This window comes from Manis javanica, chromosome 2 (assembly GCF_040802235.1).
Source record: "Manis javanica isolate MJ-LG chromosome 2, MJ_LKY, whole genome shotgun sequence".
Classification (NCBI taxonomy): Eukaryota; Metazoa; Chordata; class Mammalia; order Pholidota; family Manidae; genus Manis; species Manis javanica.
This window is the reverse complement of record NC_133157.1, coordinates 11,761,086-11,833,174: the sequence shown is the minus strand read 5'-3', so window position 1 is coordinate 11,833,174 and position 72,089 is coordinate 11,761,086. Positions and strand designations below refer to the sequence as shown.

Here is a 72,089-nt window from a genome sequence, read left to right as displayed (position 1 = left end):
TTCTTTCCTTCTTTTTCTTCCTCCCCCACTCTTTATATATTAGGAATTATATTCTATACTCTTTTATCTATTCCTTGACTGACTTTGTGGGTAGTGGATTTAATTTTGCATTTGCTTAGTAATTAATTGGTCTACTTCCTTTACTGTGGTTTTATTTTCTCTGGTTACAGCTACTTAGGCTAAGGAAAAATTCTACCTTTAGCAATTCCTCCAAAATACACTGTAGAAACAGTTTGTAGGAGGTAAATTCCCTCAACTTCTACTTATCTGGAAAATTTTAATCCCTGCTTTAAATTTCAAAGCTAATCTTGCCAAGTAGAGCATTCTTGTTTCGAGGTCCTTCTGTTTTGCTGCATTAAATATATCATGCCACTTCCTTCTGGCCTATAAGGTTTCTGCTGGGAAGTATGATGATAGCCTGATGGGTTTTCCTTTGTATATGATATTTTTTCTCTTTCTAGCTGCTTTTGATACTATATGTCTCTCTTTGATTGTTACCATTTTAATTATTATATGTCTTGGTGTTGTCTTCTTGAGTCCTCTGTGTTGGCAGATCTGTGTATTTCCAAGGCCTGAGAGACTTTCTTCCCCAGATTGGGGAAGTTTTCAGCAATTATTTCCTCAAAGAGACTTTCTATCTGTTTATCTTTCTCTTCTTCTGGTATGCCTATAATGTGGATATTGTTCCATTTGGATTGGTCACACAGTCTCTTTATATTGTTTCATTCCTAGAGATCTGTTTTCCTCTCTGTGCCACAGTTTCTTTGTATTCCTCTTTTATTATTTCTATTTCATTTACTATGTCCTCTACCTCATGTATTCTACATTAAAATCCCTCTACTGTATATTTCATTTCCATTACTGTATTTTCCAAGTTTTTATCTCTTTCTTGAAGTCTTCACAGAGGTCTTCAATATTTTCCTGTAGCTCTGTGACCATGTTTATGAATTTTATTTTGAAGTCTTTATCAAGAAAATTGGTGGTTTCAGTATCACGTCACCCTCTTTCAGGTGTTTGAGGGATTTTGGTTTGCACCAGTTTCTTTTCCCATTTCATATTTCTAATGATTACTATGGAATAATAACTTGTGTACACAGCACTCCATAATGCCCAGAAGATCTACTCTCTGGAGCTCTCCAGCCCCTGGAGCAATGGCAGCGGTCACAAGCATGCAGCACCAGTGCCTGCCATGTGGAACGAACTTTTTCTGCTGACGAGCTGCAGTGCTTGCCTCCACTGAGAGGCGAATGTGCTCACCATGCAGGGAGCAGCCTCTGCATTATTCCCTTGTAGCTGCCAAAGGCAGGGACGCCCTCCAGCTAGCCTGTCATGATGGCCAGGGGAGCAGGTTTGCCAACTGGTGCCGGCCAGGAGGAAGAAGCAGCAGGCTGAGTACTGCAGTGGGGGGGCCTCAGTGCTGTGTTGCCAGCCAGGGGGATGGAGTATGTGATGCTCCTGAATGTTCCCAACATGCTGGGCTTAGTGTGCCGGGATGATTTTGTTCACCTGTCCTCTCTCTTAGACAGCATGCTCTGTGAAATCCTTGCCCCTTTATCAGCCCTCTCACTATTGGGAAGTCTTTCATTGTGCCTGCCTTTCTATTGTCCTGGAGTGGCAGATGTGGATACCTGTTGTCCACAGCGGCTGGAATCTCAGTCTCTGCGTATTCTGCCTATCTTTGCTTTCCAATCACTTTAATCTCAAGAGCACCATGTAATGTGGGTTTGTGCTCCCAGAGAAGGTGTCCAGGTGTTTAACAACAGCAGGCGTAGATATTTAGCAGTGCTGGGCTTCTACTCCCTCCCCACTCCATTTCTCTTCCTCCCACTGGTGAGCTGGGGTGGAGGGAGGGCTTGGTTCCCACCGGATCATGGATTTGTGACTTTATCCACTTCTCTGAGGTCTTCTCTTTTACCCAGACATAGGCCATCCATTGCAGTCTTCTTCCTAGTTGCTATTCAGGATTAGTTGTATTTCCTCTACTTTCATGTTACATTGGGTATTTGGAGGAGGTTTCTGTTTCACTTCTTATGCTACATTCTTTTTTAACCACACAACACCAGCAAATTCTAAGGATTCACGGCTTCCTTTAATTATTTAAGTGACTACCATTAGAGAGTCACTTGATGATCTACAATTATTGGCTGCTCTGAGAAGCACCTGACACCAGGGTCATCACTTACAAAAGTCACAGAGCCTACTACCTACTCAAACCCCTCTTTCACAGTATCCAGGGCTAGCATTCCCCACTAGAGGACCCTCTCAAAAGACCTGCTATTGGTGACTCTGGAGTCAGCTTCCTAATTATGTGATTTCCCCTTAGCAAGAGATTGACTAGACACACAAAAGCTACTCAAACACTTGCTACAGCATTTCCTAGTGGGGATTGCATATTCTTCAGCAAAAGATCGAGGACCTGCCACTCCAGTTAAATTCTTAAGCACCACCTGATCCACTGAGGGACACTGCATATCTGATAGAGTTTAAAGACTACTCCGAACTTTGTCAGCCCTCAAGCAGGTTAACATCTGTTAGAGCTCATTGGCTTCTGCAGGAAGCATATTTCCCATCTGGAAATACTACTCAGACCTATTTACATATAATCACCAGTAATCAGCCCACTTGGAATGGGGTCCATTACCTATAAGGCACGGGGGTTACGGAAGATGGTCATGATAAAAACACTTCCCTTAGTGCTTCCTGGAGAGCCCTTTACTACTAAAGCTCAGGACATGACCTAGTTTGTTCTTTAATGTTTAAAGACCACCCACAATGGCTTAAAGTTGCAGGTGGGTGGGATTTTCATTTAGAACATTGTCTCCTAAGGCCCCATGCTGCACACCGTTAAAGCAACCATTGCTGGCTGCAAACAGGGCTCTCACTGAAACAGAGATTCACAAAATATCTGAACATGAGATACTCTGCACACATATACCCACTGTGTTCTTCTCATGGATGAAGCACACTTCAAGCTCAACACAGACGTGACATGTACTCTGTTAGATGGTGATGGCAACCACAGGATAGAGCAAACCTGAGCCTCTGAGATATCTCCCTTCTATGAGGCCACCTCCCTGGACAAAAATCATTTCTGGTGTGGCAGTGCGACAGAATCCACTCCTCTCCTTGATCTCTGAGATTCCTGGGGAGCCTCTGGGTTCAACAAAATGAATTGCAAAGCAAGTTCATATGTTTTCTGAACAGAGTGCTACCAACACACTGATTAAGGCTGATGGAGGGGTGCTTGTTTTCATCATTCAACTTGGATGTCCTCAAGTTTCAGTAAAATTGGTCCAAGCTCATGCAAACATCTTATCAGTTGAGGATGCCATAGGCAGCAATTGGCTCCATTACAGATCTTTAGCTGTTGGCCATTGCCAATGGTGTAGCCTTCTGGTCTTACCAATGGTCACAATGATTTCTCACTCAGGGTTGATTTTTTGGGTGCAAAATTCTGAGAAGTCCTTGCCTCTCATATATCAGACATACAAACTAATATCACATATGCCTTGTCCACACAATGATTCAGACTACTTAGGCTCAATCTTGTGCCTAAAGTGGTTAATATAAACATATACTTATAGACACCAGTCCAAACCTTCCAGCGATCATAATCTATTTTCCATTCCTTTCATTTGGCTCAATAAGCCTATGAAACATCATGTGGTAGAGGAGAATCTGCCCATCTGTCTAGGACTGCGCAGAGAGCATTCCCTCACGTCTGCCCTGGCCCTCATGGTAACCATCCTGAACTACCATGTGAGGAGACACATCACTGGCTGTCTAATCACTGGGGTGACATCCCATGGGGATTCCACAGTGTCATGGGATGAATTCCTTAGTTCATTGATGCCAAACTGACATTGATGCCATTTAGGAATACCTTGACCTTGGCAGATGTCTACACCAGCATTATACCCACCCCATCATTCATGCCACTGCCCAAGGTACACTACCAGGCCCCAGAAAACACTCCTCATTCCTTTTTGAGTTCTAGACAATGCTCATAGTGACCAGGAATGCATGGTACTTCTGAAAGCTCACCAACCTTATGCTCACCAGCAAACCCTCATTGAACTCAACCATTCCATTTGCCTCTACGGAGGCCACCACATTACACAATAAAATGAAATCATTGATGCCAATCAGGAAATGTGCAAAATAATATCCATATATGTCATCCAAGCAGCCACCACCCTGAAAGCCCGGAGTGAGAGGCAGGGCTCTGTGGCAGCTATGGTTGCTGATGACCCCTGGCCTCAGGTGTTCTGCTGGCCGGTCAAGGGGCATTTTTTCCCTTGGGGTGCCTTTTGCTACATGTAGATAAGGAACACAGGCAAAGTTGCTCAGATACCACAGTACATGATGTGTTTCTCCAGGAGAAACGTTCCCCCAGGCCTCCCTTAATCACCTCAGAGTCCCCAAACAACTCCGTTTTACCAAACCCGCTTGGACCTCTTGCACCACTCAACTCTCCCCAGGAGTTCTATGTATTAGGAAACAAGTTTTTCTTAAATTCTCTTCCTGTGTGAAGTCTGGAGAGCTGCTGATGACTGAACCAAAAGTGCCTTTTGATAATATGCACTGGGGTATTCTTACCAAAGACCTACCACCTGAATATCTAACCCAACCCCCCTGCCATACACACATAATAAAAATTAGTAAAATATTACCCTTCATGGTGTGTCAGTGAAGGTGGTGTAGGAATTCATATTATCATCTTTACCACTTTTCTAAGTATGAAATCATTTAAAAGTTAAATTTAAATATCTGAGTTTCCGCAGGAACCTAGCCAAGAAAAGTTTGAGCTTGGAACCGTGCCCTGGAAGTAAGGGTCCAAAACATCCCTGCTCTTAGGGACACTGTTCCCTGTGGCTTCAGCTCTCCCTGGACACCTTCTCCCAAACTGGTGGTAAGAGATTGGCCAATTAACCCATAATGGATCCTTCTTTCCTGTGAAGAGATGCTGAGGATTTGGGCCACCGTCTGCAAGAGGTGTCTAAATACAAAGACGAGTGGAACAGGTCAGAATGCTGGACATGTGCACTTGGCAATGGATCTGCCTTTGTGCTTGAGGGTGAGCATATGAATATCTGTGTTCATGAGTGTGGGTGTGTGCATGCATTATTATGTATGTTTGGACAGTAGCCTGTGTGTGTGTGTGTATGTTATATATCTGACTATAGCCTGATCCTTTTTCTGATGTAGATCCAATTCAGGTTCTGTTTTAGCACATGCACCCCAACTTATCTGCCTCTTAATGTGTGGTGCTTGTTGTAGTGGGTGTGTGATGGGTGTGTAAGTGTGTTGTTGGACCGGGTTTCTTGTATGTGGCCTTGTGCATTTTTGGTGACATGTATATATGGTAATGAGTTATGTATATGTGGTGTGTGGGTTGTGTGTTTTAGAAGATGTGTGGTGCTTGAGTGTCAGTGCTGCATTGTGAGCATATTTGTGGGTCACATATTATTGCATATTCTGCATGTTTTAGCTTGTCCTGTGATTTATGACTTGTATGCATGAGTGTTTAGGAATGAGGCACATACTGGCATTCCTTTCCTTAGAATGGGAATCGGACAGAGGTGAATGAAATTCTCAACTCAGCAATGTGTGTGTGAGTGTCTGATATTGCACGGTTTGGGCTTCTGACTTGCATCTATGATCTTCTGTATTTCCTGTGCACCCTCCTTTGTGGGGAACCACCAGCTGAGATAACCAATGCCCCGGCAGTCCTTCCTGAAAAGGACCTGCCGTCACTGTTATACTGTGTGTGACTGAGCCCTCAGAGTTTCCTAACCCTTTATGTGCACTTACCATCCCAGGCAAAGATAGTTAGGCACCGTGCTGGGGGAAGTTTGAGGGCAGGAGCCGCACCAAGTGGCAGTGAGACCTTGGGAAGGTCACTGATCCCTGTGGCCTCAGGTTACATGTCTATAGAAAGGAAGCCTACAGGCCCTCATAGACATCTATGGCTAGCATACAAGTTCATGCATGTGAGAGCCTTTTTTCAATTGGAAAATATACAGATATGAATGAAGGAGTTACCTAGACAAAGCGTTAAGCAGATTCTGGGCTTCAGGTTTCTTGTATCCCTAAGATAACACAGGGTGTTAGGTGCTCAGAACTAGAGAAGTGGGGAAGTCCCATGATAAGGGCTGGGTTCTGATCTCACAATAACGTTAGATTGAACTAAAGACAGTACCAATATTTGATCATATAGACAGAAAATTTCTTTTTTATATACAGAGCTGTTATTGTATATATATGGAATAATCTACATAACTACAACTAAATCTATATAAATATGGGGATATATACATATATATCCGATGTATGTGTATATATCTCATAGTTATCTTATATATGCACATACAAATATCCCTATCTATATATATATATGTATGCATGTGTGTGTGTGCAAGTGTGTGTTCCATCAGTAACAGATACTGTTTATATCTGTGGAATTTATATTTCAGTTTTCTACTAAGTGAAAAAGAACACTAATTCTTTGTGCAGCACTGAAGGGTTTAGGTAGTAATGGAAGTCTGACGTTGGATTTCATCAGGAAATGTATGTAAAGCCCTTAGCATAGTGCCCACAACATAGTTTTATTCCCAAAATGTTTGTCATTATTGTAGAACATACTTTGTGGGCTATTTCACCCGGGGTGTCATTCTGGCATCAAGGGTCTCTAAATGACCACCCATTCCTAGAGTGCCAACAAGTTTACAGTTCTGGCCCAAAGGATTAGTCAGGTTGCAGGAGGAATGTGACAGTTCCCCAAAACCACCTCTCCTCTGGAGCCTCACATCACGTTAAGGCACAAACAAATGACATTAGTTTGTTAGGACATATCTACTATTTCTCCTGTGGTGAACAAGAGAGGTTTTCCCTGTCTTGGTGTCATAAATTACCTGAGTATGCTCATAAAAATATACTCATATAAGTTAGGGCACCTTGATTTTCTTGTTCACTGTGCATTGTCAGTCCATGGTAGAGGGTTGAATTCAGACTCAATAATGAACAAATAATGGTTGAGTAAGACTCAACAATTGTACTTCTGGGAATTTGCCTTGAAGAAAACAAAATCTCTCATTAAAAAATATACACACCCTTTTTTTATTGCATGATTTAAAATCTCCAAGATGTGGTAGCAACTTAAGTGTCCATCATTAGGTGAATGGATAAAGAAGAGATGGTAAATCTACAATGTAATATTATTCAGACATAAAAAAGAATGAATCTTGCCATTTCTCACAACATGGGTGGACGTAAAGGGTGTTATGCTAAGTGAAATAACGCAGAGAGAGAAACACAACTGTATTATTTCACTCATATGTGGAATCTAAAAGACAAAACAAACGAACAAATGAAATGGCAGAAATAGAAGCATAAACATAAAGAACATATTGCTGGTTGTCATAGGTTAGGGAGGTGGCAGACGGAGAAAATGGCTGAAGTAAATAAAGATGTACAAACTTCAAATTATAAATTAAATGAGTCCCATGGATGGAAGTACAGCAAGGGAAATTAACCAATAATACTACTGTAACTTCCTTCTATGCTGACAGAATGCAATTACATGTGGCATGGTGAGCATTTGATGATGGCATAATTGTGAAATTATTATGCTGTACATCACAAACCAACATAATATTGAATATGAACTCTATTTTAATTAAAAATTAAATAAACACATACCTCAACAAACCAAAAATTAAATACATAAAGGTTGAATGGCATACTGAATAACCCGTGTAATACAGTCTTATTGTCTATTTAGGGTGTAATGTTTTTCTGGAGCCCGTCTTGGATGGAGTGCAGATGTAGGCATCTATAGGTGTGACACACAATACAGTTAGAAATAACTAGAACATATTTAGAAAGTCTTTGTTTTCTCATAAAATTACAGTGTTGAATGTATCTGCATCTTCGTTTAGGATATTCCTCTCCTCCCTTATCCCCAGCAGGTAACAGCTCAGCATGAGGCCTGAGAACCACAGCAGCATGTCCGAGTTCCTCCTCCTGGGGCTCCCCATCCCCCCGGAGCAGCAGGGCATGTTCTTCGCCCTGTTCCTGGGCATGTACCTGACCACGGTGCTGGGGAACCTGCTCATCATCCTGCTCGTCAGGCTGGACTCGCGCCTCCACACCCCCATGTACTTCTTCCTCAGCCACCTGGCCCTCACTGACATCTCCTTTGCATCCATCACTGTCCCAAAGATGCTGATGAACATGCAGACACAATGCCAATCTATCACATATTCTGGGTGCATTTTGCAGGTGTTTTTCATTGCATTGTTTGGTTCCCTTGATAGCTTTCTCTTCACAGTGATGGCGTATGACAGGTATGTGGCCATCTGTCACCCTCTGCACTACATCAGCATCATGAGGGACGAGGTGTGTATCCTCCTTGTGGTTGGGTGTTGGCTCTCCTCCTGTGCCCAGGCCTTCCTGCACACCCTCCTTGTGAACCAGCTGTCCTTCTGTGCAGGGACGATCATTCCCCACTTCTTTTGTGATCTTGCTGTTGTGCTAAAGTCCTCCTGCTCAGACACCTCCCTCAACGAACAGCTTCTCTTTGCTGAAGGTGGACTGGTTTTCCTCATGTCGGTGAGTGGGATCCTGGGCTCTTATACCCGCATGGCAGTCATCATCCTGAAGGTCCCCTCCCTCAAAAGAATCTCTAAAGCCTTGTCTACATGTGGCTCCCACCTCTTCGTTGTTTTTTTATACTATGGGACGATTGCAGGTGTTTACTTTTTCTCCTCCTCTAGCAAGTTCAAAGAGAAGGACGTCATTGCCTCAGTGTTGTATATGACTGTCACCCCCATGCTGAACCCCTTTATCTACAGCCTGAGGAATAACGATATGAAATGTGCTCTTCAGAAAATTTTCAGAACCAAGGACACCCCAAGGATGAAATCAATCCCACTGTCATGGGCACGCATGGGGCTTGTAAAATAGGTCTTCTTAAATGTTGGACATCTCATCACTGATACCAACCTTCTCTCAGTCTCACTCTCTGTGTCCTCTTCCCACCTTCTTCATCAGACTATTTTTCCCTACCTGCTCTTTAAATCCTGTATATATTTCCTCAGTGAAATTCCAACTCCTCCTGTGATGTTCACAGCAAGTTTATGAGTCTGTGAGTCCACGTCCCAGGGATTTAAGAAATTTTATCTCCCTCATTTTCCTCAATGAGGCTCTATATACCCACAAGGCAGTCATCATCCTGTACTCTTGGCAGTAAACACACAGATTTTCTTGATACAAGCAAACTTCATTTATTTCATATGTGAAGAATTCATAGGAAGTTATTAAAATCTTTCATCTGTGGAGTGGTGTGAGTCATTAATGGCATTAACTAATCATTCAAATGTGTATTTTGCTTAATAGTAATAAAAAGTCCCTTGTAAGATTCTAATTATCTTCCAATTTTTCAGCAGAGCAAACTAAGGCTAAGAGATCAAGTAAGCAGCTTCCCTAAGACTTGATGTCAAATATGTGACACATTAAACCATGTGTTAATTAGATTATTGTCATTACCTGGTCTCTGACATCCCTGACCAGTGTGGGTGTTTTTGACCCTTACATAAAGCATACAACAATAAGTACTCTTTTGTGATTCCCCTTCTGAAACTGTAATTATAGCATACACATTCTCAATATTTATAGTTCTCACATGTGTTTACATACTTCAATATATTCATCTAGGGAGTCCTTCAGGCAGAAATGAAAATATGCTATTAGGTAACTCTAGGCCATATGACATCGTGATCAGTGGCAAACACTGCTACACAGGTAAATGTAAAGACAGTATTATTATATTTTTATTTCTTTGTTCTCCTTTGGTTTCCTGAATGATTAAATAACAAATTCATAAACAGTGACTAAAACTATGCTAACAGAGATGGGATTAAAGATGGCGGCATGAGAGGAGAGACAGAGGCTTCCTCCTAAAACTGGATACAATTAGAAAATTTAATTGGTGCAACTAATCCTGAGAGAGCAAAAGGAAAGAGGACGGCGCCAGACTGCACACACCTGGAGAAAAGGGCAGACCTCAGAGAACGGGGTAACGTACCAGAGCTGTGGCTCCCCAGGACCCAAGCCCCTCCCCAACCCCAGCTCACTGGTGGGAGGAAGACAAATGGAGCAGGGAGGGAGTGGAAGGCGTGGGACTGCTGAATACCTAGCTCCGGAGATCTGCTCTGGGAGCACAAACCTACATTTCATGGTATTTTCATGAGACTCGCATGACTACCCGGTTGGAAAATTAATACAGGCAGAGATCCTGAGGAGACTGGGATTCCGGATGCTTGTGGAAAGCAGGGATCCATATCTGGCTGCTATGGGACAAAAACATCCCTGTGTGACCAGCCCACTGAATCAGGCAGTGGAGACAGGCACAGCAGCCAGGAGGCAGGGAACAGTTCTTTCCTTCCCCCAGGCACCAGTACTGCTCCCCTGTGACCACCGACACTGCTTCAGGGGCTGAGCAGATACAGAATAGAACTTGTGGACACTAGAGGGCGCCATATACAAACATGAAACGCCAAAGGAACCTGATCCAGAGTAAAATTATTACTACAGCTCCCGAGAAAGATTTAAATGATATGGTCCTCGTGACTCTTCCTGAAAGGGAGTTCAAAATAAAAATCATCAACATTCTAATGGAGGTACAGAAAGACATCCAAGAACTCAGGAATGAATTCAGGTCAGAGATGCAATCATTAAAGAACATGATGGAGGGTATTAAAAGCAGGTTGGATATGGTGGAGGAGACAATAAATGAAATAGAAACTAGAGAAGAGGAATACAAAGAAGCTGAAGCACAGAGAGAACAAAGGATCTCTAAAAATGAAAGAATATTGAGAGAACAGTGTGACCAATCAACGCAGAACAATATTCACATTATAGGGATACCAGAAGAAGAAGAGAGAGAGAAACGGGTAGAAAGTGTCTTGGAGGAGGTAGTTGCTGAAAATTTCCCCCATCTGGGGAAGCACATAGTCTCTCATACCATGAAGATCCACAGATTTCCCAACACAAGACACCCAAGGAAGACAACACCAAGACACATAGTAATTAAAAAGGGAAAGATCTAGGATGAGGACAGACTGTTAAAAGCAGCCAGAGGCAGAAATAAGATCACATACAAAGGAAAGCCCATCAGGCTAACATCAGATATCTCATGGGAAACCTTATAGGCCAGAAGGGAGTGGCATAATGTACTTAATGCCATGAAGCAGAAGGACCTGGAACCAAGATTACTTTATCCAGCAAGATTATCATTTAAATTTGAAGGAGGGAGTACCAATTTCCAGATAAGCAAAAGCTGAGAGACTTTACCTCCCACAAACCATTTCTGCAGTCTATTTTGGAGGGACAGCAATAGATGGAAGTGTTCATAGGGTTGGATAGCTGTCACCAGAGTTAGTAAAACCACGGTAGGGAAGATGGAGTAGCTGATTGTGAGGCAAATACAAAATTAAATTGACTATCCCCAAACTCAATCAAGGGATTGACAAAAAGTACAGAATTTGAGACCTAATATATAAAGAATGAAGGAGGAAGAAAAAGGAGGAGAAATAGAAAAGAACCTTTGTGTTTACAACAGCACACTAAGTGAGTTAAGTTAGACTCTTAGATAGTAAGGAAAGTAACCTGGAACCTTTGGTAACCACAAATCTACAGCCTGAAATGGCAATAAGTACATACCTATCAATAATCACCCTAAATGTAAATGGACTGAATGCACCAATCAAAGACACAGAGTCACAGAATAGATAAAAAAACAAGACCTATCTATATGCTGCTTACAAGAGACTCACCTCGAACCCAAATACATGCACAGACTGAAGGTCAAGGGATGGAAAAAGATATTTCATGCAAACAATAGGGAGAAAAAAGCAGGTGTTGTAGTACTAGTATCAGAAAAAATACACTTCAAAACAAAGAAAGTAACAAGAGATAAGGAAGGACATTACATAATGCTAAAGGGCTCAGTCCAGTAAGAGGATATAACCGTTATAAATATATATGCACCCAACACAGGAGAACCAGCATATGTGAAACAAATACTAACAGAACTAAAGAAGGAAATAGACTGCAATGCATTCATTTTAGGAGACTTCAACACACCATTCACTCCAAAGGACAGATCCACCAGACAGAAAATAAGTAAGGACACAGAGGCACTGAACAGCACACTAGAACAGATGGACCTAACAGACATCTATAGAACTCTACATCCAAAAGCAACAGGATACACATTCTTCTCAAGTGCACATGGAACATTCTCCAGAATAGACCACACACTAGGCCACAAAAAGAGTCTCAGTAAATTCAAAAAGATTGAAATTCTACCAACCATCTTTTCAGACCACAAACGTATAAAACTAGAAATAAATTGTACCAAGAAAGCAAAAAGGCTCACAAACACATGGAGGCTTAACAACACGCTTCTAAATATTCAATGGATCAATGAACAAATTAAAATGGAGATCCAGCAATATATGGAAAGAAATGACAACAACAACACAAAGCCCCAACTTCTGTGGGACGCAGTGAAAGCAGTCTTAAGAGGAAAGTATACAGCAATCCAGGCATTTTTAAAGAAGGAAGAACAAACCCAAATGAATAGTCTAACATCCCAATTATCAAAATTGGTAAAAGAAGAACAAATGAGGCCTAAAGTCACCAGAAGGAGGGACATAATAAACATCAGAAAAGAAATAAACAAAATTGAGAAGAATAAAACAATAGAAAAAAATCAATGAAACCAAGGGCTGGTTCTTTGAGAAAATAAACAAGATAGATAAGCCTCTAGCCAGACTTATTAAGAGAAAAAAGAGAATCAACACACATCAACAGAATCAGAAACAAGAAAGGAAAAATCATGACGGACCCAACAGAAATACAAAGAATTATTAGAGACTACTATGAAAACCTATATGCTAACTAGCTGAAAAACCTAGAAGAAATGGACAACTTCCTAGAAAAATATAACCTTCCAAGACTGACCAAGGAAGAAACACAAAATCTAAACAAACCAATTACCAGCAAAGAAATTGAAGCGGTAATCAAATAACTGCCCAAGAAAAAAAAAACCTGGGCCACATGGATTTACCTCAGAATTTTATCGGACATACAGAAAATATATAATACCCATTCTCCTTAAGGTTTTCCAAACAATAGAAGAGAAGGGAATAATCCCAGTCATTCTATGAAGCCAATATCACCTTAATACCAAAGGCAGGCAAAGACGCCACCAAAAAAGAAAATTAAAGACCAAAATCCCTGACGAATGTAGATGCAAAAATACTCAATAAAATATTAGCACACCGAATTCAAAATTATATCAAAAGGATCACACACCATGACCAGGTGGGATTCATCCCAGGGATGAAAGGATGGTACAACATTCGAAAATCCATCAACATCATCCACCACATCAACAAAAAAAAAAGACAAAAACCACATGATCATCTCCATAGATGCTGAAAAAGCATTTGACAAAATTCAACATCCATTCATGATAAAAACTCTCAGGAAAATGGGTATAAAGGGCAGGTACCTCAACATAATAAAGGCCATATATGATAAACCCACAGCCAACATCATACTGAACAGCGAGAAGCTGAAAGCTTTTCCTCTGAGATCAGGAACAACACAGGGATGCCCACTCTCCCCACTGTTATTTAACATAGTACTGGAGGTCCTAGCCACGGCAATTAGACAAAACAAAGAAATACAAGGAATCCAGATTGGTAAGAAGAAGTTAAACTGTCACTATTTGCAGGTGACATGATATTGTACATAAAAAAACCTAAAGCCTCCACTCCAAAACTACAAGAACTGATATCAGAATACAGCAAAGTTGCAGGACACAAAATTAACACACAGAAATCTGTGGCTTTCCTATACACTAACAATGAACCAATAGAAAGAGAAATCAGGAAAACAATTCCATTCACAATAGCATCAAAGAGAATAAAATATCTAGGAATAAACCTAACCAAAGAAGTGAAAAACCTATACCATTGAAAACTATAAGACACTCTAAAGAGAAATTAAAGAAGACACTAACAAATGGAAACTCATCCCATGCTCCGGGCTAGAGAGAATTAATATCATCAAAATGGCCATCCTGCCCAAAGCAATATACAGATTTGATGCAATCCCTATCAAATTACCAACAACATTCTTCAACAAACTGCAACAAATAGTTCAAAACTTCATATGGAAACACCAAAGACCCCGAAGAGCCAAAGCAATCCTGAGAAGGAAGAATAAAGTGGGGGGAATCTCACTCCCCAACTTCAAGCTCTACTAAAAAGCCATAGCAATCAAGACAATTTGGTACTGGCACAAGAACAGAGCCACAGACCAGTGGAACAGAATAGAGACTCCAGAAATTAACCCAAACATATATGGTCAATTAATATTCGATTAAGGAGCCATGGACATACAATGGGGAAATGACTGTCTCTTCAACAGATGGTGCTGGCAAAACTGGACAGCTACATGTAAGAGAATCAAACTGGATCACTGTCTAACCCCATACACAAAAGTAAATTTGAAATGGATCAAAGACTTGAATGTAAGTCATGAAACCATAAAACTCTTAGAAAAAAACATAGGCAAAAATCTGATGGACATAAACATGAGTGACTTCTTCATGAACATATCTCCCTAGGCAAGGGAAACAAAGGCAAAAATGAACAAGTGGGACTATATTAAGCTGAAAAGCTTCTGTACAGCAAAGGATACCATCAATAGAACAAAAAGGTATCCTACAGTGTGGGAGAACATATTCATAAATGACAGATCCGATAAAGAATTGACATCCAAAATATATAAAGAGCTCACATGCCTCCACAAACAAAAAGCAAATAATCCAATTAAAAAATGGGCAGAGGAGCTGAATAAACAGTTCTCTAAAGAAGAAATCCAGATGGCCAACAGGCACATGAAAAGATGCTCCACATCACTAATCATCAGAGAAATGCAAATTAAAACCACAGTGAGATATCACCTCACACCAGTAAGGATCGCCATCATCGAAAAGACAAACAACAACAAATGTTGGCGGGGTTGTGGAGAAAGGGGAACCCTCCTACACTGCTAGTGGGAATGTAAACTAGTTCAACCATTGTGGAAAGCAGTATGGAGGTTCCTCAGAATGCTCAAAATAGACATACCATTTGACCCAGGAATTCTGCTTCTAGGAATTTACCCTAAGAATGCAGCACTCCAGTTTGAAAAAGACAGATGCACCCCTGTGTTTATTGCTGCACTGTTTACAATAGCCAAGAATTGGAAGCAACCTAAATGTCCATCGGTAGATGAATGGATAAAGAAGATGTGGTGCATATACACAATGGACTATTACACACCCGTAAGAAAAAACCAGATCCTACCATTTGCAACAACATGGATGGAGCTAGAGGGTATTATGCTCAGTGAAATAAGCCAAGCAGAGAAGGACAAATACCAAATGATTTCACTCACATGTGGAGTATAAGAACAAAGGAAAACTGAAGGAACAAAACAGCAGCAGAATCACAGAACCCAAGAATGGACTAATAGTTACCAAAGGGAAAGGGACTGGGGATGATGGGTGGGAAGGGAGGCATAAGGGTGGGGAAAAAGAAAGAGGGCATTACGATTAGCATGTATAGTGTGTGGGGGACACGGGGAGAGCTGCGCAACACAGAGAAGACAAGTAGTGATTTTACAGCATCTTACTGCGCAGATGTACAGTGACTGTGAAGGGGTATGTGGGGTGGACTTGGTGAAGGGGCGAACCTAGAAAACATAATGTTCTTTCTGTAATTGTAGATTAATGATACCAAAATAAAATATAAAAAAATAAAAAATAAATGCGCAGAGGAGCTGAACAGACAGTTCTCTAAAGAAGAAATTCAGATGGCCAACAGACACATGAAAAGATGCTCCACGTTGCTAGTCATCAGAGAAATGCAAATTAAAACCACAATGAGATATCACCTCACACCAGTAAGGATCACCACCATCCAAAAGACAAACAACAACAAATGTTGGCGAGGTTGTGGAGAAAGGGGAACCCTCCTACACTTCTGGTGGGAATGTAAATTAGTTCAACCATTGTGGAAAGTAATATGGAGGTTCCTCAAAAAGCTCAAAATAGACATACTATTTGACCCAGGAATTCCACTTCTAGGAATGCAGCAGCCCAGTTTGAAAAAGACAGATGCACCCCTATGTTTATCACAGCACTATTTACAATAGCCAAGAAATGGAAGCAACCTAAGTGTCCATCAGTAGATGAATGGATAAAGAAGATGTGGTACATATACCCAATAGAATATTATTCAGCCATAAGAAGAAAACAAATCCTACCATTTGCAACAACATGGATGGAGCTAGAGGGTATTATGCTCAGTGAAATAAGCAATGTGGAGAAAGACAAGTACCAAATGATTTCACTCATATGTGGAGTATAAGAACAAAGAAAAACTGTAGGAACAAAACAGCAGCAGAATCACAGAACCCAAGAATGAACTAACAGCTACCAAAGGGAAAGGGACTGGGGAGGATGTGTAGGAAGGGAGGGATAAGGGCGGGGGAAAAAGAAAGGGGGATTATGATTAGTATGTATAAGATATGGTGGGGGGTCATGGGGAGGGCTGTACAACACAGATAAGACAAGTAGTGATTCTACAGCATCTTACTGCGCTGATGGACAGTGACTCTAATGGGGTTTGTTGGGGGGGACTTGGGCTAGGGGAGAGCCTAGTAAACATAATGTTCTTCATGTAATTGTAGATTAATGATAACAAAAAAAAACTACGCTAACAGGCACACAGTGTATAAAGATGTCCCGTGTGACAACAATATGGGGGTGCGGGCATGGAGACATGTAGGATCAGAGGTTTTGCCTGCTGTTGAAGCTTAGGTGTTACTAATCACAAACAGGTTGCTTTAAGTATAAAATGGTAAATATAATCTCTAAGGTAAACTCTGAGAAATTAAAACACATGCAGAAAAGGAACGAAAATGACAGTCAAAATGATACACTACAAGTTAAATACAAAAAAGGCAATCTTGGAAAATTTAAGCATAGGGAATTTATAAAGCATGTGGAAACCCCATTGCCAAATGGCAGAGGTGAGAACTTACGTACCACTAATTACCTTAAGTGTGACTAGATTATAATGAGTTTTAAGTCAGATATTGTTAGAATGATTTTTTTTAAAAAAGCTTGATCCATGTACATACTGTTTATAAAAGACACATTTTAAATCCAATGCCACAAAGGAGTTGAAAATGAAAGGATGGAAAGAGACACTCCATGCAAATGGTAACTGAGAGAGAACTAGTGGAGCAACACTACTACCAGCCCAGATAGACTTTATGTCAAAGACTATTAACAAGAGTCCAGGAAAACTATTTTGTATTGATTAAAGTAGCAATACTTAAAGAAATGGTTACAATTATAAACAGATACATCTAATAAGACAAAGCCCATACATATGAAGTAAAGTTTGACAGAATTACAAGAAAAACTCCCTGGTAAAAAATATGGGCAATAACTTGTCTAGCCTGGATTAATACTTAGTCCATAGGCACACACCTGATCATCTGATCATCTACATTTGCCTTCTTACAGCACTAAACTATGTTTTCTACCTTTATCTTGCATCTACCTACCACTTCAGCATTTTATTAAAAATAAAAATAATAATAATAATAGGAGAAATGTGGGATCAACATATAAATCAAGTACAAAAATCAAATGAATATTCATATTTGACCTGATGGTTTATAGGTCATATTGCATGATCAAAACCGAAAGTTTCTGTGATGAATGCCCTTGTACTGTTCACCATGTAAGAATTTATTCACTCTGTAAGAATTCGTTCACCATGTAAGAACTTGTTCGTTATGCTTCAGAAGATTGGAGACTAACGAGAATTAGGCTTGAGATGGATTAATGATTGTACATTGAGCATTGACCCCCCTATACTGAATTTTATTGTTGTTAACAACCATTTGATCAATAAATATGAGAGATGCCCTCTCAAAAAAAAAAAAAAAATATGGGCAATAAGAGATGGGTAAGATTCCTCAAGGGAGGAACAACCTAAGACAGGCACAGTCGCAGGGGGGCCATCAGGTGAGAAATTGGGGATCAACAGAGGCGAGGCTCAGAACTTCACCCCCCCATTTTGAGAGAAATCTTCTCCATCTGTGGATGTTTTGCTGCCCTTTTCTAGCTTGGATTAATACTTAGTCCATAGGCACACACCTGATCATCTACATTTGCCCTCTTATAGCACTAAACTATGGTTTCTACCTTTATCTTGCATCTACCTACCACTTCAGCATTTTATTAAAAATAAAAATAATAATAATAATAAAGGGAGAAATGTGGGATCCACATATAAATCAAGTATAAAAATCAAACGAATATTCATATTTGACCTGAATGTTTATAGTTCATAATGCGTGATCAAAACCGAAAGTTTCTGTGATGACTGCCCTTGTACTGTTCACCATGTAAGAATTTATTCACCATGTAAGAATTCGTTCCCCATGTAAGAACTTGTTCGTTATGCTTCAGAAGATTGGAGACTGACAAGAATTAGGCTTGAGATGGATTAATGATTGTGCATTGAGCATTGACCCCCCTATACTGAATTTTATTGATGTTAACAACCATTTGATCAATAAATACGAGAGATGCCCTCTCAAAAAAATAAATAAATAAATAAATAAATAAATAAAACTTATAAAACAATAAAAAAAATATGGGCAATAGAGTTAGACATTTTCTGAAAGAGATATGCAAATTGCCAGCTAACACATGAAAAGATTCCCTACATCATTAGTCATTAGGAAAATGCAAATCAGAACTGCCATTCCACACCCATTAGGACAGCCATACTTCTTTTTTAATGAGAAATAAACAAGTTTGGCAGCAATGTTTAGAACTTAGAGCCCCCATATATTGCTGGAGTGATGGCAACTGTTGAAGGCACTTGGAAAACTGTTTCTGCCTCAAAAAGTTAAACATAGAATAACCATATGATCCAGCAACGCCACTCCTGGCTAGAAACCAAAAGAAGTGAAAACAGGTAATGGAGCAAACCCATGTACATGACTGTAGCAGCTCTATTCCCAGTGTCCTTGGCAGATACAATCCCAATGTCCATAAACAGATAAATGGAAACAAAAGGTGGTCTATATGTATAGTGGAATAGTATTCAGCCATGCAAAGGAATGAAATATTGATGGATGCTGTAACATGAATGAACCTTGAAAATATGTATGTCTCAGTTGGGCAGAATGTACCTTGTTAGGAAAGACGTTAACAATAGGAGAAAGATGGTGACAGTATACTATTTTTTTAAGTTTTCATGAATCTAAATGTAACCAAAATTAAAAGTTTATTTAAAAATGAGATGCTGAGTTTGGTCACTGTGAGATTGGGTGGGATTGGGGTATACAGACTGAGATGATGAGCACACCTGTTTTTATAGTTTGATCATGTTATCCTTCAACTTTTCAAAGAAAGATGGAAAGAACCAAAGAAAGTAGAATGAAAAGAAAATATATTTAAAACAATTTCAAATGAAAGGATTAGACTGAAAGAGAAAGTAAGGAACAAAAGTAATCCAGATACAAGCCCATCAGCTAGACACCCATAAATGAGCTGTCATTTAATAAAGACAGAGAGGAAAGAGAGAGACAGAGAAAAACAGCAGGCCACTCCGTGGCCTCTGAGGTCCACACTCCCAAGAGCCATGAGGGAGGCTCACCAGGTCCTGAGAAGCCACAACTACTGCTCCTTTCTGTGCCACTTTTGCAGCAAAGACCCTGGTCCTGAGCTGTCCTGGGCCACAGACAATTACGAAAAGTGGTCCCCTAAAGCCAATGAGGTAGCTACTGTGGCGGTTCCCTAAGTGTGGTGGTATTGATGGGCCTGCCTGAAGGAGGAAGCCTACTACCAGGTTCTGGGTAGAGAAGACCACATAATGTATATCCTATAACCACTCAAACAAGAATAAGGGGAGGAGACTGAAACAGGGAGTCTAAGATTTCATTCAATTGGAAATACAAGTTATATTAAAAATTTCATGTATTGAGAAGATGAAAGGGTGCTAAATGGCTCTTGCACTTATACAGTGCTGGCTCACATTACCATTACCATTTGACAAGGTATGTCAATTGGCAGGCACCCCAATTAATAGGGATCCCAACAGATTCTCAAGGAATAACAGGTTTCAGTAGACTTATGGAAATGGGAGTACTGCCCACCCCAACACCTGCACCCATTCCCAGACTTTCCTCTACAGCACTGGGGTCCATGGCCTGGAAAATACAAACCCTCCTGCCATACTCATTAAAGCTCTGTCCTCAACAGATGGAACCTTTAGAAGAGGGACACAAAGTATTGAGGAAAGTTGTGCTGAGCACACCAATGGACAGGGCGTCCCAGCCTGTCCTGAGGAGATGACCGCTGACACTGACACCCAGTAGCTATTCCTCAGGGAGCACCAGCAAATTCTAAGGCTTCTCTGCTCCCTTTAAATAGTCAGGAGACTACTATTAGAGAGTCAGTTGATGGCCTAAGATTGTTGGCTGCTCTGAAGAGCACCTGATACAGAGGTCAATGCTTACCACAGTCACAGAGCCTCCTATGGATTCTAACCCCCATTTCTGACTTTCCAGGGCCAGCTTCCTCCACTGCAGGGCCCTCATCAAAAGACCTGCTACTGGTGACTCTGGTGTCAGCTTCCTAATTAGGATTCCCAGTAGGAAGCCCAAGGAGCTTCAGGCTCTTCTGAGAAGGTACACAGTGCATCCAATCTCTTCCTCCCCTGAAACTGATTCCCTGGTGCAGAACCCACTGTGCATTCCCTGATCTAACACAGCCTCATTAGGGACATGGTATGCCCCTGGTCCTGGGTGCCACCTAGGGACCATCATCCTTATATCACCAAGGTGGCCAGTTCATCACCACACACTAAGCCACCTTTTATGGACTTACTAATCACAGTTGCCCCCTCACAATGACACAGGGACCCACTAAATTTCAGGGAAGGAACTCTCTATGTTCCCCAGGCATTATTAGACACTGATTAAAGGCAAACACGCCTGCCTTAGCCTGACCATTGGCAGAACAACCTTGTCTAATTTGTCAGAGGTCAAGCTCCCAACTCCCACGGATTTCTAGCATTAGGATGGATCTCTGACTAGTTATGTGCCCACTGGAATAAAATGAAAACATTTGCCGTAGCAGATGGCTTCACCCAATGGGATCACATGCACCTGCCACAACACTGTAAGTTGTTAATATGGCTCATTATAAAGGCAACAAGTCCTTCAAAGACTAAGGCCCATTATACAACATCTTTTAATAGAAGGGGTAATGATTCCTGCTATAAGAGCCCAATTTGGCCTGTTCGGAGTGAATGGTCACTTGTGGTGGATACAATGACCTTCATGTTGTGTTCCCAACTACCAAAGCCTGTGTATCTTACACAGTTGAAATGACCAAGGCCATTTAATTTCTAATAGCAAACACTTTACTGTTAAGGATTTTTCTAATATGTCTATTGAGTGTCAATTCTCAACCTCAGTTTGCATAAACCTTTGAAGGGCCAAGTATGCACCTTGCCAGGCTAGTCCCTGCACCCTCCTGCTGTGAGGCTTTAGTCGGACCAGGCTGTCCCCCAGCACTCAGCTGCAGCACTGCATGGATGACATCCTCTTAGGAAGAGATTCACCAGACACACGTAGAATATACAGACAATTGCCAGTGCATCACTAAGATGGGATGGCACATTCCCTACCTAAGGTTTAGGGACCTGCCACCTCAGTTAAATTCTTAAGCATCATTGATCCACTGAGGAACATTCCATACCTGATTTGATTCAAAGGCAAGCCCTAACTTTGTCACCTCCAACCACTCTCAAGGACGTCCAACATCTATTAGATCTCTGTGACTTCTTAAGGCAGCTTATTCTTCACTTGCAAATACTACTCAGACCTGCTCACACGATCACCACCAAATCATCCCACTTGGAAAGGGGCCCATTACCATAAAAGACACTAGAGTTATTAAAGATGGTTGTGAAATAGAACTTCCCTCAGTGCCTCTTGGACACTCCTTTACAACAGAGGATCAGGATGCCACGTAAATGGCTCTGGGTGTCCATGAACTACCCATAATGGCTATAAGTGGCCCATGGCATTCTAGTATAAGAGATTGCCTGCTTAGGAACCATGCTACACACCATTAAAGCAACAACAGTTGGCTGCAAATTGAGCTCTTCTGGAAACCAGAGTTTTCAATACCTGAAACTGTGATCCTTGTACCCACTTACCCACCATGCCCTGGGTCGTGGCAGCAGCTTGTACCCTACAAGCTCAGCAGGGACATGGAAAGTCTTTGTGCTAATAAAGATGGTACCTAGAGGATAGAGCAAAGCTGAGCCCTCTAGCATATTCCACCTGCAGGAGGTGATCTTCCCCCATCCTCAATCTCTCACCAATGCCGCATTGTCAGAGGTCACCCGCCTAAAGAATCTCTTGACTACCTGGATCTCTTTGGGATCAACTAAGTGAATGGTAAAGAGAGTTAATATATTTTATGGGTTTTAGCCCTGCCAACACATATATTGAGCTCTCTGGAGGGCTGTTGCTTTTCATGCCTCAAGTGGGATATCCCCAGTCGAGGATGGGACCAGAAGGTCAGCACAATTGCCCAAGCTGCTGGCAATCATCTCGACATTGGAGGACCCCCTAGGCAACATTGCCCCCAGTTATACATCTCCAGCTGTTGGCCATTGCCAGTGTTCTAGCCATTTGGAAATAACAATTTCTCATTGAGGGCTATTCCTTTTTGGGTAAAACACTGGAAATTCCTTGTGTCTCAAATATCAAAGACACAAAATAAGATCAAACGTAGCTCTGCCTGCACCATGACTCAGATACTGAGGCCAAATCTAATGCCCAAGGTGATAGATGTGTCCAAAGTTTAGAGACCAGGGCCAAAACTTCCTCAGAAGACCGTGCAGGTTCTATTCCTTACCTGTCGGCTCAATGGGTCAATGAAATATCAAATAATAGAGAAGCTTCTGCCCTTCAGTGTGGGGCAGACTGGTATTCCTGTCTTCTGCAGTGGCCTCATGGTGGCAAACTACATAACTTGTGTGCATGCACTCATTACTGGCTGCATAGCTGTTGGGGTGACATCCCATGAAGACCCAGCTGTGTCACTGGCAAATAGATTTTACTGGACTGCTGATGCCAAACTGTCACCCCACTGGTTTTGTCTTGACATTAGATTTCTACACTGGAATCTTATTCGCCCACCCACCAGTCATACCACTGTTCAAGCTGCCCATACAGGGCCCCAAAACCCTACTTACTCCTTTTGGAGTTACAGACAATGCTGACAGCATTTACTTTACTTCTCAAACCGCACAACATCAGGCTCTTGGATCAGGCATTCAATGGGACTCGCCTTCCCTACTGGTCCCTGGCTGCTGGGACAAAGACTTGTTTAAAGTAACCCTACTGAAATTACAAATTAACTGTAGTCCTCTAAATGGACATTGCTCCTGTAATGGCCCTCATGATACTAAATGCTGAACGTTGTGCTGAAAATATCCTAATTGCCTTTCCTTTCTCTCTGAGGTGAGATGTCATATGTCAGGGTTTATAGACACGACCTTGTGCTTTGTTTTAAGTTTAATTTTTTTATTGAAGTATCATTGATACAGACCCTTATGAAGGTTTCACATGAACAACATTGTGGTTTTAAGATTGACCCTTATTATCAAGTCCTCACCAATGCTCCCCACCCCAACAAAGCAGTCACTGCCTATCAGCATGTAAGATGCTATAGACTCATGACTTGTCTTCTATAGAGACCATTTTGAAGTAGGCATCACCCCATCAACTCCCCTTTCCACTACCCTTGCTCATTCTCCTCCCATTCCAATTGGGATGGAAGCCAGACTGAGGACCAAACGTCAGTTACATAGTACTCCCTATTTAACATCCTCTAGCTACACACTAGAGCAGTTTTAAAACTCTGATTTTGTCACAGTCCCAAGCTTTTTCTGGCTGTAATGGATATGTAATTTAATACCAATCATGATCTCACTCAGAAAGGACAGATTATTCTCCGTCCCAGTCCTGCAGCCATGTGGACAGCAAGAGAGGTCAGGAAACTGATCCCATCCAGGAGCATCATCCATTAATGAGTGCAGGCCCCCCTCAGCCACACAGATGGGGAAATAGAGTATGAACTGGTCCACACTATGCTCATATTAGCATCTCCCCATGCCCATATTAGATTCTCCCCATGCCCACGATCATAGCACCCACAGGGTACAAATGCTGTTACACAGCCTCTTGGAAGTTCATAGCCTGGATATCTGGATGAGTACTTTGGATCATAACTTTGGCCCAAACCCTGCAGGCTGATGGGAGCACCCCATAGAGCAATGTGACAACCTCAGGACTCTATTTTCAGCCATGTGCTGATCATAATGATTTGGGCTCTTCACCACCACTGCCATACCCAACCATTAGATGATGCTGTAATTGCAGTCCCACTTTTCTCACAAATTTTTCTACACTGCAAAGCAGACACTAGTGACCACTCTAAACTCACAAGGGAGTCCCATCACACAGGAGGTAGCACCTATGCTCCCTGCATGCCCTGCTGCTAAGCTTCTGGAATGAATGCTCTATGTGAGAAATCACCTCTCCAAATTCATGTCAGACAATAGTTGAAAGGGCAGTAGGAAGCCTAATGTGGGGCTGCAGGCAACCAGCCTCTTCGGGATTATTTTCTGTGCAATGAGATGTCATTATGGCAGCATCTTTTCCAGTTCATGGAGTCCCTCATTTTCCAATTACATTGACATATTCCTGTACCTGCCTGACCAGCAAAGCTTTATGCCTCAAAGTCCTAAATTCAGCCAGTATTGTTATAAATCCAAAGAGCTCCATGCCATCGCCTTCAACCAAACCCTGATGGCCTGGACGACCACCAGAGGACACCAGACTCACAGCTGGACACCTCCCTCCGGTGACCTGGATCAACCCTTTGGACTCGTCCAGGGAAAAGTCTCCTTGATCTGCAGCCCTCTGCGCGTCTCCGTCAGAGCTTCCTTCACCCTCTAAGCCCTCCTGCTCTTCTCTCCCTTCTTCACCACCCCCACCCCCACCCCAACCATCACAGGCTACTTTCCCCTCTCCTTCCATCCTTGCATCTCCTGCTCCTTCCTCAGATCTCTGCATTTCTAGTCCCGCTCTCTGATACACCACATCAGCCGAGGAGGCATTCCGCACTCATTTCATGTAAGCAGTACTGAGCGAGCAGCCATGACTTAGAGCTTAGGGATTGTTGGGTGTGCTTTACAATTACTCGATCTGCCTGACCACATGGATCCTATCCGGCTGGTCTTACAGAAACCTTCACAATACCACCACCTACGCCCTATCATCTGTCGAGTCAGTCTTATCTCTGAGCCTAACCTGGGACGATGGTTGTTCTCCGAACATTCCTCTTTAAAGTACTAACTACAACTACCCAGAAAAGCCCCTTATTATGTCCTGATCAAAATGTTTATGGGCCACATATTAGTTCTTGGTTGCCCATGTCAAATACTAAGTCTAATAAATTAGGACTAAGCCTAAAAAATTCGAGTTTTTCTTTTATTCTCCAAGCACTTGGCACTCCTGCAGTAATTTATTCCTCTAACTCAGGTTTCTCCTCATAATTGACTCACACTCTCTGCATTTGGGGCTCCTGCCCCTAAACAAAGCTCACCAACCTCGTTCTCACTGAGAATATAAACGTGTTACATTCATGTCAATTGCCCTTATTCTGCTACCACATATGGGGTCACTGCTTCTGCCTTGGAGGCCACAATAGTACACAACAAAATGAAATAATTGATGCCAATCAGGAATGCGCAAAATAATGCCCAAATATGGGATGCAAGCTGCCACCACCCTGAAAACCTGGAATGAAAGGCAGTGCTCTGTGGCACCTGTGCTTGCTGGGAATGCCTAGCCGCAGGTTACCTGCTGGCCAGCCAAGGGGCATTTGATCCCAGTAGGTAGTCATTGCTACACATGGGAAAACAACACAGGTAAGGTTGCTTGGATAGCACAGCACATGGTATGTTTCTCCAGCTAGAACTTTCCCTTAATCCCTCCCTCCCCTTAACCACCAGTCCCAAGTCCATTCCATCTAGTTTGCACCTAACTAGCTCACCCCAGGGGTCCTTTCTGTGAGTGACAGATTTTCTCTTAAATTCTCTTTTGTGAAAAGTGTCATCAGCCGCCGACATATGAACCAAATCATCTGCCTTTTGATTATGTGCTATGCCTACCAAAGTTCTGTAGCCTCAATCTTTGATAGAAACACACACACACACACACACACACACATGCAAACATAACAAAACAAATGTGGTAAAATGTCGGCCTTTGTGGAGTCAGTGAAGGGCATACAGGAATTCATTCTACCATCTTTACAACATTTTTTAAGTATGAAATCATTTAATAATTCAATATTTAAAATTCTGAGTCCCAACTGGAACCTAGTCGAGAAAAATTTCAACTTGGAACTGTGCCCAGGAAGAAAGGGTCCAAGACATCCAGGCATTAAAACACTGTCCCCTGTGTCTCAGTCCCCTCTGGCTCCTGGATACAGTCTCCCCAACCAGCACGGACAAATTGGCCTATTAGCCACAAGGAGTCCCCCTTTATTGTGAAGAGACGCTGAGGGTTTGGAGAACATTCTAGAAGAGGTGTCTGGACTCAAAGCTGAGCAGCACAGGTCAGAAGGTGGTGGGAATCTACTCCTGCAGGTGGATCTGCCTGAGTGTGTATATGAGTATCTCTGTGCTCATGTGTGTTTCTGTGTGTGTGTATGTTGTCAGCTTGTGTATGTGTTGTTGTGCCTGTGTGTGTGTGTGCCGTGTGTACTGTGTCTGACTACAGCCTGATTTTTTTCCTGACTTAGATCCAATCTGGGGTCTGTATTAGTGCAAATGCACCAGGTTATCAGGCTCCTAACGTGTGACTAAGTACTCCAGATTCATGCCTGTGATCCTCAATATTTGCATTGTGTTGTCAGACAGGAGCATTTCTCCACTGGACGGGAGTGACAGCTGAGTGGATCATAGCCCAGCAGTTGGGGTAAGATTGTTGTCTCCATCTTGGGAGAAAAAGCCTTCCGACCTTCCAAGGAACAGGGTCAGAGGGCTCACACCTCTGCTTGCAATGGGTGCTAGTGCCTTGTGACTGTGTGGGGACACATCTGTGTATAAGAGCAGGACGTGTCCAGTGTGCTGGCCTCTGCGTGTCTGCACCGTGTGTGTGTAACCACGTGCATAGATGCTGGCAGTGGTTTAATGATGGTGCCTGTGACCGAAGAGTCTTATGTGCTCCTCACTGACAGCCTCCCCGGGAAGGGGATGGGTTAGAAGGGACCAAAGCCCACCTCTCAGTGATGGGAGTATGTGTGCTGCTTGATGGAGTGAGTGTGTGGTGGGTGTGCATGGGTGTTGTTGGAGCAGGTTGCTTATGAGATTTTTGAATTGTGTATGGTTCTGTATGTTTTTGGTGGTGTGTCTGTATACTAATGAGTTATGTATATGTGGTGTGTGAGTTGTGTTTTTCCCCAGACATTTGGTGACTGTGTGTCAGTGGTGCATTGTGAGTGTATTTGTGGGTGACACATTATTGCATGTGGTGTATTTCTAACAATGTGTGTAATTCATGACTTTTATGCATATGAGTGTTTAGGAATGAAGCACATACTGGCTTTCCTCCCGTTAGAACTGGAATCAGACACAGGTGATTGAAATCCTCAACTGAGCAATGTGTATATGTGTGTGTGTATGTCTGTGTGTGCACCTGGTTGGGGGATTCCGACCTGCAAACATGATCTCCAGTATGTCCCACGCACACTCCCTGTGGGGCCCTGCCAGTTGAGACAACTGCTGCCCCAGCACTCTGTCCTGAAGAGGACCTGCTGTCACTGTCACACACCTGCATGTGACTGAGGCCCTGGGTTCCTGACCCGTCATGTGCACTTACCATCCCAGGCAAAGATAGTTAGGCACTGTGCTGGGTGAAGTTTGAGGGCAGAAGCCACACCAAGTGGCAGTGAGACCTTGGGAAGGTCACTAATCCCTGAGGCCTCAAGATACATGTCTACAGAATGAAAGCTTACTGGCTCTCATAAGTACCTATGGCTAGAATACAAGTTCATGTATGTGAACTATGTCAACTGTAAAATATACAGATATGAATGAAGGAGCTACGTAGCCGGAGCACTAGGGCAATTTTGGGCTTCAGGTTCCTTGCAGCCCTAAGATAACACAGGGTGTAGGTGCTCAGAACTAATCAAGTGCGGGAGGTCCATGTTGAGGGCTGGGTGCTGATCTCACAAAAACATTAGATTGTAGTACATAAAGTAAGCAATACTTGGTGATTAAAAACTACAGAAAATACTAATTATATATAAATTCTTATGTACTTATATATACACACATATACATATGTTGACATATACAATACCATATTCAATCTATTTATGTGAGGTATATATATGTATAGTATATATACATTAATACATTATACATATCTTTGTTTATATACATACTGCAGCTATACACACACACACATATTTCAAATACATATACACAGAACAAATATATATGTATATTTGTATAAATAGATAGGATATATAGTGAGGGGTGGCATACATAGGTATAAGTAAATTTTCATCTATATATGTGTGTCTGTGTGTAACTATATATATGGATATATACATATTCAATCTCTGACAGTTACTGTTGTATGCTTACAGACTTCACAGAATTTATGTTACTGTTTCCAACAGTTGAAGTGGGAAACGACACTACTTCCTTGTGCAGCAATGAAGATTTCATATGACAATGGAAGACTCATGTTGTATTTCATTAGAATATGCATGGAGAGCCCTTTGCATATTAGCCGCCACATAGTTTTATCCCCAAAACATTCACCATTATCATAAAAGATCATTAGAAGATATTCTGGACTAGGAGTGATGCTGGCATGAAGGGGCTCTAAATGACCACCCATTTCTAGAGCACTGGTGAGTTCAGGGCTGTGGGCTGATGGGACAGGCCAGCTCACAGGAGGAGAGTGACAGCGCTCCAACACCACCTCAGCATTGGAGTCTCACGTAACTTTAAGGCAGAAACAACTGACACCAGTTTGCTGGGGCTCATCTACTACTCCTGCCACAGGGAACTATTAGGGACTGGCTCTGACACAGTGGCATAAATAACCCCCATAAGCTCATGAAATAGCATAGCACAGAGGGAAGGGCCCATGTATTCTTCCTCCCTGCTGCATTCTCACTTCCTAGTGGAGGGGAGGGTTGAGACTCTATGCTCAATTCAATAGATACAGATTGGCTGAAACCGTGAATGTCCTCTTGCTTCTCTGTGTGAGGGGGTTCTTCGCAGCTTTTAGTGTGATATTTCCAGGAGCCAGACTGGTAAGCACTGATAAGGCATGTATTTACTGGTGGAACAAATTAATAGGAATGTCACATAAAAGACGCTGTTTCCACAAAATATAATGGAGACAGTACCTCTATCATTTTTTCTCATATTCCTCTCCCTCCCTTATACCCAGCAGGAAACCGCCCAGGATGGGGCCTGGAAACCAGAGCAGCGTGTCCGAGTTACTCCTCCTGGGGCTCCCCGTCCCCCCGGAGCAGCAGGGCATGTTCTTCGCTCTGTTCCTGGGCATGTACCTGACCACGGTGCTGGGGAACCTGCTCATCATCCTGCTTGTCAGGCTGGACTCGCGCCTCCACACCCCCATGTACTTCTTCCTCAGCCACCTGGCCCTCTCTGACGTCTCCTTTGCATCCATCACTATCCTAAAGATGCTGACGAACACGCAGAGGCAGTGCCGATCTATCACATATTCCGGGGGCATTTCACAGGTGGATTTCTTTGTATTCTTTGGTTGTCTTGACAGCTTTCTCCGCACAGTGATGCGTATGACAGGTATGTGGCCATATGCCCTCTCCACTACACCAGAATCATGAGGGACGAGGTGTGTATCCCCCTTGTGGTTGGGTGCTGGTTGTTTTCTTTTGCCCGGACACTTATGCACACCCTCCTTATGAACCGCCTGTCCTTCCGTGCAGGGATGATCATTCCCCACTTGTTTTGTAATCTTGCTGTTGTGCTCAAGTCCTCCTGCTCGGACACCTCCCTCAATGAGCTGCTCATCCACACAGAAGGTGGACTGGTCTTCATCGTGACGGTGAGTGGGATCCTGGGCTCATATATCCACATTACAGTCATCATCCTGAAGGCTTCCCACTCCAAAAAATCTCCAAAGTCTTGTCTACATGTGGCTCTCACCTCTCTGTAGTGCTTTTATACTATGGGACACTCGCAGGTGTTTACTATTTCCCTGCATCAGGCAAGTTTGAAGACAAGAACATAATTTCTTCTGTGATGTACATGGTGGTCACCCCCATGCTGAACTCCTTCATTTAAAGCCTGAGGAATAATGATATGAAACGTGCTCTTCAGAAAATATTCAGATCCAAGAACGCCCCTTGGGGTCATTAATTCAATCCCCCTGTGCTGGGCACTCATGGGAGCTGTAAAGTAGCTCTCCTTTAAAAGATGTAACTTGGACAGCTCTTGTGCCCACAATCTCCCATTCTCAATTTATGTCTCCTCTCACCTTCTCTTCACCTGTTTGTTTACTTTCCCTACCTGCTCTCTGAATTCTGTGTATTAATGTTGTACAGTGAAATTCCAAGGTGTCCTTTGATGTTCACTACAAGCTTGTGAGACTTGTGTGTCCACCTCCCTGGGCTCTAAGAAATCTTATCTCCCTCTTTTTCTTCAGGGGTTGCCTTTATCTGTTACATAACCATGCATCTTGACATGAATTTTCTTTTCAGCACCAAACTTCCTTTATTTCATTTGCGAGGAATTTGGAAGAAGTTACCAAGCTTCTTTACCAAAGAAGTTACCAAACTGCCTTACCTACTGAATGGTGTCTGTCACAGGTGGCATTAACTTACATCATTTAAATGTGTATTTTATTTATTCCTCAGCACAAGCCACTGATAAGGCTGCTAATACTCTCCATGTTTCCAGAGGACCAAACTAAACCCCAGTGACACCAATATGTCCCAGTATTACAACCTAATGTCAGACATGTGAGACTTTAAAACCATGCGTTAAACCATGTAAGTTTATTGCCATTATCCTGATCTTTAACACCATTCACCAGTTTGGAAGTTTTGATCCTGAAGTAAGGCATAGAATAAGTACTCTTTAATGTTTCATTTAAAAATATCACTATACTTATGGTTAACTCATTCTCAAAGTTTATAGATTTCAAATATGTCCTTATACTTTAATATGTTCATCCAGAAGTCCTTCAGGATAAAATGAAAAGATACTGGATGGTGACTCCAATCCTACTAAGACACAAAACTCACCAGTAAAGCCATTACACAGGTAAAAGTCAAAGCCTGCATTATTGTACTTGTTTGTAACTCCTTTTTTGGCTTTCTTTTTGATTAAAAGGCAAATTCCTAAGACAATTAACCGTAAATCTATTTTAAAGGGCACACAATGTAAAAAGTGGCACTTGTGACAACAAAGTAGAGGGGGAGGGGTGGACATGAACAGGACCAGAGTTTTGTACACTGTCACAGCTGAGGTGGCACTAATTCCAACTAGGTTGCTTAAGTATAAGATGATAATCATAATTTCCAAGGAAATCACCAAGAAAATAATTAAAATATATACAGAAAAGGAATATTAAATGAAAATAAAAAGTATACACTAAAAGGAATTACACAGAAAAGAAGGCAGTAGTGGAAATTTCAAGAATAAAGCACATAGTCAGCAAGCAGAAATCAAATAGCAAAATGGCAGAAATGAATACTTCCTTCTCAGTAAGTACCTTAAATATAAATAGATCATAATCTTGGACTAAAAGGCGGTGATTTGAGGATGGATTTTTAAAAAAGCTTTATCCATCTATACACTGTTTTTAAGTGACTTACTTTTGGACACAATGACTTGAAGGAGTTGAAAAATGAAAGGATGGAACTAGATATTCCATGCAAAGGGTAACCAAAGAAGAACTAGGGGAGCTATACTAACACGAGCAAAAATTACTTTAAGGGGGCAGACCCAAGATGGCGAAGTGAGTAGAGCAGCAGCAATCTCCTCCCAAAACCACATTTATCTATGAAAATATAACAAAGACAACTCTTCCTAAAATAGACAGCAGAGGACACAGAACAACATCCAGACCACATCCACACCTGTGAGAAACCAGTGCCTCACGAAGGGCATAAGATACAAGCCCCAGCCCGGCGGGACCCGAGTGCCCCTCCCCCCAGCTCCCGGCGGGTGGAGAGGAGTCAGCAGGGAGAGAGTGGGAGCCCAGGACTGCTGAACACCCAGCCCCAACCATCCGGACCAGAGCGCAGACACAGTGCATGCGTGGGGTCCTGGATACTAGGGAAACAGGGAAGCAAGACTGGTGAGCGGGTGCATGAGACCAGTGACTGAGGGCAAAGAAAATCGTGCATTTTTCTCTTTTTTCTTTTTCTTTTTTTTTTTTAATTATTTATTCAATTTTTTTTTCTTTTGTTGTTGCTGTTGTTGTTTTGGTTTGGAGAGTGCTTTTTGGAAGTCTTAAAGGGGCAGGACAGGACACTTAGTCCAGAGGCAGGGAATCTGGGGATCTCTGGGCACTCTAACCCCCTGGGAAGCAGGGAGCACGGAGGCCCCTTACGGATATAAATAGCCTCCCCGCCGCTCCCCCTCCAACGGGGCTCCACCATTTTGGAGCAGCAGCCCAAGCCAGGCCACGCCCACAGCAACAGCGGAGATAAACTCCATACTAGACAGGCAGCAAGCAGAAGCCCTGTCTGTGCACAGCTGCCCGGCATAAGCCACTAGAGGTCGCTATTCTCCCAGGAGAGGAAGGCCACGAACCAGCAAGAAGGAAAGCTCCTCCAGCTGTCACTCGTACCAGCTCTGCAAACTATCTCTATCAACACGAAAAGGCAAATCTACAGGCAGACAAAGATCACAGAGACAACACCTGAGAAGGAGACAGACCTAACCAGTCTTCCTGAAAAATAATTCAAAATAAAAATCATGAACATGCTGAAGAATGCAGAGAAAAATGCAAGAGAAATGGGATGAGATGCAGAGAAAAATGCAAGAGCAGTGGGATGAAGTCCGGAGGGAGATCACAGATGTCAGGAAGGAGATCACAGAAGTGAAACAAACCCTGGAAGGATTTATAAGCAGAATGGATAAGATGCAAGAGGCCATTGAAGGAATAGAAACCAGAGAACAGGAACGCAGAGAAGCTGACAGAGAGAGAGATAAAAGGATCTCCAGTAACGAAACAATACTAAGAGAACTATGTGACCAATCCAAAAGGAACAATATCCGTATTATAGGGGTACCAGAAGAAGAAGAGAGAGGAAAACGGATAGAAAGTCTCTTTGAAGAAATAATTGCTGAAAACTTCCCCAAACTGGGGGAGGAAATAATCGAACAGACCACGGAAATACACAGAACCCCCAACAGAAAGGATCCAAGGAGGACAACACCAAGACACATGTAATTAAAATGGCAAGGATCAAGGACAAGGAAAGAGTTTTAAAGGCAGCTAGAGAGAAAAAGGTCACCTATAAAGGAAAACCCATCAGGCTAACATCACACTTCTCGACAGAAACCCTACAAACCAGAAGAGAATGGCATGATATATTTAATGCAATGAAACAGAAGGGCCTTGAACCAAGGATACTGTATCCAGCATGACTATCATTTAAATATGAAGGAGGGATTAAACAATTCCCAGACAATCAAAAGCTGAGGGAATTTGCTTCCCACAAACCACCTCTACAGGGCATCTTACAGGGACGGCTCTAGATGGGAGCACTCCTAAAAAGAGCACAGAACAAAACACACAACATATGAAGAATGGAGGAGGAGGAATAAGAAGGGAGAGAAGAAAAGAATCTCCAGACAGTGTATGTAACAGCTCAATAAGCGAGCTAAGTTAGGCAGTGAGATACTAAAGAGGCTAACCTTGAACCTTTGGTAACCACGAATCTAAAGCCTGCAATGGCAGTAAGTACATATCTCTCAATAGTCACCCTAAGTGTAAATGGACTGAATGCACCAATCAAAAGACACAGAGTAATAGAATGGATAAAAAAGCAAGACCCATCTTTATGCTGCTTACAAGAAACTCACCTCAAACACAAACACATGCACAGACTAAAAGTCAAGGGATGGAAAAACATATTTCAGGCAAACAACAGTGAGAAGAAAGCAGGGGTTGCAGTACTAATATCAGACAAAATAGACTTCGAAACAAAGAAAGTAACAAGAGATAAAGAAGGACACTACATAATGATAAAGGGCTCAGTCCAACAAGAGAATATAACCATTCTAAATATATATGCACCCTACACAGGAGAACCAGCATATGTGAAACAAATACTAACAGAACTAAAGAGGGAAATAGACTGCAATGCATTCATTTTAGGAGACTTCAACACACCACTCACCCCAAAGGACAGATCCACCGGGCAGAAAATAAGTAAGGACACACAAGCACTGAACAACACACTAGAACAGATGGACCTAATAGACATCTATAGAACTTTACATCCAAAAGCAACAGGATATGCATTCTTCTCAAGTGCACATGGAACATTCTCCAGAATAGACCACATACTAGCTCACAAAAAGAGCCTCAGTAAATTCCAAAATATTGAAATTCTACCAACCAATTTTCAGACCACAAAGGTATAAAACTACAAATAAATTCAACAAAGAAAACAAAAAGGCTCACAAACACATGGAGGCTTAACAACATGCTTCTAAATAATCAATGGATCAATGAACAAATCAAAATAGAGATCAAGGAATATACAGAAACAAATAACAACAACAACACAAAGCCCCAACTTCTGTGGGATGCAGCGAAAGCAGTCTTAAGAGGAAAGTATATAGCGATCCAGGCACACTTGAAGAAGGAAGAACAATCCCAAATGAATAGTCTAACATCACAATTATTGAAACTGGAAAAACAAATGAGGCCTAAAGTCAGCAGAAGGAGGGACATAATAAAGATCAGAGAAGAAATAAACAAAATTGAGAAGAAGAAAACAATAGCAAAAATCAACGAAACCAAGAGCTGGTTCTTTGAGAAAATAAACAAAATAGATAAGCCTCTAGCCAAACTTATTAAGAGAAAAACAGAATCAACACAAATCAACAGATTCAGAAATGAGAATGGAAAAATCAGGACAGACTCCACAGAAATACAAAGAATTATTAAAGACTACTATGAAAACCTATATGCCAACAAGCTGAAAAACCTAGAAGAAATGGACAACTTCCTAGAAAAATACAACCTCCCAAGACTGACAAAGGAAGAAACACAAAAGTTAAACAAACCAATTACGAGCAAAGAAATTGAAACGGTAATCAAAAAACTACCCAAGAACAAAACCCCGGGGCCGGACAGATTTACCTTGGAATTTTATCAGACACACAGAGAAGACATAATACCCATTCTCCTTAAAGTGTTCCAAAAAATAGAAGAGGAGGGAATACTCCCAAACTCATTCTATGAAGCCAACATCACCCTAATACCAAAACCAGGCAAAGATACCACCAAAAAAGAAAATTACAGACCAATATCCCTGATGAATGTAGATGCAAAAATACTCAATAAAATATTAGCAAACAGAATTCAACAGTATATCAAAAGGATCATACACCATGACCAAGTGGGATTCATCCCAGGGATGAAAGGATGGTACAACATTCGAAAATCCATCAACATCATCCACCACATCAACAAAAAGAAAGACAAAAACCACATGATCATCTCCATAGATGCTGAAAAAGCATTTGACAAAATTCAACATCCATTCATGATAAAAACTCTCAGCAAAATGGGAATAGAGGGCAAGTACCTCAACATAATAAAGGCCATATATGATAAACCCACAGCCAACATTATACTGAACAGCGAGAAGCTGAAAGCATTTCCTCTGAGATAGGGAACTAGACAGGGATGCCCACTCTCCCCACTGTTATTTACATAGTACTAGAGGTCCTAGCCACGACAATCAGACAAAACAAAGAAATACAAGGAATCCAGATTGGTAAAGAAGTTAAACTGTCACTATTTGCAGATGATATGATATTGTACATAAAAAAAACCCTAAAGACTCCACTCCAAAACTACTACAACTGATATCGGAATACAGCAAAGTAGCAGGATACAAAATTAACACACAGAAATCTGTAGCTTTCCTATACACTAACAATGAACCAACAGAAAGACAAATCAGGAAAACAATTCCATTCACAATTGCATCAAAAAGAATAAAATACCTAGGAATAAACCTAACCAAAGAAGTGAAAGACCTATACCCTTAAAACTACAAGTCACTCTTAAGAGAAATTAAAGGGGACACTAACAAATGGAAACTCATCCCATGCTCATGGCTAGGAAGAATTAATATCGTCAAAATGACCATCCTGCCCAAAGCAATAAACAGATTTGATGCAATCACTCTCAAATGACCAGCAACATTCTTCAATGAACTGGAGCAAATAATTCAAAAATTCATATGGAAACACCAAAGACCCCGAATAGCCAAAGCAATCCTGAAAAAGAAGAATAAAGTAGGGGGGACCTCACTCCCCAACTTCAAGCTCTACTACAAAGCCATAGTAATCAAGACAATTTGGTACTGGCACAAGAACAGAGCCACAGACCAGTGGAACAGATTAGAGACTCCAGAAATTAACCCAAACATATATGGTCAATTAATATTTGATAAAGGAGCCACAGACATACAATGGCAAAATGACAGTCTCTTCAACAGATGGTGCTGGCAAAACTGGACAGCTACATGTAGGAGAATGAAACTGGACCATTGTCTAACCCCATACACAAAAGTAAATTCAAAATGGATCAAAGACCTGAATGTAAGTCATGAAACCATAAAACTCTTAGAAAAAAACATAGGCAAAAAACTTATAGACATAAACATGAGTGACCTCTTCTTGAGTTGGAGCGCTCCAAAATCTTATGACTACAGACTATCGATGGTTAAAAGAACATATGGGATGTGAACAGTTCCCAGGAATGGGTTGTTTTAATTTGTCTTATTTCTCTCAGACTGTTCAAGTACAGTTGGACAATATCCATCATATTATAGACAAATTTTCACAAATGCCTAGGGTGCCTAACTGGTTTTCTTGGCTTCACTGGAGATGGCTGGTAATTATAGATCTGCTTTGGTTATGTAACTGTATTCCTATTATGTTAATGTGTGTGCGCAATTTAGTTAGTAGTTTAAAACCTATACAAGCTTAAGTTACTCTACAAGAAGATATGTCAAAGAAATAATCAATCCTCCCATGTTTTCTTCCATCTGCTACCTCTATAGCTTTTCTTCTTCCTTGCTAATTACAACCCTTAAATAGAATTCGTGCCTCATATCGAATTTACTGAGTATCATAATTCCTCCAAGTGGTAAAGATACCTCAAGACAAATGCTGGGCATAGAAGCCACAGGGCATAAATCTGCAAAGAAGTAAAAAGCTAACCTTTTCAAACAATATGGCTTCTCTCTCACTTACCAACTTTACATCTCCCTGTATGGCCCCAGAAGATGACTGGTTAGCCAGAGACAGGTAAGATTCCTCAAGGGAGGAACAACCTAAGACAGGCGCAGTCACAGGGGGGCCATCAGGTGAGAAATTGGGGATCAACAGTTGTGAAGCTTAGAACCTCACCCCCTCTGTTTTGAGAGAAATCTTCTGCACCCGTGGATGTTTTGTGGCCCTTGTCTAGCTTGGATTAACACATAGACTACAGACACACACCTGATCATCTACAATTGCTCTCTTACAACACTAAACTATGTTTTCTACCTTTATCTTGCATCTACCTACCACTTCAGAATTTTATTTCAAATAATAATGATAATGATAATAATAATAATAATAATAATAATAATAATAATAATAAAGGGAGAAATGTGGGATCCACATATAAATCAAGTATAAAAATCAAACGAATATTCATATTTGACCTGATTGTTTATAGTTCATAATGTGTGATCAAAACAGAAAGTTTCTGTGATGACTGCCCTTGTACTGTTCACCATGTAAGAACTTATTTACTATGTAAGAATTTGTTCACCATGTAAGAACTTGTTCAATATGCTTCAGAAGATTGGAGACTGACGAGAATTAGGCTTGAGATGGATTAATGATTGTGCATTGAGTATTGACTCCCCTATACAGAATTTTATTGTTGTTAACAACCATTTGATCAATAAATATGAGAGATGCCCTCTCAAAAAAAAAAATTAAAATGCCAGTTAACATGCTAAGGTTGACATAGAAAAAAAAAAAGGCAAGCCAAAGATAAGAAGAAACATTTTGTAAAGCATATATCTAATAAAGGACTTGTATCCAGTTAAAAAAAATTACTTTAAGTCAAAAAGTATTACAATAGTGCAAGAAGAATTTTCATATTGATTGATTAAAATGTCAATCCATCAAAAAGGTGTAAAAATTGTAAACATATGCATATTATATGGAACCCACCAAATACATGAAGCAAGACTTGACAGAATTACAAAATAAACTCCCCAGAAAAAAATGGGCTAAACTGGAATAGATAATTTCCAAAGATGTTCAAATGGCCAACAGTGAAAAGCTGCTCAATATCATTATTCGTTAGGAAAATGAAAATCAGAAACCACTATGAAAATGTAAATCTAATCAATATTTCACCCACTAGGATGACCATTTCTTTTTGGAGTATACTTGATATACAATCATATATCAGTTTCAAATATACAACACAGTGGATCAACAGTTACACACATTATTAAATCCTTGCCCCAACTCGTGCCGTTACTATCTGTTAACATAGCAAGATGTTACAGAACCATTCATTGGCGATATGCTCCATGCTGCACTTCCATCCCTGTGACCAACTTATATTATGATTGAGATTTTTGTGTCCCTTTATCCCCCTTACCCTCTCCACCCACTCATCCCAACCCAACCCCCGTGCTAACCACCAGCCACTTCTCAATGTCTATGGGTCTACTGTTGTTTTGTTACCTGTGTTTTGTTTTGTTTTTAGATTCCACAAACAAGTGAAACCATATGGTATTTGTCTTGTTCCACCAGGCTTATTTCGTTTAGCATAACATCCTCTAGGCCTATCCATGTTGTCACCAATAGGAGGATTTCTTTGTTTTTCTATGGCTAAATAGTATTCCATTGTGTATAGGTACTTCTTCTTTATCCTTTCATTGATTAATGGACACTTTGTTTGTTTCAATACCTTGGCTAATATAAATTATATGGCAATAAACACAGGGATTCATACATCTTTTACATCAGGGACTTTGTTTTCTTTAGGTAAATTCCTAGAAGTACATTACTTCTGGTTGCAAGGTATTTCTATTTTCAGTTTTTTGAGGAACCCCCATACTGCTTTCCATAGTGGCTGAGCCAATTTACATTCCCACCTACAGTGCAGGAGGGTTTCCTTTTCTCCACATCCTCACCAACACCTGTTATTTATTGTTTTTTGGATAGTGGCCACTCTGACTGGTGTGAGGTGATATCTCATTGTGGTTTTGATTTCTATTTCCCTGATGATTAGCATTGTGGAGCATCTTTAAATGGGTCTCTTGGCCATCTGTATGTCTTCTTTGGAAAAATGTCTGTTCAGGTACCCTGCCCATTTTGTAATCAGATGATTTGTTTTCTTTTATGATGAGCTGTATGGCTTCTTTATATATTCTGGATATTAGTCCCTGACCAGATATAACATTGGCAAGTATCCTCTCCCATTCTGTAGGTTGCCCTTTACTTCTGTTGATGGTGTCCTTTGCTGTACAGAGGCTTTTTAGCCTGGTGTAGTTTCACTTGTTCAGTTTTCACTTTGTTTCCCTTGCCTGGAGAGACACATCAAGAAAAAAATTGCATGCTTTTATTCAAGAGTTTATTGCCTATGTTTTCTTCTAAGAATTTCATGGTTTCATGTCTTATAATAAGTCTTTAATTCATTTCCAGTATACTTTTGTGTGTGGAGTTAGACAGTGATCTAGTTTCTTTCTCTGGCATGGAGCTGACTAGTTTCCCCAACACCATTTATTGAAGACACTGTCTTTTCCCGACTGCATATTCATGGCTCCTTTATTATACATTAATCGACCATGGATGCATGGGTTTATTTTTGGGCTCTCCATTCTGTTCCATTGATCTGTAAGTCAGTTCTTGTGCCAATGCCATATTGTTCTGATTACTGTAGTTTTGTAGTAACAATTTGAAATCAGGGAGCATGATTCCTCCAGCTTTGTTTTTCTTTCTCAAGATTGCTTTGGCTATTTGGAATTTTTTGTGGTTTCATACAAATTTTAGGGTTCTTTGCTCTAGTTCAATGAAAAGTGCCATTGGCATTTAGATTGGGAATGCTTTAAATCTGGAGACTGCTTTCGGCAGCCTGGCCATTTTAACAATATCAATTCTTCCTATCCATGAGCATAGAATAGCTTTCCATTTATCTGTGTCACCCTCAACTTTTTCCACCAATGTTTTATAGTTTTCAGGGTACAGATTTTTCACCTCCTTGGTTAGATTTATTCCCAGGTATTTTAATTTTTTTATGCAATTTAACTGGGATTGTTTTCTTAATTTTCTTTCTGTTATTTTTTAAATATATTATTTGTATATAGAAACACAGGGATTTCTATACGTTGATTTTGGATCCTGTAACTTTACTGAATTCATTTATTAATTTTTTAATAGTTTTTTGGTGGAGTCTTCATGGTCTTCTACATATAGTATCATGTAATGTGCAAACAGACACAATTTTACTTATCTTTAGGAGAGCGATATTCCCAATCAACAACAGGATGCAGGTTCAGGACAAAGCACCAAACTCCAGGTAGTCATCATGGCACTGAAAAATATCCCGGGCAACAACTGGCTCCAATAACAGACCTTGAGCAACTGGCCATTTGGTCTGGTCAACAGCAACAATTTCTCATTCAGGGTTGCCTTATCTGGTGTAAAGAACTCTGGGAATTCCTTGCCTCCCAAATATCAGAGACACAAATCAAGATCACTCATGTCTGTGCTCAGGTCCAATCTAATGCCTAAGCTGATAGACATGAACACATTTTAGAAACCATGGCCAAAACTGCCTCAGATGACAATCTAGAGTCCACTTCTTTCCTTTTGTCTCAATGGGCTTGTCCACGTTAGATCATAGAAGAGACTCTGCCCTTGTGTCGTGGGCTCCTTCACAAAGGGTGTTCCCTCTCCTCTGTCATGGATCACACAGTGACAAACCTATGCCCCCTATGCAACAAGACCCATCACTGGCTACATAATCACTAGGGTGACATCCCAATGAAAATTCTACATAGTCACAGGAAAAGAGATCTTATTGAGCCACTTCTCTCAAACTGATGCTAGTAGTGATGCCATGACCGTGGTAGATTTCTCCAACAGCATTTTACTCACCACTGCCATGAGCCATACCACTGTTCAAACTACCGTCAGGGCCTCGTTAAAACACTACTCATTCCTTTTGGAGTCCACACAAGGCTGATAGTGACCAAGATACTGACTTTACTTCTCAAAAAACACGACATTGCACTCTTGGTCAAGGAATTCAATGGGACTTCATCTTCCCTATTTGTCCCTGGCTGCTGGTTTCATAGAATATCACAGTGATTGCTTACTAATCTTACTGAAATTACAGTTAACAAATGGTCTTCTAAATAGTATCCACCTGCTAATGGTCCTATTTACTCTAGATTCTGGATGTTGGGGCTCTCTATTCCATATTAAAATACCCCCAAAGACCTTAACTGCCTTTCTTTGCCCTCTGGTGTGGCACCTCCCATGCCAGTTTTAAGAAGGCCTTTTTGAACTAGGCATTCACCCCCATCAACTACACTCTGAACCATCCATTCTCATTCTTGCCATCATTCCAGCTGGGATGAAAGCCCAACCGAGGACAGATTGTTAGTGATGAACCAGTACTATTTAATGCCATTAAGTATATACTAGAGCTGTTCTGCCACCATGATAATTTGCCTAGTTTGCAAGCTCTGCCAAAGTTTTCTGGCTCTAAAGGATATTTAGTTAATAATGCCAATCATGATCTCAATAACAAAGGGGAAGTCATTGCTCAATCCCACTCCTGCAGCAGTTGTGTATAGCACAGAAAGGCAAAAAAAGATTAACATTGGTCTCATCCAAGAGAACTGTCAATTAAGAAATGTAGAGTCCCGTCAGCTAAACAAATCTGGAAAAGGGGTATGAACTAGTCCAGAATATCTCCATATTAGTCAGTGTCCCCAGTGCCTCAGGTCATAGCACCCACACAGTACAAATGCTGTTACTTAGACTTCACGACTTTAATAGCCTGGAAACGACTACATTGGATAACAGCTTTGGCCTAGAACACTGCAAGCTATTGGGTGGACCCCACCTAGCAACATGACAGTCACTGGGCTATATTTCAGCCATGCTGGCACCCACAATTATTTGAGCTGTTCAATACCACAGTCATACCTAATCATTAGCTGATGCCATAATTGCAGTTCCATGTAGCTGGTAAATTTCTACAGAATTTAAAGCAGTTCCTATTGATCATTCTAAACTCACAAGGCAGCCACATCACACAGGATGCTTATTCACGCCCCAGTGTTAAGTCTCTTGATTTTATGTCCCTATGTCCACATCCCACCTATTAAAATACATGTCAGACCATAAGTGAAAGGGGAATGGGAAACCTAATGTTGGGATGCAGACAACAAGCCCCTTTAGAATTATTTTATCTCCAACATCATGCCAATATAGCAGCAGCTTTCCTGCATCAAGGGGTGTGTCATTCTCCAGCTGCTTTTATACATTTCTGCACCTCCCTGAGCAGTGAGGCTTTATGCCTCAAAGACTGTTACACACTCAGTGAGATCCATAACCTCAACCAACACCATGACAGCCTGAAGGGCCACCAGATGACATCATATGACATTAAGGAGATCTGCAGCTGGGCCCTGCCTGAGGCTGTCATCACACCTACGTCTGGACTTAACACTATTGATGACATCAGACTCAGCTGGATTCATCCCTGCATGTAGCAGCTGACCCACAGTTGGGCCCGTGCAGTATGATGACGTCAGCCCTCTAGCTGGATCCATCCCTGAAAATGAGGTCAGACCCCCAGCTGCCCTCACCTGTGATGCTGACCTTGACCCACCCACTGGACTCACCCAGGTGGAGGTCTCTGTGATCTGCAGCCCTCTGCGCGTCTCCGTCAGAGCTCCCTTCACCCTCTAAGCCCTCCTGCTCTTCTATCCCTCCTTCACCACCCCCACCCCCACCCCAACCATCACAGGCTACTTTCCCCTCTCCTTCCACCTCTGCACCTCAAGCTCCTTCCCCGGACTCTGCACTTCTAGCCCGGCTCTCTGATAATACCGCTGTTATGGAAGGATGCATTACACAATAATTTTATGTAAGCCATCCTGAGTGAAAGCCATGTTTTAGAGCATAGGAATCTTGGGGTGTGCCTTAGAGAACCCTCTCAACTGCCAGGCCATGTTGAGCCTATCCAACTGGTCTCAAAGAAGCCTTCAGATTAACACAGCCCACCCTCTCTCCCTCTCTGGTGGGCCTCATTTCTGAACCTAAACCCTGGAGGGTCTCCCGGCCTTGCCCTTAGACACTAACCCCAGCTGTCCGGAGCAGCCCCGTACTTCGTCCTCATCCAAATGCTCCCTGGCAGCATATTGGCTCCTGGCTGCCCATGCGAAATGCTAAGTGTGAGATTTTAGTCCATGAAGGATTTTTTTTTTTTTTTTTTTGGCTAAGTATCCCTCACTCCTATGCTAACTAATTCTTCCAACTCAGGCTTTTTCTCAAAATTTGATTTACACTCTGCATTTTGAGTTCTTGCCCCTAAACAAAGTTCACCAACATTATTCTCACATGCAGGCCCTCATTCAATCCAATTACTCAGCTGCCCTTATTCTGCTGACCAGCTGGGGGTCACTGGTGCTGCTGTGGAGGCCACAACATTACACGACAAACGAAATCATTAATGCCAATCAGGAATTGTGCACAATAATATCCAAGTTGCCACAGCCCTCAGAGCCCTTAATAAGGGCAATGACCTCTGGTAGCCACGACTGGTGGTAGCGCCTAGTCTTAGATCATCTGCTGGCCGGCCAAGGGGGCTTTTGTCTCCTTACAGGTCCCTATTGCTACTTGTGGAAAACAGTAAGGCGAAATTGCTCAGAGAGCAGAGCACAGGGTCTCTCTCTCCAGGAGAGATCTTTACTCTATCCCACCTCTTAGGCACTACAAACTCCAAAAGCCAATCCCTCTGCTTTTACGAACCCAACTCAGACCACCCAGCTCTCCCCGAGGTGTCCTTTGTGTGAGTAATAAACATTCTCCTAATTTCTCTCCCTGCTGAAGAGTGAAGAGCTTCTGACATGTGAACTAAATCATGTGCCTTCTGATAATGTGCGCAGTGGTGTGCCTACTGAGATGTACAGTCTGAATCTAGAATTCACGCACACACACACACACTAAAGCAAATATGATAAAACGTTAGCTGTCATGCAGTGTGTAAGAGGGGATACAGGATTTCATGCTATCATCCTTACAACTTTTTTCTAAGTATTAAATCATTTAAAAATTAAGTTAAAAATAGTCTGAGTCCCAGCTAGAATCATGTCCAAGAAAAGTTTGAACTTGGAATTGTGCCTGAGAAGAAAGGAGTCCAAGACATATCTGGCATTAGGGACCCAGTCCCATGTGACTCCAGTTCCCTCTGGCTCCTGGACACACGGCTCCAGACCAGCAGTAAGAAATTGGCCAATTAACCTGTGGTGGCTCCTCCTTCACTACGAAGAGAAGCTGAGGGCCTGGGAGGCAGTCTGCAAGAGGGGTGTAAACTCACCAACCATGAGAACAGGTGGGAAGGAGCTGAAATTCTGTACTTGGTGATGGATCTGCCTGTGCGCTTGTGGGTTTGTGCACGAGTATGTCTGTGCTCATGAGGGTGTGTGTGTCTGCATATATGTTGTAAGTTTGTGTACATGATGTTTGCCAATTGCATGTGCGTGTGTACTACATTAGACTACAGTCTGACTTTTTCCTGAGTTAGGTCCTATCTGGGGTCTGTGTTAGTGCAAGTACACAGGTCATCAGTCATCTAACGTGTGGTGAGGGACTCTGGATTCATGCCTGTGACGCTCAGTATTTGCCTCCTGTTGTCAGGCGCATTTCCCCACCGGGCAGGAGTCACAGCTGAGCGGGTCAGAGCCCAGCCCCGGGGGTAAGACTGCTGTCTTCACTGTGGAGAAGTCTCCCGACCTTCCAAGAAATAGGGTCAGAGGGCTCACAGCTCTGCTCACAGTGGGTGCAAGTGCCGTGTGACTGTGTGGGGACAGGTCTGGGTGTGAGAGCAGGATGTGTCCTGTGTGCTGGCCTCTGCATGTCTGCACCATGTGTGTGTTACCACGTGCATGGACAATGGTGATGGTTTAATGACGGTACCTGTGACTGAAGAGGCTTAGCTGCTGCCGCTGTCAGCCTCCCAGGGAAGGGGATGGGTCAGAAGGGGTGGAAGCTCGCCTCTCAGTGATGGGAATGTGTGCACTGCTTGTTGAAGTGAGTGTGTGGTGGATGTCCATGGGTGTTGTTACAGCATGTTTCTTGTGATATTTTGCGATTGTGTGTGGTCCTTTGCATTTTTGTGATGTGTATGTATATATGTGGTGTGTGAGTTCTGTGTTTCAGTAGATGTGTGGTGCTTGTCTGTCAGTGGTGCATTGTGATTGTATATGTGGGTGATACATTATTGCATACGGTGCATGCATAACCTTGTCCATAATTTATGACTTGTATGCATATGTGTGTTTAGGAATAAGGTCCATACTGGTGTTCCTTCCCTTAGAAGCAGGTGAATGGAATCCTCAACTCAGAAGTGTGTGTGTGTGTGTGTGTGTGTGTGTGTGTGTGGTTGGGGGCTTCTACTTGCAACCATGATCTCAACTATTTCATATGCACTCTCCCTGTGGGGCCCCAACAGCTGAGATAACCAGTGCTCCAGCACTCTGCCCTGAAGAGGACCTGCTGTCACTGCCACACACCTGAGTGTGACTGAGGCCCTCAGAGTCTCCTGACCCTTCATTTGCACTTACCATCCCAGAGAGATTCTAGGGCACCGTGCTGGGTGAAGTTTGAGGGCAGAAGCCGCACCAAGTGGCAGTGAGACCTTGGCAAAGTCACTAAACCCTGTGGCCTCAGGTTACATGTCTATAGAATGGAAGCCTACAGGCCCTCATAAACATCTGTGGCTAGAATACAAGTTCATGTTTGTGCGAGCCTTTGTCAACTGTAAACTACACAGATGTGAATGAAGGAGTCACCTCGCCCCAGCACTAGGGCAGTTTTGGGCTTCAGGTTCCTTGCAGCCAAAGATAACACAGGGTGTAGGTGCTCAGAACCACCTACATGGGGGTTTCATGTTAAAGCATGGATTCTGATCACACAATAATATTAGCTTGAACTACACTAAACAGCAATATTTGATCATCACCAACCACAGAAAATGGCAGTTACATAGTCGTGTATTTCTACACATTTATGGAATATAGCATATATATAAAAGTATATTTTAATTTTTACATATCAGGATATACACATATATATATCTAATATATGTGTTTGTGTGTATATATATATATAGATGTTTCACATGTTTAGATATATTCCATCCATATACGTATACATATAAACATACTCATATGTAGATGGAATGTACATATAGAGATGAAGTGCATATGCATACATATATATTCCCGTTTCTGGATGTACATGTTTATGTATATTTATGTATCCCATCTTCAAAAGCTGCTGTTGCATGCCTATGGAAGTTTTATAATTTATGGTTCCTTTTCCTAACAGCTTACATGGGAAAAAACACCCAATCTTGCTGATCTGAGATTTTATTTGGTAATGGAGGCAGATGTTGGATTTCATTAGGAAGTGCATGTAAAGCCCTTAGCATAGTCCCCAACACATAGAATAATCCCAATATGTTCCCCATTTTCATAAAAGATTCTTTGTGGATATTCTGGGTTGGGAGTGATGCTGGCATCAACGGGCTCTAAATGACCACCCATTTCTAGAGCACTGGTGAGTTCAGGGCTGTGGGCTGATGGGACAGGCCAGCTCACAGGAGGAGAGTGACAGCGCTCCAACACCACCTCAGCATTGGAGTCTCACGTTACTTTAAGGCAGAAACAACTGACACCAGTTTGCTGGGGCTCATCTACTATTCCTGCCACAGGGAGGGAACTATTAGGGACTGGCTCTGACACAGTGGCGTAAATAACCCCCATAAGCTCATGAAATAGCATAGCACAGAGGGCAGGGCCCATGTATTCTTGCTCCCTGCTGCATTCTCACTTCCTAGTGGAGGGCAGGGTTCAGACTCAATGTTCAATTCAATAGCTACTGGTTGGCTGAAACCGTGAATGTCCTCTTGCTTCTGGTGTGTGAGGGGTTCTTAGCTGCTTTTAGTGTGATATTTCCAGGAAGTAGACTGGGATGCAGTGACAAAGCATGCAATCACAGGTGGGACTAATTAACAGGAATGTAGTTAAAAAGTCATTCTCTTGTCAGAAAACTCCAATATGGAACATATCCCCATTGTCTTTTCTGATATTCCTAACCCTCCTTTATCCCAGGCACATAACAGTGCTACATGAATCCACAGAACCAGAGCAGCGTGTCCGAGTTCCTCCTCCTGGGCCTCCCCGTCCCCCCAGAGCAGCAGGGCATGTTCTTCGCCCTGTTCCTGGGCATGTACCTGACCACGGTGCTGGGGAACCTGCTCATCATCCTGCTCGTCAGGCTGGACTCGCGCCTCCACACCCCCATGTACTTCTTCCTCAGCCACCTGGCCCTCTCTGACATCTCCCTTTCATCCATCACTGTCCCAAAGATGCTGACAAACATGCATAGTCAGTGGCAGTCTATCACATATTTGGGATGCATTTCACAGGTGTATTTCATCGTCTTCTTTGGTTCCCTTGATGGCTTCCTTCTCACAGTGATGGCATATGACAGGTATGTGGCCATCTGTCACCCTCTCCACTACACCACCATCATGAGGGACGATGTGTGTGTCATTTTCATGGTCGGGTGCTGGCTCTCCTCCTGGGCTCAGGCTCTGTTGCACACCCTCATGGTGGGCCGATTGTCCTTCTGTGCAGGGACGATCATTCCCCACTTGTTTTGTAATCTTGCTGTTGTGCTCAAGTCCTCCTGCTCAGACACCTCCCTCAATGAGCTGCTCATCCACACGGAAGGCGGACTGGTCTTCATCGTGTCGGTGAGTGGGATCCTGGGCTCTTATATCCGCATGGCAGTCATCATCCTGAAGGTCCCATCTCTCAAAAGAATCTCCAAAGCCTTGTCTACATGCGGCTCCCACCTCTTCGTAGTGTGTTTATACTATGGGACACTCGCAGGTGTTTACTTTTTCTCCTCATCAGGAAAGTCCAAAGACAAGGACATCATTGCTTCGTTGATGTACATTATGGTCACCCCCATGCTGAACCCCTTCATCTACACCCTGAGGAACAATGATATCAAATGTGCTCTTCAGAAAGTTATCAGAGGCAAGGTTTCCACCTTAAGTCATTAACGCAATCCTGTTGTCACGGGCACTCGTGGGGGCTGTGAAATAGGTCTCCTTTATAAGTTGCTACTTGAATAATTCTTGTTGCTTTCACCATTCTGCTCACAGTCTCATTTTACGTTTCTTTACCTATTTCTTCACCTGATTATTTTCCCTGCCTGCTCTTGGAATTCTGTGTATGGATGAAGTTTTCTACAGTGAAATTCCAGTTCCTCCTGTATGTTCACTGCAAGCTTGTGAGCCTGTGAGCCCATACTCTGGACTTTAAGATAAGTGTTCTTATCTCCATCTTTTTCTTCAAAAACCCTCTTTATCTGGTACTATTATCAATACATATTTACATGAGTTTTCTTAATACCACCAAACTTCATTAATTTCATGTGTGGGAAAATCAGAAGAACTTATCACACTGCTTTGTTTACTGAGTAGTGTCTATCACATCTGTAATAATTAATCATTTACATTTTATTTAATCCTCAGCTCAAGCCACTTAAAATGGTGCTAATATGTTCCAAATTTCCAGAGATGCAAACTAAATCCAACAGATATTAAATAAGTAGCTGGCCTAAGACTTAATCTCAAATGTGTGACTTTGAAACCCTGCATTTGTTTATATTGCCATTATTCTGGTTTCTAATATCATTTAATAACATAACCTGTTTGGATGTTTTTGATCCTTATATATAGCATCCAAAAGTCCTCTTACATTCCATTTTTAAGATTCAGTATGTTTAGGGTTAACTCATTCTCAATGCTGAAAGTTTTCAAATGTTCTATACACCTTAATACATTCACCTAAGAGTCCCTTAGGTTGAAATGAAAAAATATCATATGGTGACTTAAAATCATAAGAAGACATAAAGATAAATGGAAAACACAACTACATAGGTAAAAATCTAGGCCAGTATTATTTCATTTTTCATTTTTATTTCCTACAATATTAAAACACAAATTCATAAAACAATTCCTATAAATCTATGCAAATAGTCACACAATGTGTAACAATGGGATGTCATCTGTAAGAACAACAATGTAGAGGGGGAGACGTGGAGAAACACAGGACAAGCGTTTTTATATGCTATTGGAGCTTAGTAGTAGTGATTCAATCTATGTGCTTATATGTTTAAGATAATTATTGGAATCTCCAAGGTAACCACTGAGAAAACAACTAAAATATGTACAGAAAAAGGAAATTACATGAAAATAAAAAATGCACTAAAAACATTAAACAGAAAAGAAAGAGGTAATGGATAATTTAGTAATAACATATTTACTATGCATATGGAAAACAAATAGCAAAATGTAGAAGTGAGAACTTTCTCATCAATAATTGCCTTAAATATATAGGGACTAAAGTCTTGAATTAAAAAGCCAAGATTGGCAGAATGGGTTTTATAAAAAGCATGATCCATCTGTATATAGGTAATAAGACACTCACTTTAAATTAAAAGACAAAGGAGTTGAAAATGAAAGGATGGAAATGGATATTCCTTGCAAATAGTAACTGAAAAATAACTTCAGCTATACATGTCAGACAAATTGACTTCCAATAAAAAACTGGACCAAGAGAATAAAAAGAATGATTTAGATTGATTAAACTGTTAGCCACTAGGAAGAAGGAACAATTGTAAACATAGGCATCTAATAAGAGACACCCCAAAAATATGAAGCAAACCTTGAGAAAATTATAAGACATGCTACCCAAATAAAAACTGGGCCCAAGAAGTGAACACACATTTCCCAAAGAAGATATTCTAATGGCCAACTAACACACGAAAAAATGCTCTATGTCCTTAGACATTAGGAAAATGCAAATCAAAATCACCATTTCCCACCCACGACTATACTCATAATTTTGTGAATGAAAAATAACCAGTGTTAGAGAAACTGGACCCCTCATACATTGCTGGTGAAAGGTAACTGTGGTGCAGCCACTGTGCCTCCAACCAAAACATTTTGGTTCTTTCTCAGAAAGTTAAACTTAGAATTACCACATGTTCTAGCAACTCCACTCTTGGTTGTATACCCAGAAGACGTAAAAACAGGTACTAAAACAAACACTTGTACGTGAATGCAGCAGCTCTGTTCAGTGTTCACATGGTAGCAATAATCCTAATGTCCATCAACAGATAAATGGATGAACAAAATGTGTATAGATGTCCAGTGGAGAGGCTGTAAAATATGAAGTACTGATAGATGCTACAACACGGATAAACCTTGGAAATATTATGCTAAGTGAAAAAACCCAGACACAAAAGGGCACATATTACATGTTTCTGTTTATATGAAATATCCAGAATAGGCAAATCCATAGAGACAGAAAGAAGACTACTGCACCCCATGGACTGTGGGGAGGGTGGAATGGGGAGTGACTTACCGAGCACGTGGTTTCTGTTTGGAGGAATGCAAGATTCTGGAACTCAATATTGGTGGTGGTTGCACAGCATTGGTGAATGTACATCTTGCCACTGAATTATACACAATAAAGGGCTAAAATGATCAATTTCATGTAATGTGCATATTAGTACAATAAATAACATGAAGAGGAAATAATATACTTAGTTCCTGTTCACTTGAGTAAAGGGAACAAGAATAATGTACCAGAAAACAATGAATCTGAAGTGGATTCCACAGCCAATTCACTCGAGAAGGCCACGTCATTTCTTGATAAGATGACGGCTGGGGCAGCTTTAGAAACAGCTTCCCTGGGTCCGCTGTCTCCTGCCTTATCTATCAGCTGATTCTTACTTACAGGGGTAGCTCCTCAAAGTAAAAGATTACATTAAAGTTCATGGGTCTAAATGCAAAGTCTCTTCTGAAATGGATCCCAGAACAAAAAAAGGACGTGAATGGGAAAAGTAGTAAAAATCCAAAGAAAGACTGTAGTTTACTTAGTGGTAACATACCAGTGCCAATGTCTTGATTGTGCTGAGTGACCATGGTTATGTAAGATACTAACAATAGCAGAAACCTTGTGAAGGGTATAGGAAGTCTCTGTAGTATTTTTATAATCTTTCTATGAAACAAAAATTATAGAAAATAAAAAGTTTATTAAAAAATAAACCACTGAGTTTGATCATTACAAGTGTGGGTGCAAATGGGGTAGAAAAGTTGGGAGACGAGCACACCTGTCTGGATAATTTGGATGATGTTATCTTTCAACGTTTCAAACAAAGAAGAAATGAACCAAGAAGAGTAGAATGAAAACAACCTTATTATTAACCCTCACGGCATTTCAGATAACTTGATTCTTGAGAGGGGAAAAAAGTAACCCTACAACGTATATGCCCTTGGATAAACGTTCATGAATGAGCCGGTGTCTGTGAAAAAGAGAGACAAAAGGGGAAAAAAGGGGAAAGGGAGAGAGAGAAAGAAAGAGAGAGAATGAGACACACACACAGAGAGAGAGAGAGAGAGAGAGAGAGAGAGAGAGAAACAGCAACATCTGTGTGACTTGTGAGCCAAGAGGAAGGCTCACCAGGTCCTGAAAAGCCACGGCTGCTCCTGCTTTCTGTGCCTCTGTTGCAACAAGGACTGTGGTCCTGAGCTGTCCTGGGCCACAGACAATTAGGAAAAGTGGTACCCTAAAGCCAAAGAGGTAACATCTGCGGCAGTTCCCTAAGTGTGGTGGTATTGATGGGGCCTGCCTGGAGGAGGAAGCTTACCACCAGGTTCTGGGTAGAGAAGACCCATGAATGTATATCCTATAACCACTCTCTGCTTCAATTTACATTCACTCTTGAAGGGACACCATACACCTTTACTTGGGTGCCTGTGGGGAGTCCACTCACCACACACGCCTCCTGCTGGCAAGGCTTGAGCAGATCTAGCTGTCCCCAGGCACAGAGGGGAGGCAATACATGGATCATATCCCCCTTAGGAGGAAATTGACACACAGAAGCTATTCAAACACTTGCTACGGCCTTTCCTAAAAGGGATGGCATATTCCCCAACTAAGGTTCAAGGACCTGCCACTCCAGTGAAATTCTTAAGCACCACCTGGTCCACTGAGGGATGTTGCATATCTCATAGAGTTTAAAGCCACTCCTAACTTTGTCAGCTCTCAAGCAGGCCAACACCTGTTAGATCTCTTCGGCTTCTGCAGGTAGCGTATTTCACATTTGCCCACTTGGAATGGGGCCCATTACCTAGAAGGCACTGGGGTTATGAAAGATGATCGTGATACAGACACTTCCCTTAGTGCCTCCTGGAGACTCCTTTGCTATTAAAGCTCAGGACACGACCTAGCATGTACTTTAGTGTCTACAGACCACATGTAATGGCTAAGAGTTGCCTGTGGGGTTCTCGTTTAGAAATTTCCTGCTTAGGCCCCATGCTGCACACCATTAGAGCAACCATTGCTGCCTGCAAACGGGGCCCTCAGTGAAACTGAGATTCTCACAAGACCTGAACCTGTGATGCTCTGCACACCTTTGTTCACTGTGTCCTGGTCATGGAGACAGCACCCGGCAAGCTCAGCACAGACGTGGGGTGCACCCAGTTAGATGGAGATGACAACCACAGGACAGAGCAAACCTGAGCCTTGGACATATTCCCCCTGTGGGAGCCCACCTCCCTGGCCAAAAATCACTTCTGATGTCACAGTGCTGGAGGAGGCCACCACCTCTTTGATCCCTGGGATTCCTGGGGAGCCTTTGGGTTCAACAAAATGAACTTCGAAGTGAGTTTATATGTTTTCTGAATGGAGTGCCACCAGCACCCTGATGGAGGCTGATGGACGGAAGCTCGTTTTCATCCCTCAACTACGATGTCCTCAAGGATCAGTACAATTAGCCAAACCCAGGCAAACATGTTGACATCAGAAGATGCCCTCGCTAACAACTGACCCCATTTCACATGTTTAGCTGTTGGCCATTGCCAGTGGTGTAGCCATGTGTCCTTACCAATGGTCACGATGATTTCTTATTCATGATTTACTTTTCTTGGTAAAGAACTCTGAGAATTCCTTGCTTCTCAAATGCCAGAGATGCAGAATAAGAGCACACATGTCTCTGTCCACACAATGATTCAGACTATTAAGGCCCAATCTTAGGCTTAAAGTGATTAATATACACATATATTTATAGACGCCAGTCCCAAACTTCCTAAGATCACAGTCCATGTTCAATTTCTTTCCCTCTGGCTCAGTAGGCATGTGAAACAAGATCAGGTCCCGGAGAGGCCTCCACCCTTTGGCCCCAGGCTGCGTGCAGACAGCACTCCCTCTCCTCCGCCATGACCCTCCCGGCAACAAGCCTGAGCCCCCGTGTGCGAGGGCACAGCACTGGCTGTGTGATCACTGGGGTGGCATCATGGGGATTACGTAGTGACGTGGACACAGTTTCTGGGTCATTGAGGCCAAACTGACATGCCTCTGAGGAATGCCTTGACCTTGGCAGGTGACTCCACTGGCATCGTGCCCACCCCACCATTCCTGACACTGCCCAACGTACAACACGGGGCCTCAGAAAAGACACCTCATCCCTTCTGGAGTTCTAGGCAGTGGTGATAGTGACCAGCACTCACGTAGCTTCTTAAAGCTCATCAGCCTTATGCTCACCAGCCAGCCCGCATTCAATTCAAGCTCCATCGCCCTTATTGTGCTGACTGACTAGGGGTCCCGGTGCCACCACAGAGGCCACAACATGACACAAGAAAATGAAATCATTGATGCCAGTCAGGAAACATGCAAAATATTATCTAAACATGTGATCCAAGCTAACACTGCCCTGAAAGCCTGGAATGAGACGCCATGCTATGTGTCACCTATAGTTGCTGATAAACCCAGGCCTCAGGTGTTCTGCTGGCCGGTCAAGGTGCATTTGTTCCCTTCAGGTGCTTATTGCTACACGTGGATAACGAACACAGGCAACATGATGTGTTTTTCCAGCAAAACTTTCCCCCAGTCCCTCCCTCAACCATGCAAAATCCCAATACCATTCCATCTGCTTCACCAAACCTACTCGGACCTCCTGCACCCACTCAGCTCTCCCCAGGAGTTCTTCGGCTGAGTAAAGAACTTACCCTTACACTCTCTTCCTGAGTGAAGAGTGGGAGCTTCTGACAACTGAACCAAATGTGCCTTTTGACAATACAGTGGGGTATGCCTACCAAACGTCTACAGCCTGAATCTCCAACCTTGATGCCTGCCATACACACATAATATAAATTAGTAAAATATCACCCTCCATGGAGTGTCAGTGAGAGTGGTACAGAAATTCAGACTACCATCTCTACAGCTTTTCTAAGCATGAAATCATTTAAAAATTACATTTCAATATCTGAGTGTTAACAAGAACCTAGCCAAGAAAATTTGACCTTGGAACTGAGTCCACATAGTACAGGTTCAAAACATCCCTATGAGGAACACTGTCCCCTGTGACTTCAGTTCTCCCTGGACATGCTCATCCAGACTGGCGGTAAGAAATTGGCCAATTAACCCATGATGGCACCTCCTTTCCTGTGAAGACAAACAGGGTTTGGGCCACAGTCTGGAAGAGGTGCCTAAACACAAAGACGAGTGGAATAGGTCAGAGGCGCTGGATATCTGCACTTGGCTATGGATCTGCCTGTGTGCTTGAGGGTGAGCATATGCATATCTGTGTTCATGAGTGTGGGTGTGTGCACGCATTATTGTGTGTGGTTGGACAGTAGTGTGTGCGTGTGTGTGTGTGTGTGTCTGTGTGTGTGTGTGTGTGTACTATCTGACTACAGGCTGATTCTCTTCCCGAGTTAGATTCAATCTGGGCCCTCTTTAGCACATGCACACCAAGTGATCAGCCTCCCAGCATGTGACTATTGACTCCTGCTTCAGGCCTGTGAGCCTCAATATTTGCATCCTGCTGTCAGAACAGGCACATTTCCCCATTGGGCAGGTCACAGCTGAGCGGATCAGAGCTCAGCAGTGGGGGTACGACTGTTGTCTCCACTGCTGGAGAAAAAGCCTCCCAACCTTCCGAGGAACAGGGTCAGAGGGCTCAAGCAGGTGCTAGTGCTGTGGGACTCTGTGGGGATGTGTCCGAGCAGGATGTGTCCTGTGTGCTGGCCTCTGCATGTCTGCACCATGTGTGTGTTACCACATGCATGGATGCAGGTGGTGGTTTAATGAAGGTGCCTCTGACCAAATAGGCTTACCTGCCTTCCTCTGAGGGCATCCCTGGGAAGGGGGTGGATCAGAAGAGGCTGAAGCTCGCCTCTCAGGGATGGCAGCGTGCACGACTTGTAGTGAGTGCGTGGTGGGTGTGCATGAGAGTTGCTGTGGATTTCTTGTGAGATTTTGCTATTGTGTGGCCTTGTGTGTTTTCGGTGACATACGTGTATAGTGATGAATTAGGTATTTGTGGTGTGTGAGTTGTGTGTTTTAGCTGATGTGTGGTGCTGCTCTGTCAGTGATGCATCACAAATGTATCTGTGGGTGACACATTATTGCATATTGTGCATATGTTAGCTTGTGTGTAATTTATGACTTCAATGCAAATGAGTGTTTAGGAATGAAACACAAACTGGCGTTCCTCCCCTTAGAAGGGAATTGGACACAGGTGAATGGATCCTCAACTCAGTACTGTGTGTGTGTTTGTGTGTGTTCGTGTGTCTGATATTGTGTGGTTGGGGATTCTGACTTGAAACCATGATCTCCAGTATGTCCTACGCACCCTCCCTGTGGGTCCCTGCCAGCTGAGATAACTGGTGCCCCAGCACTCTGTCCTGAAAAGGAGTTCCTGTCACTGTCACACACCTGCGTGTGACTGAGGCCCTCAGGTTCCTGACCCTTCACGTGCACTTACCATCCCAGGCAGAGAAAGATAAGCACCGTGCTGTGCAGAAGTTTGCTACTTAGATGATGTCCCACTTGTTTATTCTGTCACTTCCCTTCTCTGGGAGACGTATCCAGGTGGTCAATATCCAAGAGTTTACTGCCTATGTTTTCTACTAAGAGTTTTCTGGTTTCACATCTTATATAAAGTCTTGAACCAATTCCAGTTTATTTTGTGTGTATGGTGCAAGGAACTGGTCCAGTTTTATTCTTTTGCACGTAGTTGCAGTTTTCCCAACACCATTTATGAAGAGACTGTCTTTTCTCCAGTGTGTATGCTTGCCCTTTGTCATAGTAACGTACTGGATAAATATTAATTGTACAATATAATAGATTGAGCTACATGAAATAACCATTATTTTATCATTTTTAACTTATGGAAAATGACATGTACATAGAGATTCACACAGACACAAACACACATATGTTTATCACTGTAGTTGAATTTGTATATATATATATATGGGGAAATATGCCTACATATAACATATCACACATGTGTGCTCTGTATAAACAGCATATATAATATTCCCATATATTGTATACGTGTGTGTGTGTGTATACAGCCAGCCTAGGATACATGATGAGGCATCATCCACAGGCAGGACAAATTAAGAGGCATGTAGTTTAAAAGTTGTTGATTTCCCAAAAGTTGTAACTTGAAATGTATCTCCATCATCTTTCTTGATATTCCTCTCCTCCCTTATCCCCAGCAGGTAACAGCCCAGCATGAGGCCTGGGAACCAGAGGAGCGTGTCCGAGTTCCTCCTCCTGGGGCTCCCCGTCCCCCCGGAGCAGCAGGGCATGTTCTTCGCTCTGTTCCTGGGCATGTACCTGACCACGGTGCTGGGGAACCTGCTCATCATCCTGCTCGTCAGGCTGGACTCGCGCCTCCACACCCCCATGTACTTCTTCCTCAGCCACCTGGCCCTCTCTGACGTCTCCTTTGCATCCATCACTATCCTAAAGATGCTGACGAACACGCAGAGGCAGTGCCGATCTATCACATATTCTGGGGGCATTTCACAGGTGGATTTCTTTGTATTCTTTGGTTCCCTTGACAGCTTTCTCCTCACAGTGATGCGTATGACAGGTATGTGGCCATCTGTCACCCTCTCCACTACACCAGAATCATGAAGGACGAGGTGTGTATCCTCCTTGTGGTTGGGTGCTGGTTGTTTTCTTTTGCCCGGACACTTATGCACACCCTCCTTATGAACCGCCTGTCCTTCCGTGCAGGGACGATCGTTCCCCACTTGTTTTGTGATCTTGCTGTTGTGCTCAAGTCCTCCTGCTCGGACACCTCCCTCAATGAGCTGCTCATCAACACAGAAGGTGGACTGGTCTTCATCGTGACGGTGAGTGGGATCCTGGGCTCATATATCCACATTACAGTCATCATCCTGAAGGCTTCCCCCTCCAAAAAATCTCCAAAGTCTTGTCTACATGTGGCTCTCACCTCTCTGTAGTGCTTTTATACTATGGGACACTCGCAGGTGTTTACTATTTCCCTGCATCAGGCAAGTTTGAAGACAAGAACATAATTTCTTCTGTGATGTACATGGTGGTCTCCCCCATGCTAAACCCCTTCATCTAAAGCCTGAGGAATAATGATATGAAACGTGCTCTTCAGAAAATATTCAGAACCAAGAACGCCCCTTGGGGTCATTAATTCAATCCCCCTGTGCTGGGCACTCATGGGAGCTGTAAAGTAGCTCTCCTTTAAAAGATGTAACTTGGACAGCTCTTGTGCCCACAATCTCCCATTCTCAATTTATGTCTCCTCTCACCTTCTCTTCACCTGTTTGTTTACTTTCCCTACCTGCTCTCTGATTCTGTGTATTAATGTTGTACAGTGAAATTCCAAGGTGTCCTTTGATGTTCACTACAAGCTTGTGAGACTTGTGTGTCCACCTCCCTGGGCTCTAAGAAATCTTATCTCCCTCTTTTTCTTCAGGGGTTGCCTTTATCTGTTACATAACCATGCATCTTGACATGAATTTTCTTTTCAGCACCAAACTTCCTTTATTTCATTTGCGAGGAATTTGGAAGAAGTTACCAAGCTTCTTTACCAAAGAAGTTACCAAACTGCCTTACCTACTGAATGGTGTCTGTCACAGGTGGCATTAACTTACATCATTTAAATGTGTATTTTATTTATTCCTCAGCACAAGCCACTGATAAGGCTGCTAATACTCTCCATGTTTCCAGAGGACCAAACGAAACCCCAGTGACACCAATACATCCCAGTATTACAACCTAATGTCAGACATGTGAGACTTTAAAACCATGCGTTAAACCATGTAAGTTTATTGCCATTATCCTGATCTTTAACACCATTCACCAGTTTGGAAGTTTTGATCCTGAAGTAAGGCATAGAATAAGTACTCTTTAATGTTTCATTTAAAAATATCATTATACTTACGGTTGACTCATTCTCAAAGTTTATAGATTTCAAATATGTCCTTATACTTTAATATGTTCATCCAGAAGTCCTTCAGGATAAAATGAAAAGATACTGGATGGTGACTCCAATCCTACTAAGACACAAAACTCACCGGTAAAGCCATTACACAGGTAAAAGTCAAAGCCTGCATTATTGTACTTGTTTGTAACTCCTTTTTTGGCTTTCTTTTTTATTAAAAGGCAAATTCCTAAGACAATTAACCGTAAATCTATTTTAAAGGGCACACAATGTAAAAAGTGGCACTTGTGACAACAAAGTAGAGGGGGAGGGGTGGACATGAACAGGACCAGAGTTTTGTACACTGTCACAGCTTAGGTGGCACTAATTCAAACTAGGTTGCTTAAGTATAAGATGATAATCATAATTTCCAAGGAAATCACCAAGAAAATAATTAAAATATATATAGAAAAGGAATATTAAATGAAAATAAAAAGTATACACTAAAAGAAATTACACAGAAAAGAAGGCAGTAGTGGAAATTTAAAGAATAAAACACATAGTCAGCAAGCAGAAATCAAATAGCAAAATGGCAGAAGTGAATACTTCCTTCTCAGTAAGTACCTTAAATATAAATAGATCATAATCTTGGATTAAAAGGCGGTGATTTGAGGATGGATTTTTAAAAAAGCTTTATCCATCTATACACTGTTTTTAAGTGACTTACTTTTGAACACAATGACTTGAAGGAGTTGAAAAATGAAAGGATGGAACTAGATATTCCATGCAAAGGGTAACCAAAGAAGAACTAGGGGAGCTATACTAACACAAGCAAAAATTACTTTAAGGGGGCAGAGCCAAGATGGCGCCATGAGTAGAGCAGCAGCAATCTCCTCCCAAAACCACATTTATCAATGAAAATATAACAAAGACAACTCTTCCTAAAATAGACAGCAGAGGACACAGAACAACATCCAGACCACATCCACACCTGCGAGAAACCAGTGCCTCACGAAGGGCATAAGATACAAGCCCCAGCCCGGCTGGACCCGAGCGCCCCTCCCCCCAGCTCCCGGCGGGTGGAGAGGAGTCAGCAGGGAGAGAGTGGGAGCCCAGGACTGCTGAACACCCAGCCCCAACCATCCGGACCAGAGCGCAGACACAGTGCATGCGTGGGGTCCTGGATACTAGGGAAACAGGGAAGCAAGACTGGTGAGCGGGTGCATGAGACCGGTGACTGAGGGCAAAGAAAATCGTGCATTTTTCTCTTTTTTTCTTTCTTTTTTTTAAAAATTATTTATTCAATTTTTTTTTCTTTTGTTGTTGCTGTTGTTGTTTTGGTTTGGAGAGTGCTTTTTGGAAGTCTTAAAGGGGCAGGACAGGACACTTAGTCCAGAGGCAGGGAATCTGGGGATCTCTGGGCACTCTAACCCCCTGGGAAGCAGGGAGCACGGAGGCCCCTTACGGATATAAATAGCCTCCCGGCCGCTCCCCCTCCAACGGGGCTCCACCATTTTGGAGCAGCAGCCCAAGCCAGGCCACGCCCACAGCAACAGCGGAGATAAACTCCATACTAGACAGGCAGGAAGCAGAAGCCCTGTCTGTGCACAGCTGCCCAGCATAAGCCACTAGAGGTCGCTATTCTCCCAGGAGAGGAAGGCCACGAACCAGCAAGAAGGAAAGCTCTTCCAGCTGTCACTCGTACCAGCTCTGCAAACTATCTCTATCAACATGAAAAGGCAAAACTACAGGCAGACAAAGATCACAGAGACAACACCTGAGAAGGAGACAGACCTAACCAGTCTTCCTGAAAAATAATTCAAAATAAAAATCATGAACATGCTGAAGAATGCAGAGAAAAATGCAAGAGAAATGGGATGAGATGCAGAGAAAAATGCAAGAGCAGTGGGATGAAGTCCGGAGGGAGATCACAGATGTCAGGAAGGAGATCACAGAAGTGAAACAAACCCTGGAAGGATTTATAAGCAGAATGGATAAGATGCAAGAGGCCATTGAAGGAATAGAAACCAGAGAACAGGAACGCAGAGAAGCTGACAGAGAGAGAGATAAAAGGATCTCCAGTAACGAAACAATACTAAGAGAACTATGTGACCAATCCAAAAGGAACAATATCCGTATTATAGGGGTACCAGAAGAAGAAGAGAGAGGAAAACGGATAGAAAGTCTCTTTGAAGAAATAATTGCTGAAAACTTCCCCAAACTGGGGGAGGAAATAATCGAACAGACCACGGAAATACACAGAACCCCCAACAGAAAGGATCCAAGGAGGACAACACCAAGACACATGTAATTAAAATGGCAAGGATCAAGGACAAGGAAAGAGTTTTAAAGGCAGCTAGAGAGAAAAAGGTCACCTATAAAGGAAAACCCATCAGGCTAACATCACACTTCTCGACAGAAACCCTACAAACCAGAAGAGAATGGCATGATATATTTAATGCAATGAAACAGAAGGGCCTTGAACCAAGGATACTGTATCCAGCATGACTATCATTTAAATATGAAGGAGGGATTAAACAATTCCCAGACAATCAAAAGCTGAGGGAATTTGCTTCCCACAAACCACCTCTACAGGGCATCTTACAGGGACGGCTCTAGATGGGAGCACTCCTAAAAAGAGCACAGAACAAAACACACAACATATGAAGAATGGAGGAGGAGGAATAAGAAGGGAGAGAAGAAAAGAATCTCCAGACAGTGTATGTAACAGCTCAATAAGCGAGCTAAGTTAGGCAGTGAGATACTAAAGAGGCTAACCTTGAACCTTTGGTAACCACGAATCTAAAGCCTGCAATGGCAGTAAGTACATATCTCTCAATAGTCACCCTAAGTGTAAATGGACTGAATGCACCAATCAAAAGACACAGAGTAATAGAATGGATAAAAAAGCAAGACCCATCTTTATGCTGCTTACAAGAAACTCACCTCAAACACAAACACATGCACAGACTAAAAGTCAAGGGATGGAAAAACATATTTCAGGCAAACAACAGTGAGAAGAAAGCAGGGGTTGCAGTACTAATATCAGACAAAATAGACTTCGAAACAAAGAAAGTAACAAGAGATAAAGAAGGACACTACATAATGATAAAGGGCTCAGTCCAACAAGAGAATATAACCATTCTAAATATATATGCACCCTACACAGGAGAACCAGCATATGTGAAACAAATACTAACAGAACTAAAGAGGGAAATAGACTGCAATGCATTCATTTTAGGAGACTTCAACACACCACTCACCCCAAAGGACAGATCCACCGGGCAGAAAATAAGTAAGGACACACAAGCACTGAACAACACACTAGAACAGATGGACCTAATAGACATCTATAGAACTTTACATCCAAAAGCAACAGGATATGCATTCTTCTCAAGTGCACATGGAACATTCTCCAGAATAGACCACATACTAGCTCACAAAAAGAGCCTCAGTAAATTCCAAAATATTGAAATTCTACCAACCAATTTTCAGACCACAAAGGTATAAAACTACAAATAAATTCAACAAAGAAAACAAAAAGGCTCACAAACACATGGAGGCTTAACAACATGCTTCTAAATAATCAATGGATCAACGAACAAATCAAAATAGAGATCAAGGAATATACAGAAACAAATAACAACAACAACACAAAGCCCCAACTTCTGTGGGATGCAGCGAAAGCAGTCTTAAGAGGAAAGTATATAGCGATCCAGGCACACTTGAAGAAGGAAGAACAATCCCAAATGAATAGTCTAACATCACAATTATTGAAACTGGAAAAACAAATGAGGCCTAAAGTCAGCAGAAGGAGGGACATAATAAAGATCAGAGAAGAAATAAACAAAATTGAGAAGAAGAAAACAATAGCAAAAATCAACGAAACCAAGAGCTGGTTCTTTGAGAAAATAAACAAAATAGATAAGCCTCTAGCCAAACTTATTAAGAGAAAAACAGAATCAACACAAATCAACAGATTCAGAAATGAGAATGGAAAAATCAGGACAGACTCCACAGAAATACAAAGAATTATTAAAGACTACTATGAAAACCTATATGCCAACAAGCTGGAAAACCTAGAAGAAATGGACAACTTCCTAGAAAAATACAACCTCCCAAGACTGACCAAGGAAGAAACACAAAAGTTAAACAAACCAATTACGAGCAAAGAAATTGAAACGGTAATCAAAAAACTACCCAAGAACAAAACCCCGGGGCCGGACAGATTTACCTTGGAATTTTATCAGACACACAGAGAAGACATAATACCCATTCTCCTTAAAGTGTTCCAAAAAATAGAAGAGGAGGGAATACTCCCAAACTCATTCTATGAAGCCAACATCACCCTAATACCAAAACCAGGCAAAGACCCCACCAAAAAAGAAAATTACAGACCAATATCCCTGATGAATGTAGATGCAAAAATACTCAATAAAATATTAGCAAACAGAATTCAACAGTATATCAAAAGGATCATATACCATGACCAAGTGGGATTCATCCCAGGGATGAAAGGATGGTACAACATTCGAAAATCCATCAACATCATCCACCACATCAACAAAAAGACAGACAAAAACCACATGATAATCTCCTTAGATGCTGAAAAAGCATTTGACAAAATTCAACATCCATTCATGATAAAAACTCTCAGCAAAATGGGAATAGAGGGCAAGTACCTCAACATAATAAAGGCCATATATGATAAACCCACAGCCAGCATTATACTGAACAGCGAGAAGCTGAAAGCATTTCCTCTGAGATAGGGAACTAGACAGGGATGCCCACTCTCCCCACTGTTATTTAACATAGTACTAGAGGTCCTAGCCACGACAATCAGACAAAACAAAGAAATACAAGGAATCCAGATTGGTAAAGAAGTTAAACTGTCACTATTTGCAGATGATATGATATTGTACATTAAAAAAAAACCCTAAAGACTCCACTCCAAAACTACTAGAACTGATATCTGAATACAGCAAAGTAGCAGGATACAAAATTAACACACAGAAATCTGTAGCTTTCCTATACACTAACAATGAACCAACAGAAAGACAAATCAGGAAAACAATTCCATTCACAATTGCATCAAAAAGAATAAAATACCTAGGAATAAACCTAACCAAAGAAGTGAAAGACCTATACCCTTAAAACTACAAGTCACTCTTAAGAGAAATTAAAGGGGACACTAACAAATGGAAACTCATCCCATGCTCATGGCTAGGAAGAATTAATATCGTCAAAATGACCATCCTGCCCAAAGCAATAAACAGATTTGATGCAATCACTCTCAAATGACCAGCAACATTCTTCAATGAACTGGAGCAAATAATTCAAAAATTCATATGGAAACACCAAAGACCCCGAATAGCCAAAGCAATCCTGAAAAAGAAGAATAAAGTAGGGGGGACCTCACTCCCCAACTTCAAGCTCTACTACAAAGCCATAGTAATCAAGACAATTTGGTACTGGCACAAGAACAGAGCCACAGACCAGTGGAACAGATTAGAGACTCCAGAAATTAACCCAAACATATATGGTCAATTAATATTTGATAAAGGAGCCACAGACATACAATGGCAAAATGACAGTCTCTTCAACAGATGGTGCTGGCAAAACTGGACAGCTACATGTAGGAGAATGAAACTGGACCATTGTCTAACCCCATACACAAAAGTAAATTCAAAATGGATCAAAGACCTGAATGTAAGTCATGAAACCATAAAACTCTTAGAAAAAAACATAGGCAAAAAACTTATAGACATAAACATGAGTGACCTCTTCTTGAGTTGGAGCGCTCCAAAATCTTATGACTACAGACTATCGATGGTTAAAAGAACATATGGGATGTGAACAGTTCCCAGGAATGGGTTGTTTTAATTTGTCTTATTTCTCTCAGACTGTTCAAGTACAGTTGGACAATATCCATCATATTATAGACAAATTTTCACAAATGCCTAGGGTGCCTAACTGGTTTTCTTGGCTTCACTGGAGATGGCTGGTAATTATAGATCTGCTTTGGTTATGTAACTGTATTCCTATTATGTTAATGTGTGTGCGCAATTTAGTTAGTAGTTTAAAACCTATACAAGCTTAAGTTACTCTACAAGAAGATATGTCAAAGAAATAATCAATCCTCCCATGTTTTCTTCCATCTGCTACCTCTATAGCTTTTCTTCTTCCTTGCTAATTACAACCCTTAAATAGAATTCGTGCCTCATATCGAATTTACTGAGTATCATAATTCCTCCAAGTGGTAAAGATACCTCAAGACAAATGCTGGGCATAGAAGCCACAGGGCATAAATCTGCAAAGAAGTAAAAAGCTAACCTTTTCAAACAATATGGCTTCTCTCTCACTTACCAACTTTACATCTCCCTGTATGGCCCCAGAAGATGACTGGTTAGCCAGAGACAGGTAAGATTCCTCAAGGGAGGAACAACCTAAGACAGGCGCAGTCACAGGGGGGCCATCAGGTGAGAAATTGGGGATCAACAGTTGTGAAGCTTAGAACCTCACCCCCTCTGTTTTGAGAGAAATCTTCTGCACCCGTGGATGTTTTGTGGCCCTTGTCTAGCTTGGATTAACACATAGACTACAGACACACACCTGATCATCTACAATTGCTCTCTTACAACACTAAACTATGTTTTCTACCTTTATCTTGCATCTACCTACCACTTCAGAATTTTATTTCAAATAATAATGATAATGATAATAATAATAATAATAATAATAATAATAATAATAATAATAAAGGGAGAAATGTGGGATCCACATATAAATCAAGTATAAAAATCAAACGAATATTCATATTTGACCTGATTGTTTATAGTTCATAATGTGTGATCAAAACAGAAAGTTTCTGTGATGACTGCCCTTGTACTGTTCACCATGTAAGAACTTATTTACTATGTAAGAATTTGTTCACCATGTAAGAACTTGTTCAATATGCTTCAGAAGATTGGAGACTGACGAGAATTAGGCTTGAGATGGATTAATGATTGTGCATTGAGTATTGACTCCCCTATACAGAATTTTATTGTTGTTAACAACCATTTGATCAATAAATATGAGAGATGCCCTCTCAAAAAAAAAAATTAAAATGCCAGTTAACATGCTAAGGTTGACATAGAAAAAAAAAAAGGCAAGCCAAAGATAAGAAGAAACATTTTGTAAAGCATATATCTAATAAAGGACTTGTATCCAGTTAAAAAAAATTACTTTAAGTCAAAAAGTATTACAATAGTGCAAGAAGAATTTTCATATTGATTGATTAAAATGTCAATCCATCAAAAAGGTGTAAAAATTGTAAACATATGCATATTATATGGAACCCACCAAATACATGAAGCAAGACTTGACAGAATTACAAAATAAACTCCCCAGAAAAAAATGGGCTAAACTGGAATAGATAATTTCCAAAGATGTTCAAATGGCCAACAGTGAAAAGCTGCTCAATATCATTATTCGTTAGGAAAATGAAAATCAGAAACCACTATGAAAATGTAAATCTAATCAATATTTCACCCACTAGGATGACCATTTCTTTTTGGAGTATACTTGATATACAATCATATATCAGTTTCAAATATACAACACAGTGGATCAACAGTTACACACATTATTAAATCCTTGCCCCAACTCGTGCCGTTACTATCTGTTAACATAGCAAGATGTTACAGAACCATTCATTGGCGATATGCTCCATGCTGCACTTCCATCCCTGTGACCAACTTATATTATGATTGAGATTTTTGTGTCCCTTTATCCCCCTTACCCTCTCCACCCACTCATCCCAACCCAACCCCCGTGCTAACCACCAGCCACTTCTCAATGTCTATGGGTCTACTGTTGTTTTGTTACCTGTGTTTTGTTTTGTTTTTAGATTCCACAAACAAGTGAAACCATATGGTATTTGTCTTGTTCCACCAGGCTTATTTCGTTTAGCATAACATCCTCTAGGCCTATCCATGTTGTCACCAATAGGAGGATTTCTTTGTTTTTCTATGGCTAAATAGTATTCCATTGTGTATAGGTACTTCTTCTTTATCCTTTCATTGATTAATGGACACTTTGTTTGTTTCAATACCTTGGCTAATATAAATGATATGGCAATAAACACAGGGATTCATACATCTTTTACATCAGGGACTTTGTTTTCTTTAGGTAAATTCCTAGAAGTACATTACTTCTGGTTGCAAGGTATTTCTATTTTCAGTTTTTTGAGGAACCCCCATACTGCTTTCCATAGTGGCTGAGCCAATTTACATTCCCACCTACAGTGCAGGAGGGTTTCCTTTTCTCCACATCCTCACCAACACCTGTTATTTATTGTTTTTTGGATAGTGGCCACTCTGACTGGTGTGAGGTGATATCTCATTGTGGTTTTGATTTCTATTTCCCTGATGATTAGCATTGTGGAGCATCTTTAAATGGGTCTCTTGGCCATCTGTATGTCTTCTTTGGAAAAATGTCTGTTCAGGTACCCTGCCCATTTTGTAATCAGATGATTTGTTTTCTTTTATGATGAGCTGTATGGCTTCTTTATATATTCTGGATATTAGTCCCTGACCAGATATAACATTGGCAAGTATCCTCTCCCATTCTGTAGGTTGCCCTTTACTTCTGTTGATGGTGTCCTTTGCTGTACAGAGGCTTTTTAGCCTGGTGTAGTTTCACTTGTTCAGTTTTCACTTTGTTTCCCTTGCCTGGAGAGACACATCAAGAAAAAAATTGCATGCTTTTATTCAAGAGTTTATTGCCTATGTTTTCTTCTAAGAATTTCATGGTTTCATGTCTTATAATAAGTCTTTAATTCATTTCCAGTATACTTTTGTGTGTGGAGTTAGACAGTGATCTAGTTTCTTTCTCTGGCATGGAGCTGACTAGTTTCCCCAACACCATTTATTGAAGACACTGTCTTTTCCCGACTGCATATTCATGGCTCCTTTATTATACATTAATCGACCATGGATGCATGGGTTTATTTTTGGGCTCTCCATTCTGTTCCATTGATCTGTAAGTCAGTTCTTGTGCCAATGCCATATTGTTCTGATTACTGTAGTTTTGTAGTAACAATTTGAAATCAGGGAGCATGATTCCTCCAGCTTTGTTTTTCTTTCTCAAGATTGCTTTGGCTATTTGGAATTTTTTGTGGTTTCATACAAATTTTAGGGTTCTTTGCTCTAGTTCAATGAAAAGTGCCATTGGCATTTAGATTGGGAATGCTTTAAATCTGGAGACTGCTTTCGGCAGCCTGGCCATTTTAACAATATCAATTCTTCCTATCCATGAGCATAGAATAGCTTTCCATTTATCTGTGTCACCCTCAACTTTTTCCACCAATGTTTTATAGTTTTCAGGGTACAGATTTTTCACCTCCTTGGTTAGATTTATTCCCAGGTATTTTAATTTTTTTATGCAATTTAACTGGGATTGTTTTCTTAATTTTCTTTCTGTTATTTTTTAAATATATTATTTGTATATAGAAACACAGGGATTTCTATACGTTGATTTTGGATCCTGTAACTTTACTGAATTCATTTATTAATTTTTTAATAGTTTTTTGGTGGAGTCTTCATGGTCTTCTACATATAGTATCATGTAATGTGCAAACAGACACAATTTTACTTATCTTTAGGAGAGCGATATTCCCAATCAACAACAGGATGCAGGTTCAGGACAAAGCACCAAACTCCAGGTAGTCATCATGGCACTGAAAAATATCCCGGGCAACAACTGGCTCCAATAACAGACCTTGAGCAACTGGCCATTTGGTCTGGTCAACAGCAACAATTTCTCATTCAGGGTTGCCTTATCTGGTGTAAAGAACTCTGGGAATTCCTTGCCTCCCAAATATCAGAGACACAAATCAAGATCACTCATGTCTGTGCTCAGGTCCAATCTAATGCCTAAGCTGATAGACATGAACACATTTTAGAAACCATGGCCAAAACTGCCTCAGATGACAATCTAGAGTCCACTTCTTTCCTTTTGTCTCAATGGGCTTGTCCACGTTAGATCATAGAAGAGACTCTGCCCTTGTGTCGTGGGCTCCTTCACAAAGGGTGTTCCCTCTCCTCTGTCATGGATCACACAGTGACAAACCTATGCCCCCTATGCAACAAGACCCATCACTGGCTACATAATCACTAGGGTGACATCCCAATGAAAATTCTACATAGTCACAGGAAAAGAGATCTTATTGAGCCACTTCTCTCAAACTGATGCTAGTAGTGATGCCATGACCGTGGTAGATTTCTCCAACAGCATTTTACTCACCACTGCCATGAGCCATACCACTGTTCAAACTACCGTCAGGGCCTCGTTAAAACACTACTCATTCCTTTTGGAGTCCACACAAGGCTGATAGTGACCAAGATACTGACTTTACTTCTCAAAAAACACGACATTGCACTCTTGGTCAAGGAATTCAATGGGACTTCATCTTCCCTATTTGTCCCTGGCTGCTGGTTTCATAGAATATCACAGTGATTGCTTACTAATCTTACTGAAATTACAGTTAACAAATGGTCTTCTAAATAGTATCCACCTGCTAATGGTCCTATTTACTCTAGATTCTGGATGTTGGGGCTCTCTATTCCATATTAAAATACCCCCAAAGACCTTAACTGCCTTTCTTTGCCCTCTGGTGTGGCACCTCCCATGCCAGTTTTAAGAAGGCCTTTTTGAACTAGGCATTCACCCCCATCAACTACACTCTGAACCATCCATTCTCATTCTTGCCATCATTCCAGCTGGGATGAAAGCCCAACCGAGGACAGATTGTTAGTGATGAACCAGTACTATTTAATGCCATTAAGTATATACTAGAGCTGTTCTGCCACCATGATAATTTGCCTAGTTTGCAAGCTCTGCCAAAGTTTTCTGGCTCTAAAGGATATTTAGTTAATAATGCCAATCATGATCTCAATAACAAAGGGGAAGTCATTGCTCAATCCCACTCCTGCAGCAGTTGTGTATAGCACAGAAAGGCAAAAAAAGATTAACATTGGTCTCATCCAAGAGAACTGTCAATTAAGAAATGTAGAGTCCCGTCAGCTAAACAAATCTGGAAAAGGGGTATGAACTAGTCCAGAATATCTCCATATTAGTCAGTGTCCCCAGTGCCTCAGGTCATAGCACCCACACAGTACAAATGCTGTTACTTAGACTTCACGACTTTAATAGCCTGGAAACGACTACATTGGATAACAGCTTTGGCCTAGAACACTGCAAGCTATTGGGTGGACCCCACCTAGCAACATGACAGTCACTGGGCTATATTTCAGCCATGCTGGCACCCACAATTATTTGAGCTGTTCAATACCACAGTCATACCTAATCATTAGCTGATGCCATAATTGCAGTTCCATGTAGCTGGTAAATTTCTACAGAATTTAAAGCAGTTCCTATTGATCATTCTAAACTCACAAGGCAGCCACATCACACAGGATGCTTATTCACGCCCCAGTGTTAAGTCTCTTGATTTTATGTCCCTATGTCCACATCCCATCTATTAAAATACATGTCAGACCATAAGTGAAAGGGGAATGGGAAACCTAATGTTGGGATGCAGACAACAAGCCCCTTTAGAATTATTTTATCTCCAACATCATGCCAATATAGCAGCAGCTTTCCTGCATCAAGGGGTGTGTCATTCTCCAGCTGCTTTTATACATTTCTGCACCTCCCTGAGCAGTGAGGCTTTATGCCTCAAAGACTGTTACACACTCAGTGAGATCCATAACCTCAACCAACACCATGACAGCCTGAAGGGCCACCAGATGACATCATATGACATTAAGGAGATCTGCAGCTGGGCCCTGCCTGAGGCTGTCATCACACCTACGTCTGGACTTAACACTATTGATGACATCAGACTCAGCTGGATTCATCCCTGCATGTAGCAGCTGACCCACAGTTGGGCCCGTGCAGTATGATGACGTCAGCCCTCTAGCTGGATCCATCCCTGAAAATGAGGTCAGACCCCCAGCTGCCCTCACCTGTGATGCTGACCTTGACCCACCCACTGGACTCACCCAGGTGGAGGTCTCTGTGATCTGCAGCCCTCTGCGCGTCTCCGTCAGAGCTCCCTTCACCCTCTAAGCCCTCCTGCTCTTCTATCCCTCCTTCACCACCCCCACCCCCACCCCAACCATCACAGGCTACTTTCCCCTCTCCTTCCACCTCTGCACCTCAAGCTCCTTCCCCGGACTCTGCACTTCTAGCCCGGCTCTCTGATAATACCGCTGTTATGGAAGGATGCATTACACAATAATTTTATGTAAGCCATCCTGAGTGAAAGCCATGTTTTAGAGCATAGGAATCTTGGGGTGTGCCTTAGAGAACCCTCTCAACTGCCAGGCCATGTTGAGCCTATCCAACTGGTCTCAAAGAAGCCTTCAGATTAACACAGCCCACCCTCTCTCCCTCTCTGGTGGGCCTCATTTCTGAACCTAAACCCTGGAGGGTCTCCCGGCCTTGCCCTTAGACACTAACCCCAGCTGTCCGGAGCAGCCCCGTACTTCGTCCTCATCCAAATGCTCCCTGGCAGCATATTGGCTCCTGGCTGCCCATGCGAAATGCTAAGTGTGAGATTTTAGTCCATGAAGGATTTTTTTTTTTTTTTTTTTGGCTAAGTATCCCTCACTCCTATGCTAACTAATTCTTCCAACTCAGGCTTTTTCTCAAAATTTGATTTACACTCTGCATTTTGAGTTCTTGCCCCTAAACAAAGTTCACCAACATTATTCTCACATGCAGGCCCTCATTCAATCCAATTACTCAGCTGCCCTTATTCTGCTGACCAGCTGGGGGTCACTGGTGCTGCTGTGGAGGCCACAACATTACACGACAAACGAAATCATTAATGCCAATCAGGAATTGTGCACAATAATATCCAAGTTGCCACAGCCCTCAGAGCCCTTAATAAGGGCAATGACCTCTGGTAGCCACGACTGG

At 41.9% G+C, this 72,089-nt stretch overlaps 2 protein-coding genes and 2 pseudogenes across 2 annotated transcripts; all 4 read left to right on the top strand.

Annotated features, from left to right (window-relative positions):
- Nucleotides 1-7,947: 7,947 nt before the first annotated feature.
- LOC140848082 (olfactory receptor 1J4-like) lies at nt 7,948-8,967 on the top strand. The gene has a single exon (XM_073230367.1). The coding sequence runs from the start codon at nt 7,984-7,986 to the stop codon at nt 8,965-8,967; it is 984 nt and encodes a 327-aa protein (XP_073086468.1). The 5' UTR covers nt 7,948-7,983.
- A 20,655-nt stretch (nt 8,968-29,622) lies between these two features.
- LOC140844945 (olfactory receptor 1J1-like) lies at nt 29,623-30,847 on the top strand (annotated as a pseudogene).
- A 17,117-nt stretch (nt 30,848-47,964) lies between these two features.
- Nucleotides 47,965-48,909, top strand: LOC140848081 (olfactory receptor 1J4-like). Its single transcript, XM_073230366.1, has one exon. It carries the CDS (start codon nt 47,965-47,967, stop codon nt 48,907-48,909), a length of 945 nt encoding a protein of 314 aa, XP_073086467.1.
- An 8,311-nt stretch (nt 48,910-57,220) lies between these two features.
- LOC140848080 (olfactory receptor 1J1-like) lies at nt 57,221-58,388 on the top strand (annotated as a pseudogene).
- The last annotated feature ends 13,701 nt before the right edge of the window (nt 58,389-72,089 follow it).

Excerpts from the sequence above, each read along its gene's own strand:
- LOC140848082 (XM_073230367.1), top strand. The coding sequence starts at position 7,984 with ATGAGGCCTGAGAACCACAGCAGCATGTCCGAGTTCCTCCTCCTGGGG.
- LOC140848081 (XM_073230366.1), top strand. The coding sequence starts at position 47,965 with ATGAATCCACAGAACCAGAGCAGCGTGTCCGAGTTCCTCCTCCTGGGC.